This window comes from Hyaena hyaena, unplaced genomic scaffold (genome assembly GCF_003009895.1).
Source record: "Hyaena hyaena isolate Hyena2069 unplaced genomic scaffold, ASM300989v1 scaffold_198, whole genome shotgun sequence".
Classification (NCBI taxonomy): Eukaryota; Metazoa; Chordata; class Mammalia; order Carnivora; family Hyaenidae; genus Hyaena; species Hyaena hyaena.
The window spans coordinates 1427447-1499535 of NW_024080829.1; the positions used below are offsets into that span (position 1 = coordinate 1427447).

At 38.1% G+C, this 72089-nt stretch overlaps 1 protein-coding gene across 1 annotated transcript; it reads left to right on the forward strand.

The window, feature by feature from the left end:
- Window positions 1–36160: 36160 nt before the first annotated feature.
- Window positions 36161–43135, forward strand: IL21 (interleukin 21). Its single transcript, XM_039241595.1, has 5 exons — window positions 36161–36328; window positions 36437–36472; window positions 40818–40973; window positions 42748–42825; window positions 42922–43135. The coding sequence occupies exons 1-5, from the start codon at window positions 36161–36163 to the stop codon at window positions 42943–42945; spliced, it is 462 nt and encodes a 153-aa protein (XP_039097526.1). The 3' UTR covers window positions 42946–43135.
- Window positions 43136–72089: the final 28954 nt, after the last annotated feature.

Genomic DNA, 72089 nt, shown 5'->3' on the forward strand with positions numbered 1-72089 from the left:
TGGTATGTCATTGTCCTAGTGAAGATATTCATGCATCAGCTGGGAATAGTGGCAAGTTACGACTTCTCAGCCCTTCAGCCAGAGTAGAGCACCCTTTGGAAAGGAGACCTGGCTCCAGGACTCCACAGGCCTTCTGTCCACTTTCTCCTTTCTTTGCCTCTGCTACTGTTCCTTCTCATTTCTTTTCTTCCTGCTCCCCCTTCTTTCCCTGTCATTACAGAATAAACCATCCTTGCATCTCACACACATATATCAGGACCCAGAAGATTTCAGTCAAGATGGGTAGTTCTGGACACTCTTCCACAAGCCAGTGTTATGGACTTGCCTGTTGAAGTTTACCGTTTGCAAAGCACTGTCACAATGTCACATATATCATCTAATATGATCTTAATTTGGGCCTAGTTATGTCAGTTCAGTACATGTGGAAAAAACCATAGCAACTTAGGTCATCCAAGGAAAAGTACCTGGATGAGCCCAGCCTGGAATAAGGTCCTTTAACTCTATTTGCACTTTGGAGTTCATGTTGGAAAATAGAGTGAAGATAGAGGACGGTGTCTTTAGTATAACCAAATATTAATAAAATATTTGTTTTTATTTGCTGTTTTTGTTGTTCTAAAACTAATAGAAAAAAATTAAAATACATAAAGGCTATAAAATTAAATACAATGTAGCTTTCCTTACTGCAGCCCAAGATCTTTATCCCTGATCTCCCAAGGTTACCACCATGAAAAATTTCTTGTATATGCTTCCAGAAACATCTTCAGTGTATGTATATGTGTATACAGATACATAATGGTGTTTTATAAAAACATTATATGTATTTATGTGTACAAAGCCAGAAATAATCCATGCTATAAATATACCTCTCTATATAAATATAAGACCATTCAAATATAAAAAATATAACATATAATCATACACATATGGGTATATGTATACATACATATATAAAATGATTCTTATAAAGTTCTATCTATCCTATCTATATGTGCTGTTTGTATACATATGTATGTATCTATATACACACATACATATATATCCATCCATATATATACACACATATGTATTCATACATACTTATATACACATTTATATGTATACCTATACATATAATCGACCATGGACCTGAATGTTAAGGGGGATGGCTGGTGGTGGAGGCCAGTGACATTATTATTTCTGATGGTAGGCCTAATTTAATGAAGTAAATCAGGGAGCAGTTTTCTTGTTGTTAGAGAAGATAGTTGTTTATACAGCAGTGCCAGATCTTCTGTTGGGCCCAGGCTGGTTGGGACAGAGTCCTCTTTCCTAGGAAGCTTGGTCTGTGGGTCCCACTATTTACTGACTATCAGAAGTTGCTCTGCTGTGATAGCAACTGCTGTGACCATTTGGGCTCCAAGAGCGATCTGCTTGTTCCTTTGAAACACACCCATGGGCATGCTCAATGGAGTTGTCTAGAGTGGTAATTGTTTATTGACTCCACTCAGCCTCCCTGCCAGTGAGTGGAGGGCAGTGTTTCAATCATTTTTGGTGCCCTAGCACAGACCCCACACCTCCTTGAGTGCTTGTTGAAAAGATCTGAGGCTGTAACCGGCATTTACAATAGCTCACCAGCAGTCTCCACAGAGCCCCAGGGAGAGGTAGATGTCTTGTTTCACTGAATACTCATCAAGAGCATCCTCTTTTGTAGACACCATTTGGAAGTAGGTCATTTATCTTTAGTGCTTCTAGCTTCCTCTTCTATCCTCATACTGTTTGAAACTAGCAAATGAAAGCAAGCCATTTGGTGTGATTTCTGTGCTTGCCAGCTGTGGTTATTTTGGGGGGCGGCCATTGTTTTATGTTCTGAAATATTCACACAGAGTTCACATACTCTTTGTTCTAATAGGGAAGAAATAATCTCGAGTCTCTTAGGAAGCCTGCAGTGAAAAAAGAAAATTTAAAAAAAAAATGGAACAATGACAACAAAATGGAAAGAAAGATAAAAGACCAAGAACTTCAACTCTATGAACTCATATACAGACATTTTTTAATCACATAGTTGCTAGACTTGGAAGCAGGAAGGTTGGACTGGAACAAACCAATTGAATACCTGGATTCATTCCCAGCTTCACCATGAGTTGTGAGGCGGACTGCTCCAAGCTTCACCTGCCTCGCCTGTGGCATGGGCTAACTGGGAAAGAGGAGTCTACAACAGAGGCACTGATGTCCCGATAAAGTGCCAGATGGAAGAATCATTCACTTATCCTGTGTTTGGAGAGAGAGCAGAAGTTAAAGGGATGTGGGTTTTGACCCAGTTTAAGGAAGAACTTTCTAATATAAAGTTTTCAAAAAATGAAGTGGACTGCTTTGTAAGGTGATGAATTCTCTGATGCTGGAGTGATCTGAACCACCCTGGATAGAGGAATGTCTTAGGTGGTTTCCAAGTTCCCTGACATCCCTTAAGAATATGATTCTGTGACCGGTTGAGTTCTAAGGCAGCACTATCCAATTAAAGTTTTTCTGCAGTGATGAAAATGTGATATATCTGTGCTGTCCAAAATGGTAGTCACTAGCCACATGTGCCTGTTGAGCACTTTAAATGGGGCTAGTATGCCAGAGGAAATGAATTTTTAATTTAATTCTAGCTAATTTTAATTTAAAAAGCCACATATGGCTAATGGCTACCATAGAAGTCCGGCTCTGAAATCCTGTATCGTTCTGGCTCTCATCATCATGACTTATATTATCACCTCGTACTCTGTCCTGGACACTGTATATAAAATGGCTTTATTTAGGATATGGTCTTTTTTTAGAGGGTATTACGTCCTGAGAAAGAAGTAGAACCCAAAAACATGGAAATGGAATAAAGAGTAAGAATAGATAGCAAATAAAGTATTGCCAAACTGGAAAGTGCAGCCAGAGAATCTATTGTACAGCCACAATAAAAACACTGGTGTTTCTAAGAAGCCTAAAGATGTGAACTCCCCCTTGTCGTGGGGGTGGGAGGGAAGTAGCTCCGAGCTCAGTGCTTCCAGCCAACATGCTGTTGCGCTGAATACAGGATTCTTCCCGCAGCACACGCTCAATGGGCTGTTCGCCTTTTTCCTACACGTTTTCAGAGCGATAGAGATTTAGAACAATGTGATAAAGTAACCTCAGGCTTCATGTTACTTCACCAGAAAGAGGAAGTTGTTTGAATTAGAACTTATCATTTCAGATCAGGAAGAGGCCTCGGAGATTATATAATCTAGTCTTTATATTTTATAGAGAAGAAAACCAAAGCCTGAAGCCCAGAGAAGGCTTGTGACTTGCCACAGTCACGTGATTATTAATAGCAGAATATTTCATTTGTGAAAAAAAGTCGGTGTCTAATGAATAACACATAGTTACCCATGAAAAAGGTAACCTTTTTCTTAAAAATAAAAGCAGAGATAGTGCTTCCCAAGAGCTTATTAGAGCTGACGAAGAGTTAAGGATGTCATCAACAACTTTCCTGGGGGATGGTTCAATCCTCTCATGTTTGCTGAGAGTGTGACAGAGGCCTTTACTGGAAGCCTGCGCGGAGGACTGGATCGAACTCCTGCTCCTGCTTACCTTGGCCAAGAACCATGTCTCCTCAGACTTGGTCCACAGTGTGCTCAAGGCTGCTGTAGGGCTGTATTCTTTCCAAACAAGGCTCTCTGGGGGCAGTTCCCAGGAAGAAATTGTTCCTCCTCATAGTTCATTGAACATTCTTGTATATCCCCTAGAAAATGGCAAAATCTAAACAAACAGATTCTATTTTCAATTTGTCTTTCTGAAAACCAAACTTCACCCACATGAAACTAGCCAGCAGGCTTCAAATGCTGAAGGCTTCTAGGTACTTTCTGAGCTTGCTCTGACTCATGTCTTACCTACATTTTTATCCTTGATTTAAACAAAAATAAAACAAAATAAAGCAGAGAAGTGAGGACTCTCTTTCAATGTAAACTATTTGATTTTTCCCACATCCTCATCTTTTCTCTATTACCACGTAAAACTCTTTTTCCTTGAAATGGGTATAGAATTCAGATAACCAACATATTCAGAAGAATATTTATGGAGCATTTAGACTTTAGACATTCTGCAATTCAATAGAAGGTACTTTCATGTCCAATGCTATGATCTAATCACATTTCTTTTCATAATGACTAACAGATTTTCATGATGTCACTTGCCCGTATAAAAACCATAACTGGCTTTCTTCTAGGATCTTTTTGTATTAAATATAACCTCTTAACCCTGGCAGCCTATCATTAATGTTTTCTTTCCTTCTATCTATCAAACTACTTCTAATTTTTAAAAAATATTTATTTATTTATTTATTTATTCTGAAAGAGAGTGTGAAAAGGAGGGGAGGGTCAGAGAGGATCCCAAGCAGGTTCTGTGCTGTCAGTGCAGAGCAAGGAGTGGAGCTCGATCTCATGAACCATAAGATCATGACCTGAGCCAAAACTAAGAGTTAGACGTTTAACTGACTGAGCCAGCCAGGTGCCCCTCAAACTACTTCTTAAATTCGCCACCAATCCCACTCTTACTCATTCTTTTTCAGCTTGGCTATTCTCTTTGTCATGCTCACTCCCTTAAATTCTTGTTTATGATCTTTATGCACTCCTTGCATGGCATTCCATACCTCATTCCCTCTATTCAGGACTATCCCCCCTTCCAAGAATGGTCTTAAAGCTGCTTCTTTTCTAGAAACCTTCCCATCTAAGCCCATCCAAGACTTGTATTCTATCACTTATCTACTCTGTCACTGCATGCTTTGTTTTGTTTTCTACTATTTCCATGCAAAAAGCTGTAAACCTTTAGAGTTAGGGATATAGGGGTAGGGACACACTACACAGATACACAGTTGACTCTACCACTGTCAGTCTCCAAATAAAGACTGGAGTTCAGATTGGCTGAGTGACATGTCCAAGATCACACAGATTTAGAAGCCACATCTCCAAGACCACTGTTCATTTCATCACACCACATTGCCTTTTAGTTTCATATCTGTGTCATACTAATAACAGAAAAACATAAATAGTATTATATAATACATAAAGAAAAATTCACAACTGTATTAGAGTCAGGCTTATGTTTGTATTACTTAAAATTATGGCTGTGACAGAGACTTCTGAGCCATGTTTTTCTGTCTTCCCAGCACTGAGATGCAATCATGAGACTGAGTTCTGACGAACGGAAGGGGTGTAGAAGTAATGTAGGTAGCTCCAGATCTGGCCCATAAAAACCACCTTAAATTCCTCCATGCCCTCTCTTCTTACTTTAATGGTGGATGTTGGGCTCCAGGATGACCTTGAAGGCCAGAGTTGAAGATGGTGGAGTCATAAGATGAAAGAAACTTGGTACCTGATGATTCAGAGCACCCATTTTGAACTGTGTTAGGAGCAAGACACTATGAAGTTAACAAGAGACTGTGTTAAGCCACTGAAATTTTGACTAGCCTCTACCCAAAGTAATATACATTCATTACATAATTCTTACAACATTCATGTAAACTAGATATTATTCCCATCTAACAAATAGAAAACCCAAATGAAAGTGGTCACACTTCTCATATGAGAAACAGCAACGATGTGAACTCAAGTCTATCTGATTCCATATGCTGTTTTTTTTTTTCATGAATACAGAGGTTCCTGTGATGACAAGATTCAACTTACAGACTTAGATGAGAACCATTTTATGCACCTATGCTGAAATGCATCAATTCTGCCCACCACCAACAGATGGCAGTAGTGGCTGCCTATAGACTACCACCGAATTTATGAACAAAGGAATTTAGGAATATCATAAAATGAAATATTCAAGAGTCTCTCATGGTTTGCCTCAACTGAGGGCAGATGGGGTGGGGGAAGTGGTAGGGGGGTGATGGGTATGGAGGAGGGCACTTGTGGGGATGAGCATTGGGTGTTATATGGAAACCAATCTGACAATAAACTATTTTTAAAAAATGAAATATAACCTGTATGTGCATGGAGGACTTTGAATGCTCTGCTGCTTTTTCTCTGTGAGGAATAATTTTAACTTTCTTGAGAACTATCATTGCAATTTATTAAGGGCCTTTAATTCTCTCCTCTGAGAGCTGAGGAAATCAGCCTAAAATCATTTGCAATCAGTACATCCCTTCAGACTCTGACATTCCATTGTGTGCATATAAGGTAGCATGAACTGACCCAGTAAAGAAATTCACACTTGGCTGTCCCTCTCTCCCTACAGGAGATAGGCTGGGTAGTAAATTATGTTCTGTTATTACTCTGAGCAATAGGTCAACAGGGCTACAACTAACACCAATTTACATTTTATTCATTCATTCATTCATTCATTTATTTTTATTTAGCTTCTCTATATTTCAAAAAAATTTTTAACGTTTACTTAGTTTTGAGAGATAGAGAGAGACAGAGCATGAGCAGGGAAGAAGCTGAGAGAGAGGGAGGGAGACACAAAAATTCAAAGCAGTCTCCAGGCTCTGAGCTGTCAGCACAGAGCCCGATGCAGGGCTCGAACCCACAAACCGTGAGATCATGACCTGAGCTGAAATCAGATGCTCAACCGACTGAGTCACCCAGACGCCCCTAACTTTCCTATATTTTAAAGATTTCCTCCAATAAATACATGCAATTGTACAATTAAAATAAGATTACAGATGGTCACTCAAAACCAAGCAAGCAATGTGAAGATCACATTGTAAAAAGAATGAGGCAGTATGACAGAATGAGTGACAAAATAGGTTTTGGGTCATGGTAATCCTGGGTTCAAAGCCCTGCTCTGCCATTCTCCTACAGTGTGGATAGCAATCCATAAAGAAGAGGAAAAGAAGCTCTGTCTAGTGGGATAACTACCATGGTGCTATAAAACCACAGAACTACAGACTATGGAAATATAGACTATATGGAAATAGGTAGACTATAGACTAGACAACTAGAGAAATAGAGATTATTGAACTGCCCTGAATACTGTGGTTGTTGCTCATCCATATGTGGCTATTTATATTTAAATACAACTAAAAACACATATCCTCATGTTAGCCACATGTCAAGTGCTCTATAGCCACATGTGGTGAGTGGCTCCCCACTAAACAGTGCAGATATAGACTAATTTTGTCTATATCTGAGAGAGTTCTACTGCATTCTGCTAGTCCAGAACTCCCCAGAACGGCCCTGAAAGTTGGAGAGAGAATTGTCAGAGTCAGAGCCTTCTAGCCAAATACTTCTTTCCCTGTATTAATTTATTAAAAGACAATTAAATGGCAACTATGTGACATATTAATGGCTATAATTTATTAAGTGTTTAGTATGTGCAAGACATAATACTAAACCCTTTGCACACATCATTTATCTAATTCTCATGATCTGAAAGGCAGGTATTATTAACTATTATAATAGTTATTATATTATACTATTAATAATTGATACTAATATAAATTATTGATACTTTTATCAATTATTATAAATATTATTAAATAATACTTATGATTAACTTGCTTTTTAGAAGTAAAACAGAGACTCTGAGAGGTTGAATACCGTGCCTGAGATCACACAGCTTGGACACGGCAGAGCTAGGATTTAACTTCAGCATCTGACTCAGCTGTTTCTGTGCTTAACCAGTAGGCTCCACTGCTTTCCCCTTTATCCTAAGTCTCTGAGGCACAGTTTAGGAGCTGTGGAGACATGCAAATGTATGCAACAGTAACCTCCAAAGCCTGTTGGTATATACCTAGTTGAGAAATAAATGGATAAAAATGTATAAAAGTATCTATAATTACAGAACAAGCTCTGTTAAAAAAGAATGATAGATATGGTAAAAAGAAATATGGAGTGGATTGGAGGTAACAAAGCCAATTAGGAGGCCATTGCATTAGTCAGGTAGGTAATCAAGATAAGGTGTTAGGAGCTGAATAGTGGAGGTAGTGGGAATGGGAAAAAGCAAGGAGGAAGAACAGTCAATATTCAGGGACTATTGGAATTTAGGGAGAAAGAAAAAAAAGGAGGTACGGTTGCCAGTCTCCAGCATGAGCCCCCTCCCCAGTGTTCTTGCTTCCTGGTACTCATGCTTTGGTGAATCCCTCTCACATTAGAGCTGAACTGTGTGACCAGTAGGACATGGTAGAAGTGATGCATGTGACTTCCAAGCCTACGTCATAAAAGACAGTGCAGCGCCACCTGCTCTGTTGATTTGCCCTGTCTATGGGAGGTCAGTCACCATGTTGTGAGGTCACTCTAAAGTCCTGCAGGGAGATCCACATGGGGATGAACCTGCAAGACGTAGTAAGTGCTTATTCCTGTTTTTAGTTGCTAAATTTTGGGATGATTTACTATGTAGCCACAGATACCTAAGAAAGGAGACATCAGAGTATATTATGAGTTCAAACTTGGGTGATAATGGCACTAATTATCCATTTTCCTTCTTTTCAAAACATAATCCATACAAGTAAGCCACTTTGTGATCCAATCCCATGTAGAAAAAAAAAAAGTTGTCTGGCAACTGAAAAGTAGACACACTATTTAATTCTTTACAACAGTCTCTCCTGAATGTGCTGGAAGGCGGACTACTTTCAGAATACTTAGCTAAATTTCTTTAAAATTTCAGGTCCCCATCTTACCCTCTATATTGTCTTGATACCAAACTAGCCTCGAAATTTGTCTTCAAGATCTTTTCAACACAGTGTACCATTAACTGAAGCTGAGTAGGCTTTTGCCACTCTTTTCGTTGATCAGAATTTTATTATGGGGATCTCTATTAACCTCTGTCTTTTCAGCTTTCCTATCCTCTCAGTATTTGTATTCCATACAATAAAGGAGAGTGCAGGAGCCATCCCTGAAAGCAAAGAATCTTCTTTAGAGGGAAAGAGTGGAGAAGACAGAGTGAGAGTGTCCATGTTGCAACTGCAAATAAGAAAACAAAAATTCCTGGGGTCCCTGGGTGTCTCAGTTGGTTAAGGGACCAGCTTTGGTTGGTGAGGTCATGATCTCACAGTTCATGAGTTCAAGCCCTCCATCAGGCTCTGCGCTGACAGCTCAGAGCCTTGAACCTGCTTCTGATTCCATGTCTCCCTCTCTCTCTGTCCCTCCCTCATGCACACTGTCTGTCTGTCTATCAAAAATAAACATTAAAAAAATTCTAAAAAGAAAACAAAAATTCCTTGCAATTTTTTGTTCATATGTATGTTCGCCAAAGAAACCAGTCTCAGAAGGTAGCTTGGTACAGACAAATTCATTTACTATGTGTGTGACACTGAGGATGTTACTTAGGATTTCTGTATCTCAATTTCCTCATTTGCAAAATGATAATATCTACTTGCTGGTTTATGAAAGGATAAGAGGAGTTAAAGCACAGAAAGAGCTTTGCACAGTTCCTATCAGGTTGGAAGCATGCAGTAGACATTAAAGTCTAAAATATCTCAGTTATTGGAAATTTTGTGTCCTTAAATGATACACGAGGGGTAAGTGATTTCACATGTAAGTATTTGAGTGTCCCTTCTAAAATATGCTTTTCATATTTTTTCATATTTTGAGATAGCTGCTTCTATGACTGTTAGGACAATAGGTGGCTGTGATAGTGGTGTGGACCCAAAAGGTGGAAGCACATTAACTCTGATTTATATCATGTCATATGTGACCAATACCTTCTACAACCAAGTTTTTTCATATTTTTCCACATATTTGTTTCTTATTCTGAATATATATAATAGTATCTACCTAGTGTGAGCATTCATTTCAACTCCCAACTGTTTTTTGGGCTCCTACTATGTGCCACAGTTCTTGGTATTTTGTTTGCATCAAGGCACAAGAAGCCAAATACCTGCCCTGATGGAGCTCACATTCTAGTGGGAGAATACAGAAAATAAATATTAAACATAGAATATTAGTAAATTATATTGGATATTAGAAAGTGATCATTACAACAGAAAAATTAGGAGGGTCATAAGTGAGGTGGCAGGTGGAAGTTTGCTATATAATAAGGCTTATATATAAGTCAGGGTAACTTCATGGAGAAGGTAAGATTTTTACAATATCTTGAAGAAGTGGGGGAATTGGCCAAATGTTCCAATCAAATAGAACAACTACTGCAAAGGCCCTGGGGAGGGTGTATTCCTGTCTCCTGAAGAGACAGCCAGGAGGCCAGAGGCCAGTGTATTTGGAGGAGAGTGAGAGTCAGAGATCTAAGGGGCAGCAGATCATGTTGCGTCTTTTGGGCCATTGCAAAGATTTACCTCTCATCCTGAGGGAAAACCCAATTATTGGGGAATTTGAACATAGGAGGGACATCATCTGACATATTAAAAGAAACCCTTTGGCTGCTGAGTGTTGTGAGGGGTGGGTAGAAGCGGGGAAAGTACACAGGAGGCTCTTATAATGCTCCAGACAGAGATGATGAAGGCTTGAGCAGGATTGTAGTAGTGGGGGTGAACTACTATTTCACCTACTTTATAGCTTTCCCCGAGACTTAAACAAAAAAAACAATTTTGCTTCTCAGATAACAACCAGCTGATGAAACAACTTTCTGATATCCTAGGAACAAAGTTATACTATATTGCATATTTAGAAAATGCTCATAAACTATAAAGTCATTCCCATCCAGTCAGAAAAAGATACCTTTAAACACACACAGTGATTGTGAGTTATGCCTCAAATTCAGTTCTAGATTAGAGATTAGACCAAGTGCAAAGTTGCTCTTCCTTGCACATCTCTCAAACCTCCTTCTCTTTCCCACCATAGAAGACTGTGGTAGACGGTGTAATTAATGAGCAGTAGGAGAAAACTATGGAGACCATCATGATATGCCTTGAAAATGGATCCTGAAAATAAACTGTACATTTCAAACTGGATTATCTATTTCTTCTTCATAATTTTCTCTCCTTTCAGGAAGAGCAATATCAGGATGGTGAGAATTTCCTTCCAATGCAGCCTCTTCTCCCAAAATGCATAATCAAGTTTAGTCTCCTTAAGGTCACAGAGTTATCCTGATATGAAAATCTTCCCAATATATTACAAATGTTAGGGCTGCATATGGTTGGTATATAGAAATAAAAAGAAAAATACCAAACCAATAAAAATGGACTGTAAAGAAGTTATATTGATAGATCTAGGATAAATAATATGGCCATTACGTCTCTAAGGATAGTATCTGATATACCCAAAGACAGATTAGTCTCTAGAGTATGCACAGCCAGAGTAGTAAAGTGGATAAATCTGTGACTTAGAGATGGAAGCTTTGATGAAAGTGAGTCCCGAATTGGGAATGAGAGCTTCCCTAGATACCTGGGTTCTCTAGATTAATCCAATGCTTCTTCCATTCTTTTGAGAGCCATTAGGGGAGTCTTTTCAAGAGCTTTAGATATATTTTAATAGTTAGCTATCTTTTGGACATTCTTCACATACATTCATCCAGTTCATCTTGCAAGCTTGTGACCTGGAAACCTTCCATTATTTTCTTCCCTTATTCCCCATTTTGGTCAAGGTTCCATTGAAGAAACAGAAGCACTGTGGACATCAAGAACTAAGGAATTCATTGTAGGAATTAGATATCATGCAATTATAGGAAATAAAGACAAGAAAGGATCAGAAAAGAATCACTAATGAACTGCTAGAGTGGAACTATAAAGGTTGATGTTGAAGTCCTTGGTAGGTTGTTGGCTCTTTGTGACAACTGCCTCTGTGAATCCCAGTGAACCATCTGACGGTGCACCTGGGGGTCACTCTTGGTCAGGAGGGCAGGCTGGCAGTCAGGAAGGAATTCATGGACATATATGGACATACATGGAAAAGAGTAAGGAAAAACTAGAATCCAGTAATAAACTAGAACCCACAAGGAAACATTGGAACTCATGTCTCTCTCACTGCATCTAATCCTGATGACCATCAGGAAAAGCTGCTACCATAAGTCTGACAGCTATTCATGTGCCCAGCCCAGGACTTGGAGAGGTTGTAGGAAGAGATGGGCAACAGCTAGACAAGGTATGGGCCAGGTGCTGCCCAGGTTGAGTCAGCATATCAGTGATAATATAATGTCTGCTGTTTCATTTCTGCCTTCCAAGCCATGGCCAAATACCTTGCATGACCAACCTTGACCCAGAACCATAGAGAGAAGGAAATTCTGGGAAATGTGACTCCAACTAAGTAAAGTTGACAGAGTACAAAATCAAAGTAACCATTACATATCAATCAATTTTAATTCTTACAGTTTTCTTAAATACATCCCTTTCTTTCCTTTTTCTTCTATTATTGCTCTAGTTCAGATCCCTGGCCTCTCTCTCTTGATCTAGCAGAATAGCAGAGATACAAAACATTTGATAAATTTTAGGGTCCTGCTTATAGGTAACAAGACAAGAGCTTCTCTCCAACTAGTTCTCTGCAGCCATCCCAGAAATCTCAGGAATACCCTTGTTTGGCTTCATCATTACTAGCCAATATTGTCGGCATAACCCTTTCTCTCCTGCTGACATGTGCATCAGTGCATTTGTACTCATTAGTGCTCAAGAATGTGTATGGACAAGAAAGGAGAGGGAAAGTAGATACTAAAAGCAGCTAGCGTTTAATGTGTTAGGTATTTTATCATATAAATTATTTCACAGTAATGTTTCAGATAATACCTCCACTTGATAAAAAAGAAAACTTACGTTTGTAGCAGCTAAGTGAATCACCCAAAGTTAAACTATTAGCAAGTAGTTGAGCTTAGACTTAGACCTGGGAATGTTTGTTCTCAAAGCACATGCTCTTTTTATTGTATCAAAGAACCAGGGGAAGCTTTTCTTTTAGGGTTTTCACAACCACCAGAGTGGTTTATCTTTTAGGGTTTGGGATCTTGTCTGCCTGGGTTGGACTCCATTTGTGGTATCTGTAGAGAAGATGCCCAGCACAAATGCCTCTATGAGCTGGACAAATAACATAAATGAGTGAAGAGGTGGGAGGTTGGGATGGACGGTGAGTGGTGGGGACTGTGGGAAACTGGCAAACTTAAACCCTGCCTAAGGGGCATAAGAGTGAATCAACTGTAGCCAATGATTGCCTGGCTGGAATGCAAGACTCAGTGTTACATAAAAGTTACGCTATCTCCTAACTTAAAATGTTGACTCAGTATTTTTGTTAAAGATAACATGGCCCCAACAGTATTTTTAAGATTGTTTGTAGACTAAAGAGAACACTGAACAGAGTCACCTAAGGGCTGCTAATTTGCAGCCTCCACTCTAGAGATGTTGTGCCGAATTCTCTAGATTTATGTGTGTCATCAATGACTCCTCCAAAAGTTGAGGAGAGTCACAGGTTAACCCGTGGTTGGTTTAGCTGCTTTGGACTTCAAAGACCTGCAGACCTGTAGGCTTCTCCTGCTGAGAATCAGACAAAAGCTAAAAAAACAAGGCATCTGGACAGAAATGGACATGAAAGGAGCACACAGTGAGCAACTGTGTGGGTGACTATGAGAGCATGAGTCAGTGGATGACATGTGGGGGTGGGAGTCAGGTATGCATGTGAGGTCAGTATAGAGGACTACAAGCAGAGAGAGAAAAGGCAGAATGGTCGCCAATGGTAGGAAGAAAAGGAGAGAAAGGAGGGAGGAAGGAAAAGCTACTTACACTTTCACCCAGTGCATTCATGGACATGTTCTATCTGCCAATCTTCCCCCCTAATATGTGTGAGGACAAGCAGGTGTTAATGCTCACTAGGCTAGAGATGGGCAACTTCATGGCCAAGGCACATGTATTTAGGAATTTCTTCTGTCCACTGCTTTCAAGGCACATGTATTTAGGAATTTCTTCTGTCCACTGCTTTCACCAGCATCTTTCTTTCTAACCAGTTATGAATTGTTCCCTGTCATCCTTTTGCTAACTGCTTAGAAATGTCATAGCTTGGTTTGGGTATCTCAGAATCCCAACTGAATAGGTAAATGATGGCTAAGAAAAGATTTTGGTTATAATTAAAGCACAGGATTCTAAAACATTTGTCTTCCCTGTCAAAGGATTAAGGCCTGTGGTGAAGGAACCAGAACCACTGAGTTAATATTGGCAAGCATATTAATATGTGAATAAATTCACAAAATTGAGTGCACTGATGGCTGGCCCTGCTGCAGCAGCGAAGGGACAAGAAGAGTGTGGACACAGCAAGCGAAGTACATCACAGCCTCAGAGGGCTTCTGCCTCCAGAGCTCCCCAACTTTGTGACCTCATTCTTGGCCCATCTTGTTCCTTTAGGCCAGAAGAAGTTGAATGCATATTCTGAAACTTCTTTTTTCCACTTTGTGAGAAAAAATTATACAATTTGAGGTGATGCTCATATGATGGATGTGCAGTTTTCACATCATAAAACGCAGGTGCTAAGTGAGCTTGGCGTGTGCAACACTCCTACGCAGAAACCATCTGTGAGAGAGCCCCAGCATCAGTTACCTAGGTACATTTCGCATTTTTAGAGGGCAGGAAGGAAGGGCAGAGATGATCTTGGATGTACAGCATAGTGGGCTAGCCTCATGGATTCCACTTCATGGATGTTTCAAATTCCTGCTGATGTTTTGGAAAAGACACCATCATTTTATATAGATTGGTATGGTTATTCCCAGATTTCTCTCTTTTCTCAAGTCTCATCTCCATCTTTAATGAAAAAGATTTTAAAAAATCAATGAAGGTTAAGTTTTTTTTTTTTTTTAAATAAAAATAAGGGGCTTAGTGTTAATATTCTTGAGCCAGGAATATTTTCAAGGATATGATGAAAACCATGGACCATTCTCCATAACAATATATATGCCTACAAACACTCAAACCTTTTGACATTTTCCCCTAGGGCAGTGGTTCTCAACTTGCCTGTCCACTAGAATCACCTGGAGAACTTTAAAGACTACAGACACGTGGACCTTGCCCCAGAAAAATTAAATCAGTATAGCTCAAAGGGCCTGTGTGTGCATAGTGTAATGTTCAAAAATCTCTTCAGGTGATTCTAATGTGCAGTCATGGCTAAGAATTAGATCCCTGGGGCATTAAGTGACCACAATAAGAAAAAAAGTTTATAAGTAAAGTCAAGAACCAATATGCCTCTAAAATACCTAACTGGAAGGATATATTATAGGAGATGCAAGAGATGAAGGGAAAAGAAGACAAGATGGGCAAATGACTTGCTCCTTATTGCTAATTCCAGATTACTCTTGCTTCCTCCACCCTAAAATCAAAACACCTGCATTGAATTGCATGCCATAAGGCCCATACCACCAGCTAGTTTCCTTGTTTCTGTGTTTACCCACCCCTGTCCTCCTCAATAACATACCCCAGTTCCCTTAACCTCATTCCTTGAAATTTTAACTCTTAACTAACTGTCACTTACTTCTTTCAACATTCTTCCTGACAATTCTTGGTGATTTAAATGTTCACATAAATAATCCTTCTGATATTCTGGCCTGTCAGTTCACTGACCTCATGTCTTTCAAAGATCTTGCCTAAGATCATCAAAGATCACTCTTCTGCCACTCACCTTCATGGTCATATCATACTAGACCTTGTCATTATCAATGACGTTAATTCCTTTATAACTTCAATTCCAAGCATCCCACCCTCTGACCACCACCTCCTATTTCCAGCTTATCCTCTTTAGTGCCCCGACTCCAATGATCATCCATGTCACCACCTGCAACTTATGGACCCTACTAACTTTGGATTGTCCCCTACTCCATCCACATATCATCACTTGCCTCCTATCCATCATCATTATTATCCCCTTTCTCACTCCCATGTCTTCGTGTAGCAAAAGTACAACCATGGTTAAATCCACCTCTATACCTATTCTATGTTCACATGCACACAGCTGAGCTTGGCTAGAGAAAAACATGCATCTATGCCAACTGGTCTCACTAAAAATGTATAACCATCAACCTCAATGGGCCACAGAGCTGCCTGATAATCTCACAAATTTCCCATTCCTTTGCTCTCTCTCACTCCCATATGATTATTTCACATCTGATCCCTTATTCCATTACCTCCTTCCCTGTCTGCATTCTCAGCTAATGACCTTGGGGCCATTTTTTTTTCTGAGAAAATAGAGGCAATCAGAAGAGAACTTCTTAAGGGTCCTGGGTGGCACAGTTGGTTAAGGGTTCAACTCTAGATCTTGGCTCAGGTCATGATCTTGCAGTTTGTGAGTTTGAGCCCCACATCGGTCTCTGTGCTAATGCTGCAGAGCATGCTTGGGATTCTATTTCTCCTTCTCTCTGCTGCTCCCTTGCTTGTGCTCTCCCTCTCTCTCTCAAAATAAATAAAAAAACAAAAATAAAAAAAAGAAGAGGTCTTCTTCATACTCTCACCACTCTATCTACCTACCTAGCTGTATCTGTGTCCACACACTCAGCTTTCTCTCCTGTTACACTGGAGAAACAGTTTGTGCTCCTAAGGGTAAGCCCTTCACTTGGGCACTAGATCTCACCTTCACTTAATCACTCAAGGGCATCACCGCAGCAATTCTTCCTCCCACCGCCATTATCATCAATTTTCTCATTCCTACTAGATAATTTCCACTAGCATAAAAACAGACTGCTATTATTCCCATCTTAAAAGTAGTTTTGATTGTTGACCCCTCTCTTCCTACAATTTCATTTCCCTGCTTCCCTTTACAGCAAAACTCCTTGAAATAATGATCTCTCCCCACTGACTTTATTTTCTTGCCTCCCATCCCTTTTTTTTAAAGAAATTTTATTTTTTTAAGTTAATTTTTTTATGTTGACAGAGAGAGTGTGTGTGCACAGAGGAGGGGCAGAGAGAAGGGGAGAGAATCCCAAGAAGGTTCTGTGCTGTTAGCGTGGAGCCCAACGTGGGGCTTGATCTAAAGGCAGTGAGATCATGACCTGAGCCAATATCAAGAGTCAGATGCTTAGCTGACTAAGCCATCTGGGTGCCCCACCTCCCATTCTCTCTTAAACTCAGTTTTTGTCCTTACTAACTCACTGAAATCATCCTTTTTAAATTCACCAATGGCTTCCCCCACTGCTATATCCAGGTCAGTTTGCAGCCTACAGCTTACTTCACCTATTAGCATTTTATTGGGTCAATCACTTCCTCTTTCTTTATTTGGCTTCCACTCTCTGAGTTTTTCTCCTTCATCAGTGGGCATTCCTCCTCAGTTTCCTTTTCTGATTGCTCCCCATCACCCCAAACTTTAAACTTTGAGGCTTAATTCTCATACCTCCTCTTTTCTTCATCTACACTAACTCCTTTGGTGATCTCAGCCAGCTCCTCAGCTTACACATGCTAATCACTCCAAATTTATATTTCCAGGCCTGAACTCTCTCTCAAACTCCAAAGTCTGTACATCTAACTGCTTACGTGACACCTCCACTGGCTAGTCCTTCTGCCTGGGATGTTCTGGCAGATAGTTACATGACTTACTTCCTCACTTTTTCATTCCTAAGGCTTTCTTTGTGTACACTATGAAAAACAGCACTACTACCACCCCCCACATTCCTTATCTTCCTCTACTATTTCTCTCTTAAACAATTATCTGTGTTTGATATACCTTACATTTTGTGCTATTATCTCTGTTCATTATCCAAATATAATCTCCATGAGGACTGGCATTCTTGGTCTATTTGCCTCATACAAAATAAGTATTCAAATATTTGTTGCCTGAATGAATCTTAAACTCTAGATTTGGAAAATCAGTGGGAGAAAACAAGAAATATCCTTACTTCTGTGCTAAATTACTAACAGAAAACCTTAAGGGTATTTTATATTATCTCCCCATTTTCCTCTGAGTGGTGGCCACTGAAGTTAGCCTGTTGAGACTCAATGAGTAGGTGGAAAACCTGAGTAGGGGAGGCTTGTTCCGTTCAGCTGATTCCCTTGGGAGAGGTTCTCAAGGTATGTGCTGGGGATATGCCTTTGCATGGTAGTCCCAGAATGGATCTTGTAGGACTTGTTCTCAGACAATGCTCCATGAGGAAGAGGCAAGTATGTAGAGGTCCTGTAGAAATAACGCTCTTCTTTATGCACTCAGGCAATCCATTTCTGCTACTTTTGTGAGAAAATAGTAAGAGTGCAATACTTAAGAATAAAAAAAGGAAAGAAAATAGGCACAAGGGGAAAAAGACCAGGGAGTTGTAGTAGTTCAAACCAAATAAATATAGTGAGCATTAAAGTACTGATCAGAAAAGAAACACTTGTCAGGCTACACAGTTAGAAGAATGACTTATAAAAGCTAGAGTTTGGGGTGGGTTTTTTTCACCATTATCAGAGTTATAGATTTTGGTTGCCACCTGGGGTCACTGTTGGTGATAACCAATGGTGGTAGTTACAAACAATGGTGGGTGCAGGAGACAGGTGAGGGTAAATCACATCATTTGGGGCTGGTTTTTAGTTTATATGACCTTTTGTTACAGTAAATATTAAAGATAAATTCAGAAGGAAATAGAGATCTTAATTAGTCACATGCACCCTAAAGAGTCTGTGGTAAAAGAGAAGGACTCTGCTACTATCTGCTGTGGCGAGGAACGATGAGTTTATTGATGGAGTACACTTATATATGAAACCTTCAAGTGTTTTTCTACACTTGTGCTGGAAATCTCCTCTTGTTCCTCCACACTCCACCTCCTGAGTCATTTCCTAGCCACCTGTCGTTATAATGTGTATGCAGTGTGGTGGGGGTGGGGTGGGGACACATAAGGTGTAGGGCCTGGGAACTGTCCCAATTTATCATACCCTGGGCAGCCCAGTCACCACATTTAAGAGCAGATGTGGCAAAGAGCTGCAAGGTCTAGAGAAAAATGGGGAACAAAATGATGATACTGTTGAAAACTAGGTCCTATGAGAGAATATTAAACTGGTTTGGCTAATAAGTTAGAGGAAAAAAGACCACATGGTGTCTTTAAATATGTGGAGGTTTATTTAAGGGTCTGAGCCATTGTGTTCCTATGACAGAATTTGGAGGTATAAACTAAATTAGGAGGTATATGTGCCAAGTTTGAGAGTATTTTTGCAGACCCTAAAGCAAAGGTCCAAATGAGAATTCTAACAGACAGCTCATACTTTAGAAGTCTGGCAGGTTATAGTAACTAGGATTTTGCAAGCCAGTTGGAACCAGCTCTTTGATGGGTGCCGTCTGCTCTTTCTGAGTGGCTTCTATGCAGCTAAAACAACTAATTATTAAGAAAAAGGGAAACTAGATCAGGCTTCCCCATTCCAAAGGCTAGCCAAGCTAGGCTCCCCTTTTCAAGGCTAGCCTAGCCTAAGACAGTCTTCTATACTGTCTTAGGCGGCATACTCTAGCATGTGACTTAATTGCATAATTCAATGCTTCAGTTTTACCTTAGCAGGGATAAATTCACCCTACCTCTTTATTTGCCTTAGAAGGATTTTGCTAACTGATTTCTAAAAGAAGAAATGAGAGAAGTTCATGAAAAGAACTTGATTAAGATTTTGCTCAATCTTTAACACTCAAATGTCTGTTAGCTTTCTTTCTTTGTCTAAACTGCACATGGGGCTCTTGCGGGGGGGGGCTCCATAAAACAACATTTGGGGTCTTTCTGCTGCTCTGGCTGGTGACAATTACATCTCTGTTATGATCAATGCTCTGAAGATCCTGATTAAGCTATGCAGGGAAGTAGAAAACAAAACAGAATATTTCAGACATGATTTTATCATTTAATTCAGAAGCTTGTAATGTCTGGCTTTTGTACTGCTTTTCAAGACATTTCTCGTGAATAAAGCAAGAAAAAATATATGAATGTATATATATATATATATAATTGAATATTAAAACAAAGCTGACTACTACATAAATTTATAAGTTAGAAATCTTTAAAACTGTGTAGTAGGTTGTAGTTGTGGCTGCAGTTTTCATGCCCCCCTCTATCTGTATGCTTTGGTGGTACCCTTCCATGCTGACTCTGAGGTTGGCCAAATGACTTGCTTTGGCTAATGAGATAGTAGTAAGCTTGACAGAAGCAGAGACTTTAAAAAAAGACTTGTTATTTCCACTTTCTATTTTGGACCCCTGCCACCACCATCAAAATATGTCTAGGCTGGAGGGATAAGAGAGTCATGTAAGGAGAAGTTAGTGTTCAGGCCAAGCCCAACCTGCTATTGACTGCAGACACTTGAGTGAACCCAGTGAAGATCAGTTAAGTCTACCCCAGATTAGCAGATCTATTAAGTCATCCAACAAACTCATAAGAAATAGTAAATGGTGGTTGTTTTTAGCCACTATGCTTTGAGGCTGTTGGTTATACAGCAATGACTAATACACTCCTTCTTTGGTGCTTCAGGAATTCTTCTGCTTGGTGGATTATTCTTAAGAATCTCTAGAGGCTGCTTTTGGGAGCTGAGGTGTCTGTACAAACAACAATTATCAGGAAAAACTGCCTGCTACTTGACTCTCCCCTAGAAAGATAGCAAGTGTCATATAGGGATGTTATGGTAGTATTAGGTGATAGACCAGGTGTAGCCTTGTCAAGGCTTACAAAATTAAAGTCTTTATTTACCATAGATAAGTGACCCAGAAGGTGTTACAATTGGCTGAGTAGAAAATGGGGATAGAAAAATATAAGCGAGATTACTGATGCTAGAACTCTGTTAGGCAAAAGATGGGATTGGCTGCCCTTAGTTTTCTTGAGATGTGGGATCACACTGTCATCATTGTCGTCACTATCATCATCGTCGTCATCGTCATCGTCGTCATGGCAAATGTTATTAAATACTTACTCCAGATATTGTACCGAGTGCTTCTCATGCCATCTCACATTTAATTCTCATAATAACTCTATGAACTAGGTACTAGGCACTATCATCTCCATTTTACAAATAAAGAAACTGAGGGTCAAAGAGATTCTCCAAGATCAAATTGCTGTTAAATCAGAGCCAGAATTCAAACTCAAGTAGTCTGATTCTGAAGCCCATGCTCTTGACCTCCTTACTATATAACCGAAATGTATACTTTTTAGTGGAAGAAAAAGGAATCTAGTCATTTGGCAGGTGAATAATTGAGACCAGAGTCTTTGGTATAGAGATTCTTTGTCTAACATAGATGGAAGGAACTCTCCTTGCACTTGGTCCAAATCACCAAAAACTGGACAAAATCCAGTGAGGCTTTACCTAAGACTAGCTTCCACATATAGCTATGACTTTTGTGTACTGCAAAGTGGTGCCCAGTTAGGGGCTAAAATCCAGCATCCACTCCTCTCAACCAGGGCATGTGGCCTCCTCCACTCAGAGAAACAGGGACTTTTGAAAATAATTCTTTTGCACAGAGAGGGAGCTGTTTTTGTTTTTATTTTTTTGTTTTCACAAAAGTACCATATGTACTAGGAAATCCCTGCTAAGACATTTGCAAGTTGTGTGAAATAAAAAGCAGTTAGATCCTATTTTGTCACATAGAGAAAAGAAAGAGGAGAAAGTTGATGTTCAATAAGTACTTGTTGAATGAATGAATTTTTTATGAATGAATTTTGAATGAACAAAGATGCCTTCATTATGCACAGACACACAGAGACCAAGGCACCTGAGACATGCAAATTTGTCACTGGAGACCTAATCCATGGCACCGAATCATTCTTGAGAAATGATTGATACAATCTAATTTTCCAGTCTCAAAAAAAAAAAAAATAGTACACATACTGCTTTCCTGAGCCATCACCTTACCCCTATAAAATGAGATGTTCATGAAATTCAAACTCAAAAAAAGTTTAGAACCATATTTATTCCTCATCTGAATTTATTCCCCAGCAACCTTTCTCTTCTAGAACAAAAGAAACCAATTGCCTTTGCAAGCTAAGTGGCTTGCATTACAAATTTTAATGTTTCACCAGAAACTGAGGCAAGCCAATTCCCTCCTCCATTCTCACATCCTCCCCCACCATGGCCCACACCTCTGCTGACTGCAGCGATCTGAACTGAGTACTCCTGAAGGCCACTCTTCTCTCTTTGCCTCTAATAACCCAGTCTAACAATTGTGGTGAGTAATTTCCTTACCACTTCTGTTGTTAACAAATGCTAATAATGCTGCACGATATAGATCGAGCACAGCTACTGAAAAAGAAACTACATAAATTATTTTTAAAAGTAATCATCAAAAGAAATGCTTTTCTGAAGGAAATTTTTTTTTTAACGGCTCAAAGCATTTGCCTAGCTCTCTGTTCAAGTGACCGCTTCTATGTTAATTAACAAATGCTTCTGTTTCACAAATGGAAACTGTCTTATCTAGGGTACACCTTCATGCTTTTTTGGGTGGCTATCATTGCAGGGAAGTCACCATCTGTTTTCTAGAACCTGAGTTATCTGCTTTTGCGATGCTTGGGTTAAGCATAGGTGTTCTCTCTCATTTTGGTGCATCCTAAATCTCACTCTACTTGTAAGAATCAGGGTTGAACAGATGATTGGTTTCCTACTATATCCAATTACATGTCTTGTACATGCCAATAATTAAGGAATTAATCCTTTCAATCAGCCAATCAATCAATGATTAATGTATACAATTCACTAATATTCATTAAGTGCCTTTCTGTGCCAGACATTGTGTCAGACCCTGGAGAGAAAGCAGGGAACAAGGCAGTAATACAGAGTTTTTACTGTGGCAAGAGGCAGTTATCTGAGATTTTTCTGCCTAAAAAGGGGAAAAAATTAGCAAGGAATTTAACCCAATATTATCAAGATGAATTCTAATGCTAAACCTAATGAAGGAATGTCACTGACCTGTTAAATTGGTAAAATTTTTATTCTATAATAATTCACCCAACTAAATTTATCAGTTTAATTCAGATATAGCTAATATTGTCATGACTTCCATATCCTACCAGTGTCTTACACTAGTGTGTGTTTTACCAGCCTATCCCCAAATTCATGGAAGTCCAGATTATTTTTACTGAAGCTTCATAGTATGATGCTAAGCACTTGCTCATGGTTTTAAATTCTATGAAAATTTCAAAGACAGAAAACATTTTCTGAACAAACACTATACTTCTAACTCTGACTAAATCATCTTAAAATCATGACATGGATCAGCAGCAGTAAATGTGAATAGAAATCATGGGGAAAAAAACCCCAGTGCGACTGAAAAACAAACCTCGAATGCACATTTGTCTGATCATATTTAGTGTCATTTTCACACATAAAGGCCAGCGTGCTTTCATTTTCTCAAGCACGTGTGTCATTAAGCTTTGCCGTGTGCCTTCATAGAGTAGTGACCTGATAGCATCTAAAGAAAAAGCAAATAAATACAAGCTCAAGAAATGTTTTCTGATGATGTAATGCTTCCTATTTATTGTTTTACGTAGCAACTTATTTTATCTTTCAGATTGGTACATTTTTATGGTAAATGCTGAATAATGAATTCAAGACTCCTCTACTTAGAGGTTAAAAACAAATTCCTTGAAAGCAGTTTTGTCACTTTGCCTCCTTATTTTCAGAATGCTATTTAATCTGCCAGTGACTAAGCTGTAGGAAAAATCTTGTTCTGTTGATATGTAAAGGAAAATGTGGGTGGAGGGAATAAGTTCTGCTCTGTATCCACCTCACGATTTGGACTGTCAGAGATAGAGGAAAAAGGAAATCTCTGCTCTCCCCAGGTAGGGATATGAGGTTGCTTAGAATTCCACTTTTGGGGAAGTCCACCAACAAGGTGATGTAAATTCTCAAGTAGCAAATTGACTCAGCATGTTCCTAAGCCACAGACCTCTTAGGTGACGTATGCTGACTTCACGTCATTTGCCCATTTGCTCTCACTAGGTGACAGGGAAACCATGTATTTTCCCCACCTCACGCACACACAAAGCGGAAGTATACCGGGCTCCCCTGTGGGTCTTGTTCTTATTCATCATTCTAACAAGCAAGACATTCTGCACCTGATCAGAGCTATTCATTTTTAATTCTCTTCACCTTTATTCCATGGTATTCCAGTGAGCTTACAGGAAACAATTATAGATGATCCTCCTTTGCCTGAAGGCCTTTCCTATTTCTTGAGTAGTCAGGAAAATTGTTTTACGTGTGACAAATCTGTTCAGAAATCAACTGAGATTGTCAAAGCTCTAACCACAGTATTCTCCAATGCCTATTTAGTAAAGAAACTTAACATCAGATGTGGCAGCCACCACTATGACATTCTAAAAGTATGATCCATGAGAAACTGATTTTTTTTGACCCCTGAAAAAAGGGAACTAACATTTAATGGGTCTCTGCCATGTGCAAGAATCAGTTTTAATGGACTTAACATATATCCTTTAAAGGCAGAACCTTTCTTGTCACCTTTCTTATTAAAAGACTGATGATTTTTATTGTGAATAAGAAGATTAGTGAGAGAAGGCACAGTTGATAGAAATATACAGGAATGTGAGTCTTACGCTTCCTTTTCCTACCAGGCTGCATATAAGTTCATATTATACCAGTGATGTATTGTCACTGGTTCCCATATTGAGGTGTCTGTACCCAGTACTAACAGGAATCATCTTAGGCCTCTTTCCATTTGGCCAGTAGCAATCTTGGTGTTTTAGCAATAGACATCACATTAGCACTTACAAGTATGAACTTGGGCAAGTTTCCTATACTCTTTGTGCCTCCATTTTCTCATCTCTAAAATGAATGATAAAAATAGTTTCCTCATAAAGATGAGGATCAGGTGGCTTACTGTACTTCATTGACTCTAAATTGTCATTGATTGTAAGAGTCAAACTGGTTTGTGATACATTAATATATGAAACATATTGTCCAAGAATACTGAAAGGTGGAATATGTACAAAACTATGAATAATGCCTGGTACAGAGTATGTACCCAATAAATGTTAACTGTAATTACCTATTAGCAACCTGTGGGCCACAGTGCAACAGTGGGCTTGTCAAGCCCTCTGTGGGCCATGGCGTGACTTCCTCCTCCAAGGCAGAGCACCTGGACATGGGCAGGTGACTCCACTACCCTGGGCTCTGCAAATAGGGGTTCAATCAGTCACTTTAAAATGTTTTTTTTCCTAGAGAGTAAACCTTTTTTTCTAAACCAAATCTTACACAGAACCCAATGTGTAAAACAGGTAAAAGAGGAGTTTCTCTGATTAAAGTAGGCGTGGAGGGGCACAAAATGCTGCCCATCTTCCCTCCCCTTCACCTGCAGTGCAGCCTCTCCCAGGAGCCCTGTCAGGGCAGCAATATTGCTTTCTTAACATAGTAAGATAATAAGTCTCCTAAAACTTCTACAGGTGTTTGTTAGTTAATTACTCCAAACTTCGTCAACTTATTGACGAAGTCAATATTGAACCTTATTGAAAGTCACATTATTTGTGGCACATATTAATGCCTAATACGCTCACTAGATATGTAGACCAAACATACATTCAGTGTACTTTTCTCATCTTTCTCTAGTTTGGTCGCCAAACTCCCTTAATCTGTCATATGTGAGTGAAACTGTCCTTTCATTTCAACCAAGTCACCTCACAGTCCCCACCAGATATAGTTTAATGCTCTCAGAATGCACAACATGAAGGGCATCAAATGTTTATTCTAAACATAGCTTTCAGCTATCAAGGACTTTTTATTCTAATGCTTTTTTCTTAAAACCCTGCTTGAGCTCCGTCTCAGGAAAACTTCACCCAATAATAAATGTAATTTAATTAACTATTATTGCACATTGGTTATAATATGCAAGTGTTATAGGGGAAACATATAAACAAGCAACTTTGTCTTCCTGAAATATCCACATAAAACTTAGTAGGTGAAAGAAATAAAACAGAAATACTCATGTAAAAATGTTTTCTCCCTGGTGGTGCCTGCTAGATGTGTGTGCGTGTGTGTGTGTGTTTCTCAGGTTTGGGGTATAACATGTGTAAAGTAGGAATGAACAGTGTAGAGGTTTTCACAGAGGTCCACGACTATGACAGCTCAGAGAGCTTTGAACACAGGGAAAAATTAACACAGATGAGAGCTCTTTCTAAAATAAAATAGCTCCTTAGAGATTCAGAAAGTAAACAAGGGATATTCCCAAATTATCTTGTCCCCGGACACTAAGCAGATAGTGCCTTTTTACAGCTTTCCCTGACTTATATTTTCATAAATCAGGAAAAGGCAGAGTGTTGTTTTTCTGTAAAAGTGTCATTGACTCATGAGAGAGAGGGGGGAAAAAACAACAAAGATCAAATATGAAAGGTCATAAAAAGGAGCTTTCTTTGCTCCTACAAGAGAATATAGCAGTCTAGTCATTTTACTTTAATACTTAGAAACTAGAAATCTTCATTTAATAAAACAATTATAATTAAAATATATTTTGGTTTTATGATATGAGGACTGAACAAGAAACAAATTGGGAAGGATGCAAACCAAGATGGAGAAAGAGAAGAAATAAGAAGAAATCTGGAATGAGTGAGAAGCAGAAGAAAAAGGAAGAATAGAGAGATCCAGAGAGAAAGTGAGTCAGAGTCAAAGGAGAAGGAGCTGGACACTCAGAGCTTTCCTGGGCTCCCAGGATCATTTGGGTTGTGGTCATCTGGGCGGTCATCATTCTCAGTGATTACTATTGACCTTCTTCAAGTACCTTAGTCCTTGTATTTCTAAGGTCTCCATTCAATAATTTTTATAATGCTTTTATTAATTTTGAGAGAGAGTCAGAGCATGAGTGGGGGAGGGGCAGAGAGAGGGAGACACAGAATCTGAAGCAGGCTCCAGGCTCTGAGCTGTCAGCACAGAGCCCAATGCGGGGCTTGAACCCAGGAACCACAAGATCATGACCTGAGCCAAAGTTGGACACTAAACCGAGTAAGCCACCCGGGTGCCCCTTTTTATGATTTTTTAAAATGCTTTTATTTTCTAAGGTTTCCATTCTAAATGTTGATCTGAACACCGACTCCATTAAAAATTATTCTCTAAACACAGCAGCAATGATCAGAGCAGTGGTTCTTAAAGCTGGGTAAAAATCAAGTTGAGGGCCAGAGTCCTACATCCCTGCCATGCCATTTAAGCTTCTGGTTGATGATACACATACAGATGGCAGAAGTAACAGGACTTTTGCTAAATACGCTGACATGACCTGTGATGACTCAACTGTGGATATCCACAAACACTGAACTATCTATCTTTAGTTAGCTCTCTCTATAAGCATGTTTCTTTTGTCTTCTGCTATACTGATTTCTCCCTCAGTCTCTATTTTAAAATTCTGGGAGCTAAATGGAGCAGATGAGTGTTCTAATGCTCTCATTACCATGAGAAGGCTTGAATAACATGGAAAATTAAATAGATGTAAATAACTTCACTACATTTTTGGCCATTAAACTGTCAAGATAGCTGATTTTCTGATTGATTTTGTCTATGGTATTCAAGGCCCAAATGATTGTAGGAATTTATTCACTTTTTTTCTTTCTTCTTTTGTGGATATAAAACATTAGAGAATTATTGTCAAGTATTTTATTGGACCAGGTTGTCACTGGTTAAATAAATAAAAGGGAGGCAACTGGATATTCCAACTCAGATTGCAAGTTGACTATTTAGTTAACCCAGACAAGATATACAGTTACACTTTGGATACCACGAGGAATAATTTTGCAAAAGGACTCCTTACCCCACCTTATCCCAAATCCATGTGTCTGAAGCATCATCATTGGGGTCCAATCCTTTCATGGAATATCCTGAGCTGCACAGACTGTTATAACCCAATGATATTGGCAATGAAGGCAGTTTCCTGTTATGGAGAGAAATGGTCAGGCTCTATAGGCAGTTCACCCAATTGTTCAATGTTTCACTTAAGTTCTTTGTGGCTTGATTTCCTTACCTGTAAGAAGGGATAATCAGAGCACCTACGTCTCACACTGTTGCTTTAAATGAGGTAATGTCTGTAAAGCACTTAGCTATATAAGTGTTTGTTCTAATAATTATTAATATTGCTATTTTTTTATTGGTCCAAGGTCTCTTACTGACAGGAACTACCCCCTCTCCCTTTATTAGCCACAGAAAAGTCTCTCAGGTGTGACTATTTCTCCATTTAAAGCCTGATTCCTTTGAGACTTTGAGCCCTGAGCTTTTGAGAAAATCTCAGAGTCCGTTTTCCTTCTTCAGTTACTCTTGTTTATTAGAGTTGTACACACTGTACATGGAAAATCAATATTTAAAGAATTTAAAGAAGTACAAAAACTGTCCTAAACATTCAGCACTAAAATGGCACTGAAAATTATTGACATTTGATGGCTCAGATGCCATTTCATGATTCTTCATAACCTTGTCCCCCTGAGTGTGGTTTAAGATTGGATTTAAATGTACAAAATAATGACAGACTATGTCCAATCTTTGTTCTAAAACAGTGGTGTTAGGGGGCCTATGAATCCATCCATACAGGGGACATTGTCTATAGATGGGCTAAATAATCTTCAACCATATGGATATTACTTTTCAAAAAAGTATATAGCTTGTCTAATGATGAATTAAATGCAAATTCATTTAAAAGCACTCCTGAGTTCATAGGGACCCCCTTGGCATTGGAATTACTCAAGCAAGATGAACACTAAAGCAATTACTACCATTTACTATTACGGAAAGTAAGATATTTTTGATATTAAACAGGAGTTCATGCCATAAAACATGAGATTCTCAGGTGTAATAACATAAAAACTTAAAATTTCTATATGGTAAAAGACACCATAAAGGAAATAATATCAACATGCTTAACATATTTTTAATAGAAAAAGAGCCCTTACAAGCAAGAGATAACCCAATAGATGGCAAAGAATATGAACAATGATGTTCACAAAAAAGAAATAAGCTGATAATAAAGATATGAAAATAAGCCAAACTTAACTTTTGATCAAGGAAAGACAAACCAATAACAAGATACTATGTTTTTGTCCAAACATATTGGCAAATATGAAAATATTTTAATATTTTAAACATAAAGTATTTGAGACTGGAAGAGCTAAGAAAACTGCTGTTGGTGGGAGTGCAAATTTATACAGCATGTTGGAGGGCAATTTGGCAGTTTCTGTCAAATTGTTAAAAGGATATAATCTTTCCAATTGGAAAATGAAATATGGGATATGTATCCTAAAGGGATATAAAGATATATTTCACATATGCATAAAGACATAGATGTTTGAATTATCAGGGAAATACAAATAAAAACCATGATGAAATACCGCTTTACACCTGTCAGAATGGCTAAAATTAACAACAGATGTTGGCGAGGATGCAGAGAAAGGGAAGCCCTTTATGCTGAGGGTGGGAATGCAAATTGGTGCAGCCACTCTGGAAAACCATAAAAGTAGAATTACTCTATGATCCAGCAATTCCACTACTAGGTAAATTTTACCCAAAGGATAAAAAAATGCTGATTTGAAGGGGCACGTACACCCTGATGTTTATAGAAGCCTTATCAACAATAGCTAAATTACAGAGAGAGCCCAAATGTTCAGCTGATGAATGGATAAAGATGATGTGGGGTGCTAATTATCTATGTATGTATGTATGTATGTATGTATGTATGTATCTATCTATGTATCTATGTATCAATCTATCTACCTATCTACACATACCACACACACGCACACAATTGAATATTAGCCAGCAAAAGAAAGAAATCTTGCCATCTACAATGACATGGATGGAGCTAGAGTGTATTATGCTAAATGAAATAAGTCATCAGAGAAAGACAAATACCATATGATTTCACTCATATGGGGAATTTAAGAAACAATGTAGATGAACATAGGGGAATGGGAGATGAGAGGGAGGCAAACTATAAGAGACTTATCTACAGAGAACAAACTGAGGGTTGCTGGAGGGGAGGAAGAAGGGAGATGGGCTAAAGGGGTGAGGGACATAAAGGAGGACATTTGTTGGGATGAATATTAGGTGTTATATGTAAGTAATGAATAATTAAATTCTACACCTGAAACTAACTATAACTAAAGTAATTATATGTTACTAACTAGCATTTAAATAAAAACATTAAAAACAAACAAAATAAAAAGTAAAATTGCTTCAGTATTGCTTCAAAAAAGAAAGATACAGGTGTTTAAGAATGTTCATTCCAGCATTGTTTCTAGGAGATAAAAATTGAAAACAATAAAAAAATCTATCAGTAGGGCTATGAATGAATAAATTATGGCATTCAGCCATACAATGTAATATTAATCCATCTATTTAAATGAGATAGCCCCATATATGAATACTGTATGGATTGTTGTCCCTGACATATTGTTAAGTAAAAAGTTATAGAATATGTATAGTATGATTAAATTTTTATTAAAAACACATTTTTCTATGTCTGCATATCTATTTCCATATACTTCTATCTCCATATATAACTCTATTTTATACAATATTTACATATCTATATTCTTTGATATTCTATGTACATAGAAAATGAGCCTAAAATAATACACAGTAAACTCTCAACAGTGTCCCAGGAATGAAAATTGGGCAAGCAAAGTGAGTAGTTTCATATTTTGCTTTTTATTTCATAAAATTATATGTATTTTGAATTCTTCGTTTTATGACACAGATGTATTACTTTTGTAAATAGAAGATGAAAAGTAGTTAATTTTCCAAAAATGATCCTTATTCCCAGAAACAGAAGTAAGTGTCCAAAATGAGGACTGCCTTCAGTCTGCAGACTCCTCTCTATGAGATCCTGCTGTTGCCCTTTTGGGAAAACAGTTGGGGGAGATTCCTATTCAGGTTATTAATATGGGCTCAGCATACACCCTAAAAAGAGGACACAGTGAAGACCATTTATTTTTTTCTTAATTTTTTTTTAATGTTTTATTTATTTCTAGGAGAGAGAGAGAGAGAGCGTGAGCAGGGGAGGGTCAGAGAGAGAGGGAGTCACAGACTCCGAAACAGGCTCCAGGCTCCGAGCTGGCAGTCAGCACAGAGCCCGACGCGGGGCCCGAACCCACGAACCGTGAGATCATGACCTAAGCGAAAGTCGGACGCTTACCCGACTAAGCCACCCAGGCGCCCAGTGAAGACCATTTAAAAATGTTTTATAATCATGTGTCAGGGGCTGCAGGGCCAAGAAAGAAGATGTTTATAGCCACCCATCACTAGCGAGTGAGAGAAGAGTGTTTCTTTGATCATAGACATTGGACAGGATGTTACATGAGGCTGGTGGAGCTTATCACATCTCCTGATGTGAGGCTGGGGTGGAGCTTGGTTGATGGAATAAAGGACATCTGATCTCTAGCCTCACTGAGGCTATGGGTATCATAGTTATGTAGAGACCAGCCTAGGCACAAGCCATTTGTCTAAATACCTTTAGTTTGAAGCAGTGCTACATATTAGAATACCTTAATATTACTCGAAACAATAGAGGCCTCTCTTCCCAGAGCCTGACGTAGAAAACATCTAATTCTACCCATGAGAGGACGAAGCAAGTGAAAATAGAAAGGGAGTATTTGACACATGATGATCCTAAGGAAAGGCTGCAAGACAGGACACAGGAGCTGGGCCAAATAATATCCAGCACAGCTTTGCCCTTACAAAACCATGAACTAGCAGCATTCATTTCCAGACTTCAACCCCTCCTTCCTTTTATTCCTCTTACCCTCAGCCTATTTTTCCTGGCTGGAAGCCTTCATTCAGTTCCCAGGCTTGGTTCCTATCCAGAGCAGGGAGTCTCTAAGCAGAGTCCATTAGGCAAAATTTTTAAAATATGTCCATAAATCCCTGTAGTGGATGACTAGAGCTTCATACTTTCATGGTGATGGCCTGGATTATTTTCCTGGAAAGAATGCATGTGGGAGAGCCCACCACCTCATTGCAAGGTGCCATGTTAATATAGAAGGTAACTAAAAGCTGTGTGCTTGCTATACAACTATGGCATCCAGCCAGACTGCTGCCCCTCAGCGTTTCCCGTATAGAAAGTCTGGAGCCACCCTACACTCACACAGTGGTGTATATATGCAGAAGAAGCATGGATCACTCTGTACTTCACAGAAGTCCCTGGAGCTTAGAAAATAAAAATAGCAGCTGCCTGGTATTTCCTTTGAGAAGTGGATGAAATTTAAGGTTTTCCTCTTCCCACAAACATAGACACCAAATTTTACAAGTAATTTCAGGAGGCTCTTGGTCCTCTCAAATACATTGACATTGGTCCTTGTGGGGCCAGGGGAGTCCATAGATGCCAAGATAGACTCTCTTGTGCTAATGGGGAAGGATCACGGGAGGAACGGCACCAGGGTTTTTAAATAAACGAGCTCAATTGGGCCAAGTGTAAAAACAAGAAATAGTTGGCTTTTCATTCTCTCTCCTTTCCTCTGTCATCTCCCTTTTTTCTTCCCCCTCAAGAAAAAATCCTATATCCTAGTCTTGCTGTAGGATATAACTAGTTGCTCTTGAGGCTTAAATGTGACCTCTTCCAGACGAAATACAGTCAGTTCTGGTATAAGGTGACACATACTTTCCTAAAAATCATTGCACTATACAACATTGCACAATAACAACCACAGAGCTTATGGGGAAAATGAAATTAGGGGCACAATACTCAAAAAAATGTTGTCAGTGACACTTTAAAATGCTGATAGAAAACTAATGAAAAAGAGAGCAGTTTTACACATGTTAAATAGTTAAGAAATATATGAATACTACAATAAGTATGGCACCTTACCTAGAAAAAGACCTGTAGTTTGCCCATGGAGGTGAGTGTTGGAGCTATTGAGAAATGGCAACAGAAGGTTTTCGAGCACAGAAAATTGTAACACCAGATGTGGATGAGTATGGCTTATGATGTATCTGGTCAACTGAGGCAGCTGGGGGATGTGTGCAGCATGTGTGTGCATTTTGTGCATTCCTATACAGTTTAGGTCAGCTGGAGGCAGTTTCCTGCATTCATTTAGTGTTTCTTAAAGATGAAATCACACATAGGCAAACACAAAATTCTTGTTATACTCAAATTGTTCCCTGGTATATCTAATCAGTGAAATAAATTCTCATTTTTGACACAAGTGTTACAGCAGAACTAAATCCAGGTTATAAAAATGATTACAAGTTAAAGAATAAAAGGCCATTAAGACCCCAATGGAATGATGCCATAATTCCATCAGTGAATATGTAACTCAACTAAATCTGAGTCTCCTTACTCCCACCCTAAATTCCATCTCAACATAGTGATAAGTTCAAGTGAAATGCAACTTGTACTCCATAACTTGGCAACGTACTGCCAATCCTAAGCAAATCCTCCTTGGTGCTAGAAAGAACTTGTAACAATACACATCAGACTTCCTGAAAGTCTTCATTATACATTTTTATACTTATCATCCCATACCATGTGGCAGCCAACACTAATCTTCCTTCCCTCTTCTCCAGCATTCTTTGTCCCCTCTATATGCATCCATCAAAAGCCCAGCAGACAAAACTCCAGCCTTTATGGGTTCTCTCATTACCCCTTCCTCTCTTTCCCACCTTCTTCCCAAGAGTAAGAACTCTCTCTATACATAGGTGTAGTACTTTTCTTTTTTTTTTATTTCTAGGAGAGAGAGAGAGAGAGAGACAGCGTGAGCAGGGGAGGGTCAGAGAGAGAGGGAGTCACAGACTGAAACAGGCTCCAGGCTCCGAGCTGGCAGTCAGCACAGAGCCCGACGCGGGCCTCGAACACACGAACTGCGAGATCATGACCTAGGTGAAAGTCGGACGCTCAACCGACTAAGCCACCCAGGCGCCCCGGTGTAGTACTTTTCTATTGCTGCTGTAACAAATTGCCCCAGAACCAGTGGCTCACAGTTCTAGAGGTCAGAGGTCTAAAATGAGCTTTATAGGGCTAAAATCAGGGTGTTGGCAGGCTGCACTCTGGTAGGCTCCAGGGGAGAACTTGTTCCTTGCCTTTCCTGACTTCTAGGGGCTGACTGTATATACTGGCTTCTGGCCCTGTATCACTCTGACCTCTGCTTCTTTTATCACATCTTCCCTGCCTTCCGACATGCTTGCCTTCCTCTTATAAGTGCCCCTGTGATTATACTGGGCATACCTGGATAGTGTGGGATACTCTCACATCTCAAGACCCTTAATTTAATCACATCTGCAAAGTCCCTTTTGCTGTTTAGGAACATAAAAAGGTAGTATATGCACAGGTTTCAGGGATTAGCCTACCACACCAGCGATAATGTTCAAAGTGCTTCACAACTGATATGCCATTTAAAGCAGGCTGTCTGATTCTCAGAAAGGTCTTAGGTCATAATGCTGCCGTAGGACGCTGCAGATCCTGGCATGCTGGTTGATGGATAGTAGAGAGGGCTGGGAGGTCTCAGGGAGGGACTTGGGTTTGTAGGGTGTTGGTGAAGCACTCTGGGGATGTAAGGAATGGTTCTCTCTAAGCAATATGAAAGACTTTCCACTTTGTTACAATCAGCACAGCCACATGAGTGCATTTTGGCTAACCGCTGACCTGCCATCCTCTTCCTTATCCACAATCAGTGCAAAAACTTTCTGGGATTTTATCATGTGCTGTATTCACCCCCTTTACTTGGAATGTCTATTTAAGCCTCACTACAACCCAGTGATTAGCTCTAAACTTCCTTTCCTTTTGTGATAACATATCGGGGGTCATATGTGCTACTAATTGCTACGGCCTGAATTTGAACTTTTTACTTTAGAAATTGCCCTCTTAACCACTGTGGTTAGGGTCTACAAGGAGACTCACATCTCTTTAGGCAGATCAGGAAAGCAGGTACAAAGACTGTGCAGGCAAGGAAGAGGTATTAAGCGACAACACGTAGTCCACATGCATTTCATAGGTTTACAAAGAACCATCTCCTACAGAATTTCATGATTATTGGGAAGGCTTCTATATCATACAGTAAGAATTCTTATCTACTTTGGAAGCACCAAACCTGAATAGTCTTGAATAGATATTCTATAATATCTTATTATAATATATATATTATAATATATTATATTATAGAATATATTATATTATAGAATATCTATTCTATATATATATATAAAGCTATAGTCAAGAGAATCAAGTACAAACTCTAATTTATCTTGGCTACATAACAGTCTAGAAAAAAATATGGTTGCAAGCATGCAATGAAACAGATGAAGAAATAAATGAATAAGTAAAATCTATAGTCAAGACTTTTATTTGTAAGACCTAACTGACTGTGGTACAAAACTACTTCTGGTTAGAATATTATATTTAACCTTCTCAAATGGGTAGAGCAGTAGGGATAGAAGCAGCAGTAGAGAGGAGGATGATAAAACCACTTCTGGGCTTTTATAACCTCTACCTGGTCATAGTTAGAAATGTGTTGCTCATCCCCAGATGAAATAATATCTAATAGAAATAAGTGACACTATCCCTCACAAATAATAATTTATAAGTATATTTTATTTTGCTGTTGAAAAAGTTTTTGGTTTGGACAGGAATGAATATTAGTGCCTTTCATTCATTTAATTGATGCATTATATAGAAGAGATGAACATTAGAGAGGTTTGGTGGTTTTTTTGCTTTTTTAAATGAAGGTAGAGTGAGATCCTGATTGGGAGATGGGATGAACTTCTTTAGGGTCTCTTAGAATCATTTATGATATATATATAAAACGATTATGTAAAATGTTAAAGCCAAGATTAATGTTATTTAAAGATGCTGTCAGGGAGAACTGTAAGCAAATTGCACTTTAAACCCTTTAACCTCATTAAAAGCCTAAAATATTCTTGCTAGTTTGGAAAATACTCCTGATATTTAAAATTTCCTAAAATGTAGCTCCCCTCCTACCTTTACAATGGAATACTGGATGATTTCAGTCAAAAGGCATAGTTATTACCATAAGAAAAAGTCCTGCAAGAAAACACATGTAGCCACTTTACTCATTATTGAAGTGCCCTTATGACTGTTAGAGGGAACAGGTAAGACGCTAGGGAGGCAGAGAAAGAGAGATCAAAGTGTTTTTGTTTACTTCTTTGAAGTTTTGTAGTACCTACTGTTTACCATGCACACTTCTTGATTCATGCTGAAAATTGGAATTCACCCATTTCTCTTTTTCCTGTCTAAGATGCAGATGGGGCACATTTCGTTGACTCCATCAATCCCTGCCCCCCACGCATTAGCACATGCACACGTATACCTAGCCAGTGGAAAAGAAAAAAGAGTTACTCACATTCATCCATTTTACAAAGATTTCCAGGCTGCAATGGGAGGGCTCTACCTCTCCCTGAAGGATGAATAAATAGGTAGCTTTACTGACAACCTGTTCACAGTCAAACTGCAGTGAAAACTGAGACCAAGCTCTTGCTTTACTGGCACTTATGAGATCCAGTGCTGGCAACATGGAGAAGATAGTCATCTGCCTGATGGTCATCTTCCTGGGGACAATAGCCCATAAGTCAAGCTTCCAACAGCAGGATCTCCTCTTGATTAGAATGCGTCAACTTATAGATATTGTTGATCAGCTGCAAAATTATGTGAATGATTTGGTAAGGCCATACTTGTCACAATGAAATTTAACTATTATTCTTCAATTAATATAAAAGGAGCTTTTTGACTTATAAAAATAACCCAGAACTAATTTTCTTTTGCTGTAGGAACCTGAACCTCTGCCAGCTCCAGAAGATGTAAAGGTAAGACCAATTGAATTTATTTGTGATAATATTTGTGATACAAGTTTTTAAATCCAATTAAGGAAGCCATTAACATAATTATCTAGGAATATACTTAATTTAAATGAATTTGGGGGTTTAAGAGTTGGTAAAATAGTTATTCCTATTTTGGTCAAATATTCACTGATTTACCAGCAAGCCAATTATAAAAACACTATATACCTTATAAATATATTTTTATCTCCAAATACCTCTAAGAGTCCTTCCAAGTAGCACTGTTTGATACAGAATAACAAAACTAGAAAATAAATCTATTTCATGATCAGTTTCTGAATAATGACCAACTAAGTTTGAAGAGCCCTTGTAGAATAAAAGTTCTTGGGCCTTCCTTTGCAAACCTACCTAAGAAATATAGACACACACCGGAAGAAGCAGAACTCACCTTTTAATAACTAGAAAGAAAGAAAAGAAAGGAAGAGAGAAAGAAGAAAGATCAGATTACAGGAACAGCATGGAAGAATGGTAGTATGGAAATCAAGGCTGTCCTTTAGAATATAATTCCATATACCTTGGCCTCAGTGAGTCTTGTCTTTGGCCTTTGGAGAGGTCTTTCAAAAGGATTTTTTTTTCAAAAACTCATCCCATTCTTTTAAGCCACTTAAATCCATTAGGTCCAAGGAAGAAAACCCCTAACATATAGTTCAAGAGGGCTGCGTGCTGATCTTTTCCTTAGTAACTTCTCTCTAGTCTTCACGTCTGGTACCCTGAGGATAGAAATGCAATTGGGGAAATGTTTTCATTGTCTCAGACCTTTAACTGCATAAATTAGAATAACTATAAAAGTGCTACCAGTAATTAGGACACTACACAGGGAGAGACATATGAAGGTACATTGCAAAGAAAACAATTATCGTAAATGACTATGTGTAAAAGTTTAGAAAGTGAATGAGTCACAACCATTGCTTTTCTCTAAAATTCACTCTTCAACTCTGAACTTAACCACTCTCATTTACTAGGTCCTTTTCTAATAAGCAGCATCTAAAATGAAAGCAGCACATTCAGCTTATTGGAAAGCTTTTTCCAATAAGTGAGAATATTTCTTAATTGATGACCTAATTATCAAAACATACATTTTCAGCATCTCATGCATTTTGTTTAACTGCTGTGGTTAGAGTACTTTTAGACTAACCCTATCTATAACTTGCAAAATAAGAAATAAGAAAGATTTCCCATTTTCTAACTTGAGTTGATCCATTGGGTACTTCCTTTGTTAAATATCTACGCTTTACTAAAGATAGAGGCTTTTTATCTTACATCATAATGAGAAGATTTCGTCTCAGTGACACTGTTACCTATCTGACAATCTTATCAAACAATGCTATCTATGATACAAGTGAGTAATAGTATAACTAAGATCTTTAAGCTAGGCTGTCAGGCAAACTTAGGAAGGAAGAAAATAATTAAAGGCCACACAAACATTATGTCAAGTTTTTCAGGGCTAACACCAAAGCAGGGATCATAAGAGATTTAAAATAAAATTAAAAAGTTTAAGGAAAATAAATTTATTTACATGTTGCATGTAAATGTTGATTCACCATGATTATCTCAGATCCCTAATTGGCCTTGCCAGGCGTGGTTCTCTTTCTTATAATTGTATAACCAGTGATCCTCAGCTGGTAATGACTTTGCCCCCTAAGAATATCTGACACTGTCTGGAGAAATTTTTGGTTGTCACAATTGTATGTAGGGGAGTGCTTTCTACTTGTCAGAGATGCTACTAAACATTCTAGAATGCACAGGACAGTCGTAACAACAAAGAATGATCTAGCCCAAAACGTTAATTGTATTCTATTGAGAAACCTTGATATAAATCTAGTTGGTGTGTGGGACAAAGGTATCTTGCCCAAGACTTCCTAGTGTGAGTGGCCAGGCCTTTTTGTGAGGAGGAAAAAGTAGGTTAAAAATAAGCTATAAGGAGGCAAATATTTTCAAATATTCAACAGCAAAACGACAAAGCCAAACGGTTTCCTTGCAAAAGCAGCACTTGACTGTTCTTTGTTACTCTTACTTTTGATTTCTGTACTGCTCCCTCTATTTTGCAATAATGTAGGATGTGCAACTCCTCATATTATCATGTGTTGAATGATGACAGAATCAAAGCCTTGCCCTCATAGTTTGCTGTGACCAAGGCATAGCAAAAGAAAATGTTATGCTCCCAGATGGTGGTTGTACACAGGAATTTGGGCTTATCCTGTAAAGCCCATGAGTGACAGGTCATCCATCGCTGTCCAAAGCTAGGTTAATATCTCCATGCCCTTCCCAGTGCATCTGTATGGCAGTTGTCAGAACAGCTCCTCCACTTCTTTTCCTCTCCCAGGCTGCCTTTGGTGTGTGTCTGAAGCCCAACCCAGCAGTTAGTCGTCCTGGACCACACATGGCCAAGGACAGCTCTGCTGTTTGCAGAAAGCACAGAGCAATATACCACCTTCTATTGTCACATGTAAACAAGGAAGGGCAGGAGAGACAGTGCAGCCTGTCAGTGTCCAGATGCCATTCAGAGGCTTTCAGAAAAGCTTTCTCAGGTATAAAATCTTTCAACACTGATCTTGACCATTCCGGCAATATCAAGGGAGTTCATTTGGTAGGGCCCCTATACTTCTTTGGAACATAACTTTCTTTCAACATACCCATGTAAATGTTAACTCAGCAAAATGGGCTTCTGTGAGAAATGCTGGTTTCTCAGATCATCACGGATGAAGCAGTTAGTGTTTTCAGTTTCAGCTGGAAAATTTACCTCTTTAAATATGAATATTATTTTTTTCCAGTAAGTTAAGCCGGTTGTGGTCAAAAAGAAGAGAAAAGAAAAAACTTCAACAAACATGAGCATGTGGTTTTCAAGGAAAAAAAAGTGCTATAATTAACATTTATAAATAGTTTCTATTAAATAAGCATTTTGGCAAACATATGGAAAGGATATTACCTTGCCCTTATGAGAGAGGCAAACTGCTCTGATATAAGGAAACCAGATAAGCTGGTTCTCAGCTTGTGGCTATGTATGCAAAGCAAACCTGACGGGCCTGTGTCTTAATGATGCATGTTATTAATCAACATTCATATTGGGTAAGAATATGGGTTGGAAAATGCAAAGCAGGCCATATGCTATTTTCAGCTGTTGTCCATGAGAAGACTCAGGTAATTTTGTTATATATGGGACAGCCCTTGTAGGAACTGAGAGAGATTGAGGTTTCTGGTTTTATATGGCAGTGTCTTCCATACACGTTAGCGAGATGAGGATACAGCAACTGGGGTGTGTTGGGGTGCAGATAGAATAGCATGATAAACACACATTTCTGAAAGAAAAAAGAAACTTGGATACAAGTTTTTAGAACAGCATTAAAGTGTTTTTAATAAATCTATTTATATATTTTTTTCAGTATATTCCATTTTATTTTCAGTTTGATTTCTAAGGTTTTTGACTTACTACTCTCTAGTTATTTGACTAAACCAAGAGACAAGGTTTTGATCCTTGTTCTGTCCACTTCTCTATTCTATGAGACACTACCCTAAGCTTCTAAGGAATGGTCCTCCCTCCCATTGGTTGGGCAAGTCTCAAATTCTGTTCCTTGACAACTTGGTTCATGCAGAATCCTACCCTAACTGACCTAAGAGTGTGAATAGGATTTTAGAAGAGTCATGTGTAGTCCATCACAGGTGTACAGAATCTTAGATGTGGAATATGCCATCAGAGGTAGGTAGCCACTTCCTTTACCCAAAGCAGGGGCATTAACTCATTTACTTCATTTGTCTGCTCCACACATATTTATTGAGCATTCACTAGCAACAAGACAGGATGCCAGATGTCGTGCAAGGTAAGATGCTGCTCAAGACATGTCACTGTTAGATGCTTCCATGAACATCTCAGAGAGAAACAAACAAACAAAAAAACAAATAAAAAAAGATTTCTAATTAGACTATCGTATATCTCACCCAAAGCTGCAACCAATCATAGTGTAACTTTTAGAAACTTTGTTCTAAAAGCAAACTAACTCCTTTATAAAACATAAAGATCATGCACATCACCCAGACCTCAAAATGGTATTAGAAATGGAAAAGTTAGGCTCCCTCCTCTTGCCTGTGAGGTAGGGAAATGTCCTCTCTTCTCTAATACAGGATAAAATTTTACATTGCAGGTGTCTCCTTCTAATCAGCCAAAAGATTAAGTAGGGTGTGAACTCCTTCCTCAAAACCTGCTGATACAAACGTAATCTAATAAGCTGTAGTAGAAGTAGAAAAAGAGGACTGGGAAGGTCATTTTTACTTTCTGCATAACTTTTGTTAACATACATATAAATTATTTCTTTTTCAGAAACATTGTGAACGGTCAGCTTTTTCATGTTTTCAGAAGGTCCAACTAAAGGCAGCAAATGCAGGAGGCAATGAACAGATAATCAATGTATTAACTAAACAGCTGAAGAGGAAACTACCTCCCACAAACGCAGGCAGAAGACAGAAACACAGACCAGTAAGATTGTCATTTGTCATCTCTCTTATTTGTACTTAAATTTGTACTACATCTCCTACATTACATCACACAGACACACAGACACACACACATTTGTAGCCAGAGATTCCAGTGCCTTCCTTCCAGTTATATGTTGTATTTTTTTATGGGGTGTTTTGAGAACTGAAGTCACTTCTTCCAAATCCACAGACTTGAAAGTGCCCAGAAATCCTATAAGAATTTGCTAACAGTCTCTAGTAGCTGGAATAAGTTGAAATAGCCTCCCAAGGTGAGGAAGTCACTCGGCAGAGAATCCAATTATGACTTAGGAGTTAAGTATTTTTCTTTCATCATATGGTCACATCTAGAGCCTAGTTTTCCTAGAAGAAAAGAGATAGCCTACAAGAGACTAAGAAAAATCTCAAATTTTACCTTCTCTTAAAGAATATTATTGTCCTATACAATGACGGAGTCAGTACTATATTTAAATAGATAGACCTCATTATTTGGCAGGAGAATTTTAATAGTCCCTAGTTTTAGGAGGCCCCAAGACCATCTTGTATATTTCTTCCTATGCCAACTCATAAGCAATGCTGATACTCTCAAGACTAATTCAAGAATTAATCAAAACCAGTGGAATAAGAGATAAGATAAATTACCCCAAAGTATTTTTTAATCATTTCTCTCTCCTCCAAAGAATTGCACATATGATTCAAATGAAATCTTAATGACACTATCAAAATGACTTTTATTTCCTTTGATTTCTTAGCCAGGTTGCAATGTGAGAAGTATCCCTCTAAAATTTCTTTAGACAGAAAGGAGCAGAGTCTGTCTTTGAAACCCAGTAGCAAAGACTTATGAAATGGCAGTGCTGGCATTGAACGTAAAGCTGTCTAGTTAAGCACCTTTATATGGTAGATGGGAAAATGAGACCTCATTATGTGATTTGTCCAAGCCCTGCCAATACTAAGTTGCAGAATCAGAACTAGAACTTACATCTCCTACCTTTCAGTAAAAGGCTCTCACCACAACATCAAATGGGCTTAGAGACATTGAATACCAAGCAATGGCCTCGTGTTTGAGCTCTCAAAAAGAATAAGGATAAAGAAGAAATACCTAGAATTTTTTTTTAAAAAAGAAATAGAAGCTGGGGAGACGCATATGAAAAATTGTTCAATCTCTCTAAAATCAAATAAATGCAAGTTAAGGAAATCCTACTTTCTTCCAGTTAAAAAGTTTAACAATACTCAGCAATAGTAAGAATGCTTTGCATAAATACAGGTGAAACTTTTTTACAATATGCAGCAAGATAAAAATTTTTATTCCTTTAATTTAGTAACTGTACTTCTAGAAATTTCAAATAAAGGTATATATAAAAATTATTCAGAAATGTTCTTGCAGCATTGTATGCAATAGTGAAAAGTCAGAACAATTTGTGTGTCCAAAGATAGTAATAGTTTGATGCTACATTGGAATATAGAGCAACAATTACTTAACAGGTAGGAAATGCCTATATATGTTGAATATAAATAAACAAATTACCAACCAGTGTAAATAACATAAATGCAAAGAAAAAAAAACATTGCTGGGAGAATATGCATCAAAAGATTGCAGTGGTTATTTCTGAGGATAGGAATTACAAGTGATATTTTCCCATTGTTATTTCCTGAACAATTTTATGCACGTCTCAATTTTTTTCGGTGAATATAATTTATATCTCTAATTGAAAAAAATCTATTTTAACTGAACATTTTATTAAATTGGAAAAATGTTGAACTTTTTTGTTGATTTCTAGACATGCCCCTCATGTGATTCTTATGAGAAAACACCACCCAAAGAATTCCTAGAAAGACTGAAGTCACTCATCCAAAAGGTATGCAACTGAAATTGTATTTAATTTTCTACTTCATATTTATCTATCCAGATTCCTTCTTATGTTTATGTTACTCATGGTATACTATTTCCACAGATGATTCATCAGCATCTCTCCTAGAACACATGAGATATGAAGGTTCCTGAGGATCTAACTTGAAGCTGGACACTATATTACATACTCTAACACAGTAGTGAAACTCACTTCTTGGTACTCTAAATGGAGGAGTACAACATATTAGTGATGGGGAATAAGACTCAGATCAGTGTTTCAAGTCAGGATTATTTCCCCCCAGTATGCAATTCTTCAGTTTGATCCACATGCTCTGTGTCTGGTCAACTTGAAAAAGCCATCTACTCCGTTAAGAGTCTGATTTCCTATGTTATGGACTTCTATGATTTCTAAAATTTTTACTTTATATTATTGCCCAAATATGACATTCCTTGATTGGGGGAGAAGCTTAAAAGGTTTTAAGCTTAAAATTTTTAACCAAAAACACAGTTTGGGAATTTAGTGGTCTTATATTAACTTTGACCTTGATTACCACAGGAATGAGGACTCTGATGATTACTAATTTAAAAGTTTTTTACCTTCACTCAAGCTAAGAAATATAGAAGCATGGGTCAAGATGAAAAGTTGGTCTTTATTCTTTTAAGGAAATGAAAACTAAGTGTTTAAAGATGTATATCTGAAGAGTTTATTTTGTATCTCAGAATATCTAATGTATAAATATATAGTTTATTTATGTGCCAGGGGATAGCTTTACTAGATGGCTACAAAAAAGATCTTATTTCTTTATTGGGATGTATCAAAAATATTTAAATGCTATAGATATGAATGTATTTATGGAATACACTCTTTTAGTCCTTTTTTCTTTAAATTTTAACATAACTGCCCCAGTTCAAGTCCCCTTATAAGCTAACATTTTAGGCTTATGGAAATGGCAATTAAAATGTATAGAGGGACATATTCAGGTAGTCTTCTGGAACAGAATGCATTTAAAAAAAAGTCTTGTAGCTCTCTTCTCAAATTGTTATAAGATTACATGGGAGCGAGATAGTAACTCCAAATGTCTGTCACCTTTCTTCCTTTCTTCCTTTCTTTCCTTTCTTCTCTTGAAAGTGACAGACACTTTGTGCTTGCATGCTTTGCATAAGGCAAATCCAATCACCTATATCAAATCAAAATCAGGAGACAAATCAAGGGGCCAAGACTTCTGTCCTAATAGAAAACAGACTTGCATAAACATCCCAATCTTTCAACCATGGATAGTAAAAGTAAGCAACCTGCTCTAACTGCCATTTCTTATCAACTCCAGCAGAGTTTATTTAAATATGAAATTAAAAACTCTAGAAAAATAAAATTTTTGTTAGAACGTTATAAGCTATTTGAGAATCTCTTATTGTTAAAATGGCTGTGAACGTGCAAGAGGATGTGGGATGGGAAATACTGTATGTTCTGAGAAGAAAAATTATCTACTTGAGAGTATTTTAAAAAACAAGTACAGATAAATTTATAGTCCTAAAAGATATATTAGCCATCAATTATTTCATCAAATCTCAATGAAATGTATCACCAAAAACAAGGTATTCTATCTTAAAATTTAAAAATGTTATCACAAAGGGATCATGTAAACAATACTGATGATAATATGCATGTAGAACCTACCTATGTGTCAAATGGTGCCAGCCACACTGTTTGGATAAAAGTAGAAAGCAGCCACAAAGTTGACTAGGGAAGAGTGAAGTCTGCATTTCTTGTTTCTGGCTTTATAGTTGGTGACTTCTTTAACACTGTGATTTTATATTTAAAATAATATATTTATTTTGGTGTGTTTACTGTTAAAATCTCTGTTCTAATCCTTTGACCAGAGATTCTACCTTAAAAGTAAAAATAATTCAACGGGGTGTTGGTTAAGAGCCTTCACTAAACTGAGTTTAAAGACTCAGGTAAAGATCCTAGCAACACTCCAAGAAAAGCACTGCATTGAAATAAACAAGATGAAGAAGTAAGACGTGAACAGCTCCACCTTCACTGCTCTGTGTTCAAGACTTAAGCAGCCTTCAAAAGAGATAGAAAGCTTACCTATGAACATTACTGTTCACCTACGGATGGTGACACAGGAGGCCTGTGAAATCATGGTCACTTGCTTAAATTTGGGGGGTTTATGTTTCCTTATCTGTACAATGAGGATGTTGGACTGAATCTCTAAGTCTATTCAAACTTTTTAAGAGTTTTATGTGTCTATGAATGTCTACAGTTCTGGATGTTTTGGATACTCTTACAGGAACATCTAACCATACTTCAGAGTAAAACATTTGCTAAATCTGATGTTCAGGTGCACAGCCTTATTCAATAGCATTTGTAGCAACACTCACTGTAGGAACAAAGAAAATATTCCCTCCTCCCCCCAAGAAAAGGAAGGAAGAAAGAAAAAACAAGACAAAATAATGCTGCAGTAGGTCATGGAAGTTCAGGGAAAATTAATCATGATTTTTACTATTGTAGCTGAAGGTGTCTTCTTTGGACACTTGTATAAACTTGTAGCATTATTATTCTATATTATTGCTCTGTTGTACTTAAACTTGCATCTGAGAATTTAGTTTTAATATGAGCTATGTACTTTATAACTTAATAATTATTTATTATATATTTGGTTTTAAATGTTTATGTTCATGGCTTCTTATTTAAGACTTGATCATATTAAATACTTCCCAGTCAGTACAACTGTTTTTTGTGATTCCCTGGAAACCCTTAATTCAATAGTCTTAGCAGAAAATAAAAGATGATCCTCAGTTTCTGGGAGCATATTGTTTTTATATGTATATTGCTAAGACAGCCTTCTCTCCTTACATACTTTCAATGAAATGGAACCTTCCACTTCCTGTCTCCACCTCAAGGATACCACTTCCTTTTGCTGTTTTCCCAAATGTATGGCAGGTCCTGGAGGAATTGAAGATATCCTTCCCAATGCCCATTACACGTATACTCTTGTGTAAAACTCTTTCCTGCTTTGACATTGTTTTCCATTTAGCTTTTCTGTCCCCTTACTTGTTATTGATGATGGTCATCTCCTGGTTTCTCCTCCATCTTTATGGAGGAGTTAGGCATGTTCTTTCCCTTGAATCCAACTTCTGCCATCATCTTGGGGGAAGTTCAGTGCCCACAAGGAGGATTCTGCCAATACTGCCACTTCTCAGAACCTTCACTACCTCAGTTTCTAACACCTGCATCTTTTATTCCATCATCATCCCATTCCCAAGGCCAGGTGTCAGACTTTATTGCCTGGAACTATTTTCAGTATGAAATCTTTATATATATAAAGCCATCATCTGCTAGTCTCTATTTTCAAACTGCCCTACTTCTACTACATCTGTCCCAAGACCCCATCACAATGGCCAGGACTTTGCCTTTCCCCTTTCTCTCAGTTTATTAATTCCCCCTTTGTACCTCACAGAGCTTAGGCCCTTGATCAATCCCTTGAACTTCATAACCAGCAGCACATACAATCTTCTTGAGTAGCTGCCTTCAGACTCCCTACCTGGCTGTTCTAATCTTGGTCCCCTATTGCAGCTTCAGACACAAGATCTGGCCCTTCATCTTTAAAGACACTTTAAAATTTCCATATCTGGCTTATTGGAGTCACCTTCACACTTCATTCTCAGCTCTGAACACTCAGATGCTTTCAACATCCTCCCCCACCTATTCCAGTCCACAGGTTAGTCCAGGCATAGCCTTGCCTCATGTGGAAGAAAGAGATATGGATATTCACAGTTAAGTTCATTGAAGGAGTAGTCTCTCTGGTGCCTAGCTGGCTCAGTCAGTTAAGTATCCAACTCTTGATTTTGGCTTAGGTCATGATCTCACAGTTCGTGAGATCAAGCCCCATGTTGGCTCTGTGCTGACAATGCGGAGTTGGCTTGGGATACTTTCTTTCCTCTTTGCCCCTCCTCTGTTCTCTCCTCTCTCTCTCTCTCAAAATAGATAAACTAATTTAAAAAAGAAAAGAAAAGAAAGAAGAGTTTCTATATGTGTGTATGCTCCTTCAACTTCTATCCATGCTCAAACCATTATAATCTGATTTCTACCCATCCTACACCCTATCTGTGTATCAAAATTGCCCTTTTATTGGGTCAAAATGACCTTCAAATTGCCCAAATCACAAATATATTTAAATCCTTATCTTACTTGATCTTACCATCGCTTTTGTTACTTTTAACAACTCTCTCTCTCTTTTTTCCTTCTTTGACTTTGGAGGGTCCTCCTTCTCCTGAATTTTGTCTTACCTCTCTTACCACATATTCTCCATCTCAGTTGTTGGTTTGCTTTCCTGTGTCCTCCTTTTAGAAGCTGATATTCCTGAGGATTCTGTCCTGGACACCTTTTCACTTGACACTTCTTCCCTCAACAATCCAATGGATTCTTGGTGTTTTAAGCATGCCCCTGTATGTTGTTGACCCACAAATCTATTTTTTTTAAAAATAGTCAGACCTTTTTGTATATTCCCAGACTTCTAAATCCAACTTCCCCCTGAATATTTCCATCTTTATCTCCCATGCCCTTCATCTCAACATGTCAAAACTGATCTTATCACTGTTTCTCACTTCCTTGACCTCCTCTACTTTCCAGTATCCCCTACTCTCAATTAATGGAACTGTATCTCCAGCTTCCCTGACTCTGCTTTCTCTCTCATTCATTATAACCAAATGGCCATTGAGCCTTCCTATTTGTATCTCTTAAGTACATCCTTTCTTTTCTATTCACTCTGTCATCATCTTAATGCAGGCTCTTGACAATGGTTAAAATAATTTTTTATTGGTTTCTGGCCTCTTGCCTTCTCCTCTCTCCAATCTATCTTTACATGGTCACCAGAATTATATCTGAACAAATGTAAACTTGATAATAATTTCCCCTTATTTAAAGGCTTTCACTGTTCTTCTTTGGAATAAAGCTAAGCCTAAAGCTGGACATGTAAGCTCCACTTTATATCTGCTCCACTCAGCTCCCAGCCTCTCTTCACCTTGAACTTCACCTTCCAGCCAGTCCCATCTGCTTCTATTTCCCTGGACACACCATGCTGTTTCATACCTCTGTGTCTTTGTACTTGCAGTGGAATATTTCTCTTCTACCCCTTCCTCAACATCCAGAAAAACCTTCAGGCATCTGTCAATATTCAACTTAGCTATCACTTCCTCCAGAAGGATTTCCATCACCATCTCATTCTTTTTTTTTTTAATATATATTTTTTTAATGTTTTATTTATTTCTAGGAGAGAGAGAGAGAGACAGCGTGAGGAGGGGAGGGTCAGAGAGAGAGGGAGTCACAGACTGAAACAGGCTCCAGGCTCTGAGCGGGCAGTCAGCACAGAGCCCGATGCGGGACTCGAACCCACGAACCGCGAGATCATGACCTAAGCGAAAGTCGGACGCTTAACCGACTAAGCCACCCAGGCGCCCCAATCATCACCATCTCATTCTATCTCTGTGACAATATTAATCTCTTCTCACTTTTAGAACTTTCACATAGTTTGGTTATTAGTTTTAATGTGGTATATATATATATTTATTGACTGAAAGATCTGTTTCCCTTTCCAGAACATAAGCCTCTTTGGTAGAAGAAACTGCACCTTGCCTGCACAGTGCCTTATATATCATAGATAAGATATAGTAGAAAACAGTGTTTAAAAAACTGAATCGAACCAAATACAGAATACATAATTATGCACTGAAATTTTTTTGATATGCATTGAAGTTTTCCTTGAAATCTCTTTCTCTTACCCATTGAATCCAATTATCAGCAAAGCCTGTCAACTCTGTTTTCAAAATATCTCTAGAAGCCAACCACCTGTCACCATCTCCAGCTTCCACTTTGTTTGACTTCGCCACCATCTTTCCCTTAGATAATTGTAATATTTTCCTAAATTTGTTTTCCTGATTTTGTTTTTCCTCCTCATCAAAATCTATTTGCAACAAGTAACCTGAATACTCTTTTAAAACACCAGAGCATGTCACTCCTTACCTTAAAACCCTCCAATGGCTTCCGCCTCATTCAGGGTGAAGCCTGAGTCCTACAACAAGGGCTACATGTTCATTATGTTCCCTCTACTTTCCTAATCTCACTTTCACTTTTCTTACTCAACTCAAGCCACACTGGCACTCTTCCCTGTCTCCAACACTCTAGGAACACTCCCACCCATGGCAGTTGCTCTTTCTGTTTCTTTTGTTTGGAATGTTCTCTTACCAAATGTCCACATGGTCTATTCTTTCTCCTCCTTCATGTCCTTGCTTAACCAGGTCTTCTCTGACTACAAGGTCTTCTCTATCATCTCTTTTAAAAGAAGACTACTGGGGGCACCTGGGTGGCTCAGTCAGTTAAGTGGCCAACTCTGGATTTCAGCCCAGGTCATGAATCTCGAGTTTGAGTTCGAACCCTCCATTGGGCTCTTTGCTCACAGTGCAGAGTCTGCTTCAGCTTCAGATTCTCTGTCTTCCTCTCTCTGCCCCTTCCCCACTCATGCTTGCTCGCCCTCTCTGTCAAAAATAAATAAATGTTAATTTTTTTTTTTAAAAAAAGAGGACTATCACCCTCTTTTAAATTACAACTTCCCTAAACACTGCTGCTTTACTTTTCTCTATTGCACTTACCATCCCCAACATATATATTTTAATAATTATGTGTTTATTGTCTCTGTCCCCCACCAGAATGTAAGCTCAATGTGGGCAGAGATTTTTGTTGGATTTTTTCACTGCTATATAACTGGCACCCAAAACAATGCCTTGATCATAGAAAGAAGTCACGAAAAAATTGTAGAAAGAATTGATGGATTCTAGGATAGCTGGCATTGGAGTTCTGCCACAGGATTTTCCCAACACATAGTTTGCCTTTTCTTTACATGCAAGTTTATACTATTGATTTTTTTTCCCTATGACTTCTTCCTGATCTCTGCATATTTTGAATCTTCTGCAAATCTACCCCCATCCTCTTATCAGATGTAGCTATACCTCTTTTATATTTTCCAAGTGATAGATAAATTTATATTTATAAATCCAAGTGATTTCTCCTTTTATAAAAATAGAAAATTCAAATATCCATACAACCACTCGGGAGTCTCCAAAAATGTCTTTTTCTACCTTCATTCATAATAAAATATTTTTTTCAAGAAAGCTTTCTTGTATGTTACAGATAATCTTATTTTTCTCATTTTTAAAAAGTTTTCCTTTATTCATCCATTCTGAATAGGATGATAAAGTGCTTTGGAGAAAGACAAACAGAGAAATGGGATAGGTGGGGGGTATGTGTGGGGCAGATAAGGAGAATAGTTTTAACCAGACTGGTTAATAGTTTTAACCAGGGTGAAAATCTATATCCAGTGGAATCTTTGTTACTTCCAGTGAGTTTAAATGAGGAATAATATAAAGGTGGGAAGCAGTCACATGATGATAAAAATTTTGAGAGAGAAATCTTGGAGATACAGTGCTGAAATGGACTTTAGTTCAAATGAGTCATCTAACAAGTGTCAACAAGATGACAAGTGGTTCGCAGCACTGGCATGCATATAATCAGCTGGAGAGCTTATAAAAGATACTACTGGATATTTAATTAAAATAAAATCATAATGCCTGAGAGCCTGGTCATTAATATTTTTAAAACTCTCCAGGTGATTCTAGTGTGTAGTCAGGGCTGAGAACCACTGAATGAATCAAAGCAATGTTGTCACATTATGGTCAGGAGAGAGAGATGATATATACTACAAAATTATGAGTACATTTATGTACTTTTTCTTGATCATTACTTTTTGCAACAATTTAATTCTCTCTGGGGCCCTAACAGCAAAGATAGCACCCAAAAGATATGCTTACTCTTTTAGTAGAAGGATAAGTTTGAAGAGATTAAAAATTTTTTATAATTTTTAATGTTTTTATTTATTTTTGAGAGAGAGAGGGAATAAGGGTGGAGAGAGAGAGAGAGAGGGAGAGAAAGAGAATCAGAAACAGGATCCAGGCTCTGAGGAATCAGCACAGAGCCCAAGGCAGGGCTCAGACTCACAAACAGTGAGATCATGATCTGAGCCAAAGTCAGATGCTTAACCAACTAAGCCACCAGGCACCCCTCAAATTTTTTTAATGTTTACTTATTTTTGAGAGAGAGACAGAGCTTGAATGGGGGAGGGGAGGGAGGGAGAAACAGAATCTGAAGCAGGCTCCAGGTTCTGAGCTGGCAGCACAGAGTCCAGGGTGGGGCTAGAACTGCAGGATTATGACCTGAGAAGTTGAACACTTAACTGACTAAGTTACCCAGGCGCCCCCTGGAGATATTTTAAATAGAATTGATTATTTGCTTAAAAGAGGATTGTAGAAAAATCATATCAAAGGACTCAACACAGTGGTAAGAAAATTATACTAGCTACATGCCTGAATCTAGAAACACAATTTTAACAAAGGACACTAGACGAAAAATACAGATCTTGTGATTCCATTTATATAAAGCTCCAAAACAGGCAAAACTAAAAGATAGTATTAGAAAGTATTGGTGGTAATCCTTGGAGAGAAGAATGAAACAGTACCTGAGAGAGAATATAAAGGGGTACTTCTGGGGTATTAGTAATGTGTATTGTCCCAAGGAGAGGTATTTATTGAGTTGTACACTTATGATTTATACCATTTTATCTATGTATGTTATAATTCAATAAAATTAAAATTCAATTATTGAAAATAATTGATAGAAAAGGTGTCTTAGAAAAATTCTGTCACAGAAGCCATCACAATCCTCGAGGAGAAAGCAGGCAAGAACCTCTTTGACTTTGGCCGCAGCAACTTCTTACTCAACATGTCTCCAGAGGCAAGAGAAACAAAAGCAAAAATGAACTATTGAGACCTCATCAAAATAAAAATCTTCTGCACAGTGAAGGAAACAATCAGCAAAACTAAAAGGCAACCGATGGAATGGGAGAAAATACTTGCAAATGACATATCAGATAAACGGTTGGTAACCAAAATCTATGAAGAATTTATCAAACTCAACACCCAAAAAACAAATAATCCAGTGAAGAAACGGGCAGAAGACATGAACAGACACTTCTCCAAAGAAGACATCCAGATGGCCAACAGACATATGAAATGATGCTCAACATCACTTATCATCAGGGAAATACAAATCAAAACCACAATGAGATGTCACCTCACACCTGTCAGAATGGCTAAAATCAACAAGTCAGGCAACAACAGATGCTGGCGAGGATGTGGAGAAAGAGGATCTCTTTTGCACTCCTCGTGGGAATGCAAACTGGTGCAGTCACTCTGAAAAATAGCATGGAGATTCCTCAAAAAATTAAAAATAGAACTACCCTATGACCCAGGAGTTGTACTACTAGGTATTTATCCAAAGGATACAGATGGGGTTACATGCACCCCAATGTTTACAGCAGCACTATGAACAATAACCAAAGTATGGAAAGAGCCCAAATGTCCATCAATGAATGAATGGATAAAGAAGATGTGGTATATTATATACATACACAATGGAGTGGTACTCAGCAATCAAAAGGAATGAAATCTTACCATTTGCAACTATGTGGATGGAACTAGAGGATATCATGCTAAGCAAAATTAGTCAGAGAAAGACTAATGTCGTATGACTTCACTCATATGAGGACTTTAAGATGACATATGAGGACAAAACAGGTGAACATAAGGGAAGGGAAGCAAAAATAATATAAAAACAAGGAAGGGGACAAAAACATAAGAGATTCTTAAATATGGAGAACCAACAGACAGTTACTGGGTTTTGGGAGGGGGGATGGACTAAATGGGTAAGGGGCATTAAGGAATCTACTGTTGAAATCATTGTTGCACTATATGCTAATTAACTCGGATGCAAATTTTTAAAAAAATTAATAAAAAATTATTAAATAAAACATTTGTTTGAACAAAAAAGTAAAAGAAAAGAAAAATTCTGTCACATGAACAATACATGGCACTTATAGAAATAAAAACCTTGGAGAAGGCTATGCAGAGGGAAACAGTTGGCTAAGTGATAACAGGAGGGAGGAAGGCAGGCAGGGAGGAAGGAGAAACACAGCACTTGCCACAAAAGAAGATTCTAGGTTGTGGGACCTCAGTCAAAAATCACGTTTTAAAAATAATGTTTTTAGAATGGCTCTGATCATGTTACAATCTTCCTGTTAGGCTGAAAGATTTCAATTGGAGAAGAAAAGTTTGCGTTGCTGTGTGTTTTTTCCTCTATAATCTTAATTCAAGCAATATCCCAAATATAACTTACAAAAGAAGAGAGAGAAGAGAAGAAAAGAGAAGAGAAGAGAAGAGAAGAGAAGAGAAAAGAAGAGAAAAGAAGAGTAAATAGTAAATATCCTTGGTCAGTCGTCAGGTTTTCCCAGAAGTAGAGCCTAAAATCAAGGATTCTGGTACAAGTGACTTACTAAGGAAATGCTCCCAGAGAAACTAGGAAAGGAGTGTGGAAGACAGGATTGGGAAAGGGGAAATCCGGGCCTGGGGGATTAATTCAAGTGAAGTCTCAGATCCTACCTGATCCTGCAAGGTGTCCTGGAGCCTAAATTATACTAGACTTGTTAGTTCTGCCTGGAGACACAGGAAATGGGCTTTTTTTGCTCCCACAACTACTCGTTTTGTCTGTGGAACTTCAGGACAGAGGTGAGTGCCCAAGGGCCATCCTCTTAGTGTCCCAAGTTTGAGCTACCATCAAAGCACACAGGATGGGTACATAGAGCTGATGGAAAGGATCCAAGGGTATCTGGGCAGGCACCAACTCTGTTTATTACAGTAAGAGTCATTTTTTTTCTTTTAGAAGTTTATTTTCTAAGGTAAGGAAAAAGTTTAGGGCAAGGATTAATTTATTAAAACAGAGGCAGTTTTAAGAAAGGATGTATTTGTTCATATGTAATTATATAGAATTATGTTATGTTTACTATGTATATATTTTATATGTGTTGTTTCCTTTTGGGGGTCACAATTTAATTCTTAAAAGCCCACTTAACCTTATGGAGCTCAGTTTTGGAGAGAGATGTATTTGTGGCACAAAGAGTGAGTGCTCTAGGGAAAGAATATGACACCACTGATGTGTACCCCAAGTCCTGAAGAGCAGGAGGAACTGCCGCCCCTCATTCTCACCCCCCACCCGAGGGCGGCCATCACTCCCATGCTCCAAACAGAAGATATTTTCCCTGAGAAAATAATCAGATATTCATATTCTTAGAATACAGGGTAGTTGATGGATTCCAAGCATCTGGTAAGCCTCCATTTATTTATTTATTTATTTATTTATTTATTTATTTATTTAGACTCAGAACCAACCATTTCTTGGAGGGCCCCTTAGGAGAAATGCCATTGTGAATGGAATTAAAAGAGTTATATATGTTGATAGATAAATCAGTCTTATAAAGAGAAAATTGTTTGGAACTGGTCATTCTGAAGAGGGTGGAGAAGGGAAGGGTGTAGCCAGAATGGAAACAGAATCATCCACAAAATGGTGGGTGGGAAAGTGTGGTCTGGCAGTTTCTCCAGTATGCTAAATCACTGATGAGGGGAGAACCAAATTGCATTAGAATTCAAAGTAGATGTGTCATGCTTCAATGTGTGTTATAAAGATATTACTGCAAGATCAAAACCTATTGAATGACTTAAGTTGTGACCATAAGCAACATATTCTTGGTAGGTCACAGGGAGAATTTACTTTTTGCCTCTATTATTAGTAGTACCTCTTCCCAACAGAAGCTTTTCGCTGAGGCTGTCCCTTTAAAAAGATACCTTTTAAAGGAGAGGACATGCTGCCACCTACTGAAACAATGCAAATATATACCAGACACCCAAATCCTAAAATGTCAGTCAGGACCTTGTTACCCCACCCTCACCTAGTGAAAAGCAAATGGTATAAATTCTAAAAGATTTTCTCACCCCTTTCAGTTTTGCACTTTACAAAAATTTTCACTACTGAGATCATTTTTTTTTAATGTTTTATTTATTTATGAGAGAGAGACAGACAGACACCATGAGCAGGGGAGGGTCAGAGAGAGAGGGAGACACAGAATCTGAAACAGGCTCCAGGCTGTGAGCTAGCTGCCAGCACAGAGCCCTACGCGGGGCTCGAACCCACGAACCGTGAGATCATGACCTGAGCCGAAGTCGGACGCTTAACCGACTGAGCCACCCAGGCGCCCCTGAGATCATTTTTAAAAGGAGTTTCAGGACCAGGAAAACCATTTCTCTTTGGACCTACAGAACTCAGTGTGAACAAAAATGGGAGTGTTTGAAACCTGCTCTGGGACCATTAGCTAATGTCCTGCTTACATGTGAGCATTCAAGAGAACTTTCAGGATCTTTGAACAGGCAGAATCCATGGCCACTAGATCCTGGTAAAGTAACATTAATCTAGATGGGGTTCTTTTTAGGAATTCTTAACCAGGATATTGTTGACCTTTATCCTTTGCTGTGGATGAAGCCAGAAACACTGCAGATTTCCTCACCTGTGAAATAGTTGTAAAATTCAAGCATCTCTAACATCATAGAGTTCTCACAAAGATAAAAGGAAATGAGGCATGGAAAAGTGTCTTGTAAATTGTTTACACATTTGACAATGTAGGAGCTTGTTTCAGACTTATTTTGGCACAATTTTAATGGCAATTAGCTTGTGTTGAATTCCCATTTACCTCATCCTGCTTAGGGAATTTCTCTCATGACAAAGAGCTCAGGTGGGGACCTCTTTTCCACAACCTTGGACTCATTGAACTGTATTTTAATAAACAGCTTCCTAATAAATAAATAAAAAATGCTCCTAGTGGTTATATCACTTTAATTAAACACATCAATTAAATAATCTATTTTTTTTTAGCTGCTTCTGATGTCTCATTCCTCCAAAAGTTTGCCATCATTTGCTGCATAATGCAACTCTCCTCAATATAGTCTCAGTGTTTTAACCAATTCTGCATTATTTACCTTCTTTCATTTCCCATTTCTGTTCTCCTCATTGGGTCTAGACTAATAATGGCTCAAACATTCTGGCCTCTGTTGCTTCTACTTTTAACGCTGAAACTTCTTTCTCCCTGTTGAAGAGCAACAACCAAACCAATGAAGAATGAAACCCCTTTGTTTTTGTCTGTCTGGCATCTATTTTACCTCCTCTGGTTAGAGACCCTCTTTTACTTCGGGAATCCCTCCTTGACCAACTCTTAGTCCTTGGGATCAGTTGGGGCTGGTCTCACCTTCCCCTAAGCTCTAGGGGTAGGAACATAACATAAGTCAGAGCATGGAGAAGCCTTTCTGTGACTTTTGTTGTAATTAAGTAGAAAGAAATCTTCTCCTCCTACATGTGTTTAAACTGATGGGATTGAGGCAGGGGCTGCAGTGGTCATCTTTGCTACTCTTTGGGGAGTGCTTTCTGAGCACAGAGAAGCAGAGTGAGAGAGAGAGAGAGAAGTAGATTGCACCTGAAGGTTCAGCACTAAACCTAATTATGTGAGCCAGTAAATCTACTTTATATTTAATCTAGTTTCAGCTGTATTTCTGTCACTATGACTGGAAGAGCTTTAAATTAACAGACTCCTCAATCCCAGTACTGTACATTACTTTAAAAATAACTTTTATAAAAGAAAGATAGTATCCTGCTTTTCACCAAACCCCTATTTAAATGAAATTGAGGGGTCAAACTCCCTGTAGCAGTACTCTCTCTGGCTAATCATCCGTGGAAAACAAGAATGTAGAATCCCCTCCCTCACCTTTGAAAAACAAGCTTGGTCAGGTTATGAAGGCTAGCAGTCAGGTTAGAACATTAGCTCTTGACAGCAGGACAGCCACGTGCTGTTTACGGAGCCAGATATGGAGTCCATCTCCATTCCCAAACTCACACATACCTTGTAGTATAGGCTATGTCACCATTGAAATAGCAGAAGGGCCATGACCATGCAGAACAGATACATCGAATCTGTTCTACAGTAAAATATATACATATTTACTTTAGAATTTACAAGGCTCTAAAATCCCACAATTATTTCCACCGTTTATATTTCCTTTGACAGTCAGGAAACACCACTTTGTCAAGTATTGATCAGCACCACATTAGAACAAATAGCATCTGTGATCATACTTCCATTTTTTTTTCCATCTGGAATCCACTGTGGTTCCATAGAGCTAGGAAATCTATTTGGGCTAGACTGAATATTATTTCTCTCTATTCACTTCTGCAAGAGTGAGAAGGGCCATGGCCACTACATCTGCTATTTTATTTAGAGGTTTATTCTAATCATTTAAAAAATAAAATAATAAAATAAAATAAGCAATAACGTATCACTATTTCCTATTTACCATGCTAATCCATAATCTGGGACTAATTGCCAAAGGACTAGTTTTTATTATTGATATCACAACAAACAAATGGCAAAAGGCTAGAGAAAAGAGGAGAAGAATTTTCTCCTGTAATCCTCAGAACCTCTTCAAATGACTGCCCTGAGAAAACAAAAGCTCCACATGAAAATGCTACAGATGTAGGCCCTTCCAGCCTCTGGTTATCAAAATTATAGTTTTTATAAGGTTTATTTACTCAATTGACATTTAGTGAGCAGAATGTGCCAGACATTGTAATACAGTAAGGACATACCCTAAAGAATTTAAGTCTGGTGGGAGAGACATATAATTAAATTCACATTTTCAGTACAATATAGCACATGCTGTGATAGGTGAATGTTCAAAATACAGTGGGAAAGCTCTGGTTCTGGTAATGGCAGAGTAGTTTTTATTTAGCCTATTCTCCCATGGACAGTAGTGATAAACTTTGCATGAAATATGAAAAACCACTATTTATAGTTTACTGAAAATGAAAACAGGCAAAAATTGGAGAAGTTTGACTCTTGAAAAAAGGAAAGTACACTAAATTAGAGCTATATTTATATGGCTTTTACCATGAGAGCTCCTCCAATCCATGAGGGGTGGCACAATCAGAACTCAATCAGAAGGCTTTATTCTATTGATCTGAAGCGTCAGATGAGAGTGGAGTAGCTGAAACTTGAGGGAAGGAAGACTGAAAAGGAAGGAGCCACAAGTAAGAAGCCTCTAGATCTGCATATAAACTGCCTGGAATCCTTGGATGTACTCAGAACTGTGCATGCACAGAGAAGGCTTCAAGGAACCCAGTGACAGAAATATGTGGAAGGATGAACAGAGATTTCAGCCTTCAATGGAGATAGAGTTGGTGTATGATTCCCACTAAGTTAGAGAGACTTGGTAAACACTTTGGCCTTTCTATTAAAAGACTATGTCTTGGGGCACCTGGGTGGCTTAGTCGGTTAAGCGTCCGACTTTGGACTTTCGCTTAGGTCATGATCTCGCGGTTCGTGGGTTCGAGCCCCGCGTCGGGCTCTGTGCTGACTGCCAGCTCAGAGCCTGGAGCCTGTTTCAGTCTGTGACTCCCTCTCTCTCTGACTCTCCCCTGCTCACGCTGTCTCTCTCTCTCTCTCTCTCCTAAAAATAAATAAAACATTAAAAAAAATTTAAAAGATTATGTCTTAGCAGTAAAGGCTATATTAAAAGACTACAGATTCACCTCAGACTAAACTAAAAGACACTCAACAAAATGTAAAAATCAAGCCTCCATAAATGTAGGTGATGAGCCAGTAATTTAAATGTCTGTTGTAATAAATATCAACATCCTCTACATAAAGACAGCAGACTACAGAGTCTCTACAATGTATCATACATAATATCAACATAAAAATATCAGTACATGTGCAAAATAGAGGAAAATGTGACCCACAGTCAAGAGAAAATGTGCTGAAGAGAAATAGACCCCAGGATAATCCAAATATTGGCATTAGAAGACAAAAACCTGAAGCAATTATTATAAATGTGTTTAAGGACTAAGAGGAAAAATGGTCATAATGAATGAATAGGTTAGAATTTCAGTAGAAACATAGAAGCTATGCAAGCAATGGAAACTATAAAACCAAAAAGTATAGTATCAGAAGTAAAGAATTCACTGGATGGGCTTAACAGGCTGAAAAGAGCAAAACTTGTAGACAAATATTAGAACTTATTCCTACTTGAAGAACATAGAGAAAGGAAACTGAAGGATGAACAGAACCTTGGGGACATAGGAAACAATATCGATTGGTGTAATATATGAAATTGGGAGTCCCAGAAGGAGAGAAGAGAGATAATTAAGCAGGAAAAAATCTATTGAGATAGTTGCCAAAATTTATCTAAATTGAGTGAAAAACATTAATTTACAAACCTAAGAAGCTTAGAGGACCTCAAGCATATAAACCGTATCTATACACCATAGCCAAACTGCTAAAACCAAAGATAAAGTGAAATTTTTAAAAGTATTGGTGGGTGTGGCAGGGGAGTGTGTGGATATTATATACAGGGAATGACAATAAGAATAAAGTCTGATTCTCACTGTAACAATGAAAAAAGACTATGAAGAAAACATTCTTAACATGCTTCAAAAAAAGTCAAGCCAAAATTCTATATTCAGTAAAAATATCCCTCAAAAATGAAGGCAAAAAAGAGGCATTTCTAAAAGTCTACAAAAGTCCTACAAGAACTATTAAAAGTTTTTCAAACTAAAGGAAATGACAGCAGATGGTAACTCCAATATAGAGGAAGGAATAAAGACCCTTGAAAATGGCAGACGTGTGGGTAAATACAAAATAGTATTTTTTCCTTCTTGTTATTTCTTTCAAAGACAAATACCTGTTCAATGTCAAAAATTATAACATTTTATTGAAGAAATTATAAAAATTATATGACAACAACAGCATACCAAGATGGTGTGTAGCAAATTTAGTTACATGGTTTCAGGGCCCTTAAATTGAACACAAAATGGTACAATATTAACTCTATAGACTGTGATAAATTAGGGATGTATGCTGTAATTTTAGTGTCCTCAAAAAAGGATTAAAAAGAAATAGTTAAAAATTAGGGAAATTTTAATGGGATGGTAAAAATATTTAATTAACCTTAAAAAATGTAAGGAGACAGGAACACAAGAAAAATAGATAGTACAAAGAGAAACACACAGGAAAATGATAGACTTAAATACATACATAACTATACTAAATGAAAATGGACAAATTATATAAAAGCAGAGATTGTTAGCTGCATAAGAAAATAAGACACAATGATATGCTTTTTACAAGAGACATATAGTAAATAAAAGCAGATAAGTTCAAAATAAAGGGATGGGAAAAGTTATATGATAAAAACAATAACAAAACACTGGGCTTATGATTTTTTTTTGTCTTTGAACATAAATTTTACTGTTATCTCCAGTTCTAATGCTTAATCACCCCTCCCATATCTCTCAGCCTCCAAGATTTGTTATTTTAATTTATTCATCCTTCATACCCAATTTAGGCAAATATCCACAGTTATCATGAAGATTATTAAGACACTTCTTTTAGTAATTGATAGAAGACTGAATATATAGAATATTTGAACAACACTATCAACCAATGTGATCTGATGAAAGCACTGTGGATGATTGTCAAAAGGCTCTTCCTATGGGCCTTGTAGATCCAAGACTTAGATAATAAAGGGGGTTAAGAACAGACAGAGAGTGAGAGAGCCCCGAGATTCTTTCTGATCACCAGGCAGGCATTTCTGTCCTGTCGGTTTTGGTGTCTTTGTTTATAGGTCAAATGATAACATGACATCATAAAAAGGAATTTTTACAATGGATAACTCTTTGTGATGAGATGCTTTAGAAAGTGTACAGAAGCAGATTTTACAGTATTCTTGTAGAACTACTCCAATCATAGTGAGGTTGAGTAAATCTTACAACTAAGGAAATAACAGGATGTTTTTAGTGAAAAACAGGATAACATACATATTGTTCTAAGTTAATAATGCTAAGATTAGGTCATAGGTTAAGTTGTATATAGATACTAGGAGTCATTTTGTCTGGCTCACAAGAGGACGAATGTTTTTGAGCTGGTTAATAAGTTGTTGTGGAAACTTTTTTGACTTGATGCTGAATGTGTAAACACCATGGAGGCCCTAAATGTGGCGGCCTTTGTTTTTGGCTTATGTTTTAGCTACTCTTACCTATCGTTATCCCAGCCACCAGTGTGAAGGAGAGTGTTTGTGGAAAGTAGGCCTTAGGGAAAGGACTGCCATACATCACCAGTTGGAAAAGGTGTAAGTATTAACTTAAGTTCTGCCCATATCTCTTCCTTAACTCTAAATTAGGCTCTTTGTCTCGGGGCCAGGCTCAATTATTATTCCAATTGTGTCTCTCTCTCTCTTTGTCCCTCACCTGCTCATACTCTGTCTCTGTCTCTGATAAATAAATAATAAACACACACAAAATTTTTATTTAATTATTTATTTTTATTTTTTTATTTAAAAAATATTTTTAAAATTTATTTATTTTTGAGAGAAAGAGTGGGGGAGGGTCAGAGAGAAAGGGAGACACAGAATCCAAAGCAGGCTTCAGGCTCTCAGCTGTCAGCACAGAGCCTGACGCGGGGCTTGAACCCAAAAACTGAGATCATGACCTGAGCTGAAGTCAGCTGCTTAGTTGACTGAGCCACCCAGGTACTCCCCCCACCCAAATATTTTTATAAAGAAAATACTAGACTAGGAGGGGAGAATTAGAGAACTAAGTGATTCAATGAAATGTAATAATATCTGTATCATAGGAGTTCCAGAGAAAGAAGAAGAGGGAGAAAGGGGAGAAGATTTACTTGAACAAATTATAGCTGAGAACTTCCTTAATCTAGGAAAGGAAGCAGACATCCAAATCCAGGAGACACAGAGAATTCTCTTCGGATTTAACAGGAATAGGTCTTCTCCATGGCATATTATAGTGAAGCTGGCAAAATACAAAGATAAAGAGAGAATTCTGAAAGCAGTTAGGGACAAATGGGCCTTACCCTACAAGGGTAGACACATAAGGTTAGTAGCAAACCTGTCCACTGAAATTTGGCAGGCCAGAAGGGAGTTGCAGGAAATATTCAATGTGCTGAATAGGAAAAATATATAGCCAAGAATCCTTTATCCAGTAAGGTGGTCATTCAGATTGGAAGGAGAGATAAAGGTTTTCCCAGATGAACAAAAACTAAAGGAGTTCATGACCACTAAGCCAGCCCTGCAAAAGATCTTAAGAGGGACTCTGTGAGTGGAATGTTGCAAAGACTACAAAAGACCGAGACATCACCACAAGCATGAAACCAACAGATAACACAATGACACTAAACCCATATCTTTCAATAATCACTCTAAATGTAAATGGACTAAAATGCTCCAGTCAGAAGACATAGGGTATCAGAATGGATTAAAAAAAAAAAAAAAAAAGATCTATATGCTGTCTACAAGAGAGCAATTTTAGACCTGAAAACAACTTAGATTGAAAGTGAAGGGATGGAGAATCTTCTGTCATGCTACTGAAAGTCAAAAGAAAGCTGCAGTAGCCATACTCCTATCAGACAAGGTAAATTTTTTTTTATTGTTTTCTTTCTTTCTTTCTTTTTTTCTTAATTTTTTTTAATGTTTTATTTATTTCTAGGAGAGAGAGAGAGACAGTGTGAGCAGGGGAGAGTCAGAGAGAGAGGGAGTCACAGACTGAAACAGGCTCCAGGCTCCGAGCTGGCAGTCAGCACAGAGCCCGACGCGGGGCTCGAACCCACGAACCGCGAGATCATGACCTAAGCGAAAGTCGGACGCTTAACCGACTAAGCCACCCAGGCGCCCCAGACAAGGTAAATTTTAAACTAAAGGCTGTAACAAGAGATGAGGAAGGGCATTATATCATAATTACGGGGTCTATCAATCAAGGAGAGCTAACAATTATAAATGCTTGTGCCTACAACTTGGAACTCCCAAATATATGAATCAATTAATCACAAACATAAGCAATCTTATCAATAAAAATATGGTAATTGCAAGAAACTTTAATACTCCACTTACATAAATAGACAGATAATCTAGGCAGAAAAATCAATAAAGAAACAATGGCCTTGAATGATACACTAGACCAGATGGACTTGACAGATATATTCAGAACTTTTCATCCAAAAGCAGCACAATACACATTCTTCATGAGTGTACATGGAATATTCTCTAAGATAGACCACACTCTGGATAACAAAAGAGCACTTAATAAATATAAAATAATTGAGATCATACCATGTATATTTTGAGATCACAATGCTCTGAAACTTGAAATCAACCACAAGAAAAAGATTGGAAAGGCTCCAAATGCATGGAGGTAAACGAACATCCTACTAAAGAATGAATGGGTCAATCAGGCAATTAAAGAAGAAATAAAAAATACATGGAAGCAAATGTAAATTAAAACACAACAATCCAAACCCTTAAGGATGCAGCAAAGGCTGTCCTAAGAGGGAAATACATTGCAATCCAGGCCTAGCTCAAGAAACAAGAAAAATCCCAATACTAAACCTAACAGCACACCTAAAGGAACTAGAAGTAGAACAGCAAAGAAACCCCAAAGCCAGCAGAAGAGAAATAATAAAGATTAGAGCAGAAATACACAATATAGAATCCAAAAACAAACAAACAAACAAACAAACAGTATATCAGATCAGTGAATCTAAGAGCTGGTTTTTTGAAGAATAAAGAATATTGATAACCCCCTAGCCTGAATTTCTCAAAAAGAAAAGGGAGAGGACCTAGAAAGATAAATTCATGAATGAAAGAGGACAATTCACAATCAACACCACAGAAATACAATTATTAGAGAATACCATGAAAAATTATATGCCATCAAACTGGACGACCTAGAAGAAATGGACAAATTCTTAGATACCCACACAACACCAAAACTCAAACAGGAGGAAATAGAAAATTTGAACAGACTGGTAACAGTGAAGAAATTGCATCAGTTATCAAAAATCTCCCAACAAATAAAAGTCCTGGGCAAGATGGCTCCCCAGGAGAATTCTACCAGACATTTATTTTTTAATCTAATTTAATTTAATTAATTTAATTTTGGGGGGTTAATCTTCATTTATTTTCTTTCTTTTTTTCTTTTTCTTTCTTTTAGAGTTTATTGTCAAGTTGGTTTCCATATTAACACCCAGTGCTCATCCCAACAAGTGACCTCCTCCATGCCCATCACCCCCTCTTCCCCTCACTCCTATCCCCATCAGCCCTCAGTTTGTTCTGAGTATTCAAGAGTCTCTCATGGGTTGCCTCTCTCTCTCTCCCTAACTATTTTTTCCCCTTCCCCTCCCATGTAGTCCTCTGTTAAGTTTCTCCTGTTCCACTTATAAGTGAAAACATATGGTATTTGTCCTTCTCTGCCTGACTTATTTCGCTCAGCATAACACCCTCAAGTTCCATCCACATTGATACAAATGGTCAGATTTCATTCTTTCTCATTGCCATGTAGTATGCCATTGTATATATAAACCACATCTTCTTGATCCATTCATCAGCTGATGGACATTTAGGTTCTTTCCATGATTTGGCTATTGTTGAGAGTGCCGCTATGAACATTAGGGTACATGTGTCCCTATGCATCAGCATTCCTATATCCCTTGGGTAAATTCCTAGCAGTGTTATTGCTGGGTCATAGGGGAGTTCTATTGTTAATTTTTTGAGGAACCTCCACAATGTTTTCCAGAGGGGCTGCACCAGTTTACATTCCCACAAACAGTGTAGGAGAGTGCCCATTTCTCCACATCTCCTCCAGCATCTATAATCTCCTCACTTGTTCATTTTAGCCACTCTGACCAGCGTGAGGCGGTATCTCAGTGTGGTTTTGATTTGTACTTCTCTGGTGATGAGTGATGCTGAGTATTGTTTCATGTGTCTGTGGGCCATATTCTATCAGACATTTAAACAGAGTTTAATGTGTATCCTTTTCAAGTTATTCCAAAAAATAGAAATGGAAGGAAAACGTTTGGACTCATTTTATGAAGCATTTAATAAATTCTTCTATGCAGAAGAATGAAACCAGACAGAGACCCTATTGAAAAGGAGAATTACAGGACAATATCTTTAATGAACATGGATGTAAAAATTCTCAACAGGATAATAGCAAATAAAATTCAACAGTATATTAAAATAATTATTCACCATGATCAAGTAGGATTCATTCCTGGGCTCTAGGGCTGGTTCAATATTTGCAAATCAATCAATGTGATACATCACATTAACAAAAGAAAGGATAAGAACCATATGATCCTGTCAATAGATGCTGATAAGGCATTTGAGAAAATACAGCATCTTTTCTTGATAAAAATTATCATGAAACTCAGGAAAAAAAACATCATAAAACCTATATATGAAGAGCCCACAGCTAATATCATCCTCAACGGGAAAAACAGAGCTTTCCCCCTGATCAGGAACATGATAGGGATGTCCACTCTCACCACTGTTGTTTAACATAGTATTGGAAGTCCTAGCCTCAGCAAGAAGATAACAAAATGAAATAAAAGACATCCAAATTGGCAATGAAGAAGTCAAACTTTTACTTTTTGCAGATGACATGATACTCTACATGGGAAACCTGAAAGACTCCATCAAAAAGCTGCTAAAATTGATACATGAATTCAGCAGTCACAGGATATAAAATCAATGTAAAGAAATCAGTTGCATTTCTATACATCAGTAATGAAGCAACAGAAAGAGAAATCAAGGAATTGATCCCATTTATAATTGCACCAAAAATGATAAAATATCTAGGAATAAACCTAACCAAAGATGTAAAAGATCTGTATGCTGAAAACTACAAAAAACTTATGAAAGAAATTGAAGAAGACACAAAGAAATGAAAAAGCATTCCATGCTCATGGATTGGAAGAATACATATTGTTAAAATGTCAATACTACCCAGAGCAATCTACACATTCAATGTAATCACAATCAGAAATGTACTAGCATTCTTCTCAAAGCTAAAACAAACAATCCTAAAATTTGTATGGAACCAGAAAAAAACCCTGATTAGCCAAAGTAATGTTGAAAAAGAAAAACAAAGTGGGAGGCATCACATCCCAGACTTTAGCTTCTGCTACAAAGTTGTAATCATCAAGACGGTATGGCATTGGCACAAAAACAGACACATAGAGCGATGGAATAGAATAGACAGCCCAGAATTGGACCCGCAAATGGATGGGCAACTAATCTTTGACAAAGCAGGGAAGAGTATCCACTGGAAAAGAGACAGTCTCTTTAGAAAATGGTGCTGGGAGAACTGGACAGCAACATGCAGAAGAGTGAAACTGGACCACTTTCTTATACAGTACACAAAAATAAACTCAAAATGGATGAAAGACCTAAATCTGAGACAGGAAACCATCAAAACCCTAGAGAAGAAAATAGGCAACAACCTCTTTGACTCCAGCCACAGCAATTTCTTGCTCAATATGTCTCCAAACCCAAGAGAAACAAAAACAAAAATAAACTATTGGGACCTCATCAAGATAAAAACTTCTGCACTGTAAAGGAAACAATCACCAAAAGGCAACTGATAGAATGGGAGAAGATATTTGTAAATGACGTATTGGATAAAAGTTTAGTACCCCAAATCTATAAAGAACTTACCAAACTCAACACCCAAAAAACAAATAATCCAGTGAAGAAATGGGCAGAAAACATGAATAGACACTTTTCCAAAGAAGATATCCATATGGCCAGCAGACACATGAAAAGGTGCTCAACATCACTCATCACCAGGGAAATACAATTCAAAACCACATTGAGTGAGATACTACCTCACACTGATCAGAGTGGCTAAAATTAACAACTCAGGAAACAACAGATGTTGGCAAGGATGTGGAGAAATGAGAACCCTCTTGCACTGTTGGTGGGAATGCAAGCTGGTGCAGCTGCTCTGGAAAACAGTGCAGAGGTTCCTCAAAAAATTAAAAAGAGAACTACCCTACGACCCAGAAATAGCACTACTAGGAATTTATCCAAAGGATACAGGAGTGCTGATTCATAGGGGCACATGTACCCCAATGTTTATAGCAGCACTTTCAACAATAGCCAAGTTATGGAAAGAGCCCAAATGTCCATCAACTGATGAATGGATCAAGAAGATGTGGTTTATATATACAATGGAATATTACTTGGAAATGAGAAATAATGAAATCCTTCCATTTGCAAAAATGTGGATGGAACTGGAGAGTATTATGCTAAGTGAAATAAGTCAGTCAGAGAAAGACATTTATGTTTTCACTCATATGTAGAACTTGAGAAACTTAGCAGAAGACCAAGTGGGAAGGGAAAGGGAAATCTAGTTTCTAACAGAGAGGGAGGCAAACCATAAGAGACTCTTAAATACAAAGAACAAACTGAGGGTTGATGGGGTGAGGCGGGGGAGAGGGGAAAGTGGGTGATAGGCATTGAGGAGGGCACTTGTTAGGATGAGCACTGGGTGTTATGTAAGTGATCAGTCATGGGAATCGACCCCCAAAACCAAGAGCACACAGTATACACTGTATGTTAGCTAACGTGACAATAAATTATATTTTTTAAAAAATTAAAAAATAAAAGAGAAAAAATCTTCCTTAGTCTGATAAAAGGCAGTTTTTATTTTTTATTAATAAATTTTTTTTTACATTTATTTTATTTTTGGGAGACAGAGTGAGACAGAGTGTGAGGGGAGGAGAGGAGACACAGAATCAGAAGCAGGCTCCAGGCGCTGAGCAAATGTTCAGCACAGAGCCTGTTTTGGGGCTCGAACCCATGAACCATGAGATCATGACCTGAGCCAAAGTTGGACACTTAACTGACTGAGTCACCCAGGAACCCTTAAAAAGGCAGTTTTTAAAAATCTATTGCTAACATCAAACTTAATGGTGAACTATTAAACTCTAAATGAAAGAATTTAAGATCAGGAGCAAGAAAAGGATGTCTACTCTCACTTTTATTCAAAACCATTTTAGAATTCCAAAAAAGTGTAATAAGGTGACAAAAGACACAGGAAGTATAAATATTAAAAAGAAAAAGCAAAACTATTTCCCTCTACAGATGACATGATTATATAGAAAGCCTCATGGAATCTAAAGTTTCCTAGAGCTCATAAAGTAAATTTATCAAGGTCTCAATATAGAAAGTCAATATGCAAAATCAATTCTATGCATATCAACAGCAAAAACTGACAAATGAAAAAAATTCAAAATAGTGTCAAAATTATTAAATCCTTAGCACCATATATTATAAAAGGCAAAACTTCTAAAAGCTATAAAACATTGCTGAGAGAAATTTAAAATATGTCAACAAAAGGAGAAGTATATTATGTTCAGGGATTGGAGGACTGAATAATGCTGAGTCAGTTTTCCCTGAAATTCAATTCAAAATTCTATAAATTCATGCAATTACAGTCACATTCACAATCCCAACAGACTTTTTTTGGTAGAAAATGGCAAGTTGATTCTAAAATTTATATAGAGATACAAAATAACTTGATTAGTCAAAGCTGTCTTGAGGAACAAAGTTGAAGATCTGAATAATCTGAATTCAAGACTTGCATAGTTATAACAAGACAGTATGGTATTGGTGTAAAGATAGACAAATCAATGAAAGGAATAGACTAGACAATCCAAAACAGACTCACACACATATGGACAAAAGAGTATATGCCATACGATTCTGTTCATATAAATTTTAAGAACAGGTAAAAGTTAATATGTGGTGATAGAAATTAGAATGGGTGCCTACGCAGGGGTGGGAGTGGGTTGCAGATAGATTGGGAGGGAGCACAAGAGAATTTTCTATATCTCAACTACGGCAGAGATTACATGAATGTGTATAAATTTATTAAAATTCCTTCGATAAGACATTTAAGATCTCTGCATTTCACTGTATTCACATTTTCCTAAATAAATAAAAGCTATAACTGGAGCTTAGGGAGTAAAAAGCCTTCCTGGAAGAGGTAAATGTTTGAAGAACAAGTAAGAGTTGGCTAGGTGGGATGGAAGAAGATTGGAAGTAGACCATGTGAAATGTGGAAAGGCACAGAAATGGGACACAGCACAATGCTTTTAAGAGGCTGGGAGAGAGAGAAGTCTGGAGAAGGAATTAGGGGCCAAATAAGAAAGGGCTTTGGGATTAAGAAGTTTTAAATTTAATCTCAAAGCTAAGGGGCTTTTAATTGAGGCATTTTATGTTGTCAAGATCAAACTAAGAGGAGAGTAGGGGGTGGGTGTGAAAGGACTCAGGGAAGGCAATCTCTAAAGTGGCACCAAACAAGAAAGTGTGAGGGTCCCAGCCAAGGTGGAAAGAGAGGCATGTAGGAAAAGAGAAATCTTTAAGAGGTAGTAAAGGAGTCCACAAGTTTAATGCAGGAGAAGATGCCAAGATAGGTTGAGGGGGATGACAAGGTTGATAGAAAAAAATCTGAGTCCAAAAGACTCCATTTCTCCTATTTTCCCATTAGCCTGTCATTAGATTTGGAGATTTGGTGGCATGCAGGTACCAGAGTAGGAGTTGTGAGTAAAAACTAGATGATATTTGGGTTTCTCAAGTTATCTATAATGTCAAGTAAAAGAAAAGACAGAAAGCAAAATGTTTTGCCTTGCAAAGATCAAAGTTCTCTAAGGTGAAAAAAAAAATTTACTGTGATATAAAAAATGTCTAATTTACTGCCCTTCCTAAAAGCAATGGTCAAATAAAGCTAACATTTATTGAATATTTACTATTTGCCAAGCAGCGTGTTAGGCACAGTTTATGCATTATCTTGATGAATCCTGGCACCAACCCTAAGAGGTTGATATAAACATTGTCCTACTTTTCAGAGTGGGAACTGAGATTGTCCAAGACTGTTCAGCTTGTTCATGGTATAGGCAGGATCTAACCACGCACTAGTATCTGACTTTGGTCACCTGTGTAATGGTGTGAGCTCCAAGATTACACCAGGTGATTTTCATTTTCTGTTCTCACAACTCTCAGTGATTTGGAGGCAGAAGGTGGGAAGATTGTTGAAGAGAAGTCAGAATTGGGAAGTGATCATGAAAATTGTTTTTCCTCAATTGAAACCTTATTATGAATTTGAATCTCAGAATGTAAGAGATAATACAAATATGTTATGGTCTGAATTATGTTTATCCCAAAATTCATATGTTGAAGTCTTAACTACCTCAGTCCTCAGAATGTGATTGTATTTGGAAACAGGGCCTTGAAAGAGGTGATTACATTAAAAAGAGGTGATAAATTAGAAATTAGGGGTGCTCTAATCCAATCAATTGGTGTCCTTAAAAGAGGAGATTTTGATGTGTGTACACAGAGAAAAGGCCACGTAAGAACACAAGAAGACGGCCATCTGTAAGCTAAAGAGAGAGATCTCAGAGGAAATCAAAACTGCTGACACTTTGATGTACCTCCAGCCTCCAGAACTGTGAAAAAATAAACTTCTGTTGTTTAAGCCACCCAGTCTGTGGGACTTTGTTATGCCAGCCCTAGCTAACTAATCAACCATTCATCCATCCATCCATCCTTTGTTCCTTTGCTTAGCACATTACCTATTAAACTCAAGAGAGACATAAAACACTAAGCAATATTATTACCTTATATCCTAAAGAGAACAATTATAGCATATGGGGATAAGTGTTCTGACAGCTTTATGTTCAATTTAGGACATTAGATAAGGTATCCTGTGGGAAGTGACATTTAACTTGCAGGTTAAAGGATGTGCAGAAATTACCAGGTCTAGAAGAGGGTTTCTGAACCTGGCACTATGGGCATTTGGGGCCAGATAATCATTCATTTGTTGTGAGGGCTTGTTTTGTACATTATGGGACATTTAGTAGTATTCCTGGCCTCTGTCCTTTAGATGGCATTCACACCACTACCCCAAGTTGTGACAACCCAAAATGTCTGCATACATTGCCAAATGTCTCTTGAGAGGTAAAATTAGTCTAGAGGGTGGGTATAAACTTTTAAGTGGAGGACACAGCATGGAATCAGGCCAAAAATAGCATGGCCATTCAGGAGCCTGCAATCCTCTCCTTTTATAAATGACAAACTAAGCTTCTGAAAGGCTCAGTTTTTATGCAAGTCTGTGAACTGGTCAGAGTAACCAGAAGCAGAAGTAGATACAGTAGGAATAAGTGCAAATCCAGGAGATAGCTTCAATTTGAGGCTTATCTTTTCATGTGTATATATGCATATTTTAAAGAAAATAATATCAAACTCTTAACTATTGCAACATGTGAGACTTCGGGGCTTCAACATATTAAAGGCTTATTTTTTAGTGCCTGGAATAATGACCGGATGAGTAATTAGTAAACTAGGACTAATTACTGGACTAAAGCTGAAACAAAGAGCAAATACAATGCTATTCACATGTTTCAAAGAAACATCTAAAATTTATGTCCTGGTGACTAATAAGTAGCCAGTAACTGTGGGTGTCTGTTTTTGGCAAGAGCAGATGATAAACACAAGGAATGTTAGCTAGCATCACAATTTCTTACTGTAACAGGAAGCATTCTACAGAGCTGGGCCTGGCTGGTGGTACAGTCCACTATAGCAAGAGATGCTGTTAAGAAAGCATCTGAACATGTGGGAACTGAATAAGGTCAGTGCAAAACTACATTTCACTGGCAAAATTGTTTGCTTAGAGTTATAGCTAAACATAAGCAACAGGAAGTGATCTGACAAAGGTGACCTGTTCTTTTAGGTTCACAATTTACGACACATTTTACCTGGTGCTAGGGATTACTTGGCATTTCTTACAGAAGCACAGAACTTCACAGGACATTTACAAGGGCAACAGGAAAAGAGTCCTCTCTCATTGGTATGCTGGATAAAGGCAGGACATACACCAGTCTCAGAATCAGTTACTTTTTGGGACCTAACTGAAAATTATTTTCTCTAAGAAACCTTGTGTGGTCATGTTGGGCCTTGTACTTCCTTCACCTCCTTCTCAGTCCTTATGTAGACCATCTGGCCTAACTCAGGAGGAACTCAACACATGTTGACAAGAATGAGGCTTTCTCGTGTGTTTCTCCGTCCCATAAGAGGACTCTGCTTTCCTTTGTATTCTGTCCTCACCCTGACACCCCAATTCTTCTGTCAGAGTCCCATCCACCATCAGAGATCCTATAATGCCCATTAGGACTTTGCCATTTGCTGTGCAGGGGTATACAGTTCACAGATGTGGTCAGAGCAGGGAGAGACTGTCTCCCAGCCTTGAAGGGTGTTCCTCACTCCTTCCAGCAGCCCCTGGGTTCTCTTCAGAGAATCTCTGAAGGTCCCACAAAGACAGTCTGAAAATTCCTGCTCCGGCCCATTGGCCAGGATACAGACAAGAAAACAGAATCCCAAAGGGCC

What these genes read in the sequence shown, in the direction of transcription:
- IL21 (XM_039241595.1), top strand. Translation starts at nt 36,161, where the DNA reads ATGAGATCCAGTGCTGGCAACATGGAGAAGATAGTCATCTGCCTGATG. An exon ending in CAGCTCCAGAAGATGTAAAG is followed by an intron (nt 36,473 to 40,817) that starts GTAAGACCAATT and finishes TTTCTTTTTCAG; the next exon opens with AAACATTGTGAACGGTCAGC. An exon ending in GAAGACAGAAACACAGACCA is followed by an intron (nt 40,974 to 42,747) that starts GTAAGATTGTCA and finishes GTTGATTTCTAG; the next exon opens with ACATGCCCCTCATGTGATTC.